General features: G+C 40.4%; 2 protein-coding genes and 1 long non-coding RNA gene across 3 annotated transcripts; all 3 read right to left on the bottom strand.

The window, feature by feature from the left end:
• Positions 1-37,377: 37,377 nt before the first annotated feature.
• Positions 37,378-39,381, bottom strand: LOC107540207 (40-kDa huntingtin-associated protein-like). The gene has a single exon (XM_087813667.1). It carries the CDS (start codon positions 39,313-39,315, stop codon positions 38,155-38,157), a length of 1,161 nt encoding a protein of 386 aa, XP_087669793.1. The 5' UTR covers positions 39,316-39,381; the 3' UTR covers positions 37,378-38,154.
• A 741-nt stretch (positions 39,382-40,122) lies between these two features.
• LOC148090555 (histone H2A-Bbd type 2/3-like) lies at positions 40,123-41,527 on the bottom strand. The gene has a single exon (XM_087829405.1). It carries the CDS (start codon positions 40,601-40,603, stop codon positions 40,220-40,222), a length of 384 nt encoding a protein of 127 aa, XP_087685531.1. The 5' UTR covers positions 40,604-41,527; the 3' UTR covers positions 40,123-40,219.
• Positions 41,528-41,549: 22 nt separating this feature from the next.
• LOC148090554 (uncharacterized) lies at positions 41,550-48,692 on the bottom strand. Its single transcript, XR_015716474.1, has 3 exons — positions 48,590-48,692; positions 46,603-46,778; positions 41,550-42,364 (listed from the first exon to the last, which is right to left on the bottom strand). It is a non-coding gene; the product is annotated as an uncharacterized LOC148090554 (long non-coding RNA).
• Between the last annotated feature and the right edge of the window lie 16,776 nt (positions 48,693-65,468).

The raw sequence follows: 65,468 nt of genomic DNA, 5'->3' as shown, positions 1-65,468 counted from the left end.
TATGCCTTATGTAATTTGAATTTGACTATTAAGATTTTTTTTTGCCTCCTGCTTCTCTGCTAATGTACCAGTCTTTTCCTGAGCTTCAACTTCTTTATTTTTTATGAGAGGATAACACCTGCATTCCATTTCAGAATAATGATTAGAAGATATATGAAACTTTAACTGCATATATCAGTATGTATATAATACATAACATATTTTAAAATATGTAAAATATAGTTATGCTAAAATAATTTGCTATTAGAGATAGTACTATATCCTGTCCACAATACTGCGTTGTTTTTTATTTTTTATCTCATACAATAAAATTGACCTTTTTTGGATCCCACTTCTATGAATTTAACACATATATAGATATGTTTATCCACCAACATATTCAGGACACAGAACAGCTCCATCAGCCCAGAAATGTTCCTGGTCTGGTACTACTGTCCCTTTTTAGTTGTTGTGATTTTTGTTAAAATAACATTTGTTAAGTAGAGTCTCAGGTGGTGTGTCAGATGATGAGCCAAGGTTCAACAAAGAACATAAGGGAAAGTGAAATATATAAATTTATTGCCCACAGTTACTGGAGGAGGTACACAGCACACCCCTAGGGACATATGGGGAGGTCAAGGCAGGGTACAGGTAGAGAGTGAGTAGCAGGACCTGTACACTTTTATTAGAGTCAATGGGTGAAGTGTTTCTGGGGATTCTGGGCTAAGATTGGATTGGTCAATTCAAAACCCAAAACAGAATAGGGATTTGATAAGCTCTGATGGTCTGATGGTGGTGGTCTGATCTAATGGACCCACACAGGAAAGGAGATGGGAGGCAGAAGAGACTGTTTATCACCAGAGGGATTGGGGAAGTCATATCAGGCACTTACCCTTACCTGTGACTCTGCTAGCTATCATCTGTAGGTTGCTTAGCCACATAACATGGATTCCCAGGCAGCAGTATTGTAGAGTAGTTTAATTAAAGTCTCAGCATTAGTCAAATACTTTCTTCAGACCTAACCCCAGACAACCATTTTCTTTTTATAGAACTGCCTTTCCCAGAACATCTTGTAGGTGGATTCATACAGTATGTCACCATGGAAGATTGGTTCTTACCATTCAACATATTGCTTTTGAGGTTCATCTATCTAGATTGTTATGTGTATCAATAGTTATGTTATATTTTGTTGTCAAATATTATTCCATTATATGAATGTATCACGGTTTGTTTAACAATTTGTCTATTGTAGGATTTTGATTGTTTCCAGATTTTGGCAATTTTGAATAAAGCTGCTATAAACATTTGTGAAAATTAATATAGGAAACCTCAACTAAAATTGGAGTTTGTGGAGCCTTCATCCCTACCACTCATCCTCAATTGTCTCAAATAGGAAGAGATACACCTTGCATCTCCAACAGGAAGATGTTTCCTACTTTACTACCTCAGCAGGAGGAAGGAAGGTTTCTCCTTGCTGTGCAACCAATGAAAGACTGTCACAGCCCAGCCAATGAAAAGCCACTACATTTTGAACTCCCAGTTTCCTCCAATGGACTCTGTTTGTAACAGCTTCTCTCAACTTCCCCCATTCGTCTGTAAAAGAGCATTTTCTCTCCTTTGTTCTCTGCACTTGCCTGTGGTTTTGCCATAGTTTGAATGTCCTGAATTGCAATTCTTTGCTGTTCCCCCAATGAACCCATTTTTGTTGATAAAATAACTGACTGTTGTTTTTAGTTCAACACAGTCATGGATAAGTTTTTGTATGAACATAAAATTTCATTTCTTTAGGTAAATACTCAGGAGTTGAACAGCTGAATCATATGAAAAGACTCCTCAGGCCCCTAGCCTCATCCTCACACCCAAGAGGCAGCCAATGTTCTTATTTTTTCCACCACATACTAGTTTTGCTTGTTCTAGAACTTCAAATTAATGCTTTCATACATAAAGTGAAGCTTCTTTTGAGATTCACCCATGTTGTTGTGTGTATCAATGATTCATTCCTTTTTCTCACTCAGTGTTATTTAGTTATATTGATAAACCACACTTTGTTTATACATTCAAATGATGGACATCTAGTTTTTTCCCCAGTTTTTATTATGAAAAAAAAAAAAAAGCTGCTATGAACATTTGTGTTCAAGTTTTTGTGTAGACGTATATTTTCATTTCCCCTGGGTAATTCCTAAAAGTGGAAGTGTTAGGTAACATGTTAGGTATATCTCTAGCTTTATAAGAAGGTTATAAACTATTTTCAAAAGTGTTTGTATCATTTTACATTCCCACTATATTTGAGGGTTCCAGTTGTTCCAATCTTTGTCAACATTTTTTGTCAGCAGGCTAGTTTTAGCCATTCTAGTAGATGTATAGTGATATCTTATTGTACTTTTAATTTGCAATTACCTAATAACTAAAGATGTTGAGCAAGTTTTGACTTGCCAATAAAATGATGTTAAAATCTCCAACATGACTGTGATATTTCTAATATCTAAATAACTGTTTCAGCTTTTTTATGCCTTCTGTTTGTGTGGCATATATTTATATATCCTCTTCCCATCTTTCTTTGTCTTTATATGTAAAGATAATATTTTTAAAAAAATTTATTTTATTGTGATAACATTTAAAATGAGATCTATCCTCTTAATAAAATTTTAGTGTACAATACATTATTGTTGAATAGGTACAATGTTATACAGCAGATGTCCAGAACTTATTCATCTTGCTTATCTGAAACTTTATGCCCATTGATTAGTAACTGCATTTCCCCCTCTCCTTTGGCCCTAAAAACTACAATTACACTCTTGGATTCTGTGAATTTAACCATTTTAGATACCTTGTATGAGTGGGATTGTGCAGTATTTGTCTTTCTGTGAGTGGCTTATTGCACTTAGCATAATGTCCTCAAGGTTTATCTGTATTGTTAAAAAAACATCTTTTATAGACAGCATTGAGTTGAATCTTGCTTTTACATACAGTGTGATTATCAGATTAGTCTGCTATGTTGCCAGAGCTGAAAATAAGTCATTAGTATTTTAAACATGTTGAATTTAAGTTTTAGTTGGAATTCAAGCTCAAAATGCTCCTTTCTCCCCTTTCCCCAAAAGTCTTTGCATAATGGAAGGTTTCCACAAGCTCATGTACTAGGAATTGTGAATCAGTATCAAGTTACCCATTCCACCTCTTATTCCAGATTTTTTTTACTTGTATGATAGTTTCTGAAACTTAAAAATCCTAGTTAAGATCCTCAATGCTTTAAAAAAATTAACAGTGTTTCTTCAGGCCTACCTAGGATTCAAGATCCAAAGATAAAGGCGAGGATTCTTTAAAAGTCCACACAAGAATAAACTCAAAATGGATTAAAGGTTTAAATGTAAGTCACAAAACCATAAAAATCCTAGAAGAAAACATAGGCAGTAAAATCTCAGACATTTCTTAGAGCAATATTTTTTCTGATGTATCTCCTTGGGCAAGGAAAACAAAAGAACAAATAAATAAACAGGACTATATCAAACTAAACAGTTTCTGCACAGCAAAGGAAACCATCAACAAAATGAAAAGACAATTCACTGAATGGAAGAACAAATTTGCCAATGATACATCTGATAAGGGGGTAATATCCAAAAATTATAATGAACTTATAAAACTCAACACCAAAAATCAAACAATCCAATTAAAAAATGGGAAAAGAACCTGAATAGACACTTCTCCAAAGAGGACATACAGATGGCCAAGAGGCATATGAAAAGATGCTCAACCTCACTAATCATCAGAGCGATGCAAATTAAAACCACAATGAGATATCACCTCTCACCTGTCAGAATGGCTACCATCAACAAATCAACAAACAAGTGCTGATGAGGATGTGGAGAAAAGGGAACCCTGATGCACTGTTGGTGGGAATGCAGACTGGTGCAGCCACTGTGGAAAGCAGTATGGAGTTACCTCAATAAATTAAAAATGGAACTGCTTTATGACCTAGTGATTCCACTTTGGGGAATTTATTCGAAGAAACAGGAAAGACTAATTCAAAAGAATCTATGCACCCTCATGTTCATAGCAGCATTATTTACAATAGCCAAGGTCTGGAAACAACCCATGTGTCCATCAGTAGATGAGTGAATAAAAAAGCTGTGGTACATTTACACAATAGAATACTACTAGGCCATAAAAAATGAAACATTAACTTTTGTTAGAGCATGGACGGACCTGGAGATTATTATGCTAAGTGAAAAAAGCCAGTCAGAGAAAGACAAACATCATATAATCTCATTTATATGTGGAATCTGATGATAAAAATAAACTGATGAAGAAAATGGAAACAAAGGCATGGAAACATGAAACTTACCGACAGCTGTTAGAGGGGAGGTGGGTTGGGGGGCTGGATGAAAGAAGGTGAAGGGATTAAGCAAAAAACCCATATATATATATATATTGCTATATCATATAGAAACAGACAACAATGTGGTGAGAGCCAGAGGGAAAGGGGGGTGAGGGGAGGTGGAGGTGTGCAAAGGGGTGGTGGTGAAATTGGGGACAGAAAGGGACTTTTCTGGGGGCAATGGGTGCATGATGCAGATGATGTTTTGTTGAGTTGTACAATTAAAATTGTATGGTTTTGTGACCAGTATCACCGCAATAAATTCCATTTTTAAAAGTCCAAGAATTTGTTTCCCCTTATAGCAACTTTCTCAAGGTTTCTAGAACATCATATATATATTGAACTATCAGTATCTTTGCTGAATATTCACTACATAGGGTTGTTAGGCACATCTAATATTTTCCCATCTCTATCTTTGCCCCAAGCCTTCACAGATCATATTTACATTAATGTTACAGGCTATTTTTACACAGGGTTTTTCCTCATCCCCTTACTTATAATATTTAACATTTTTAGTTAATGCTCTTCTCTGTCATCATCTTAGTCATGTTATAATGAAGAACTAATAATCTGTACATATACAAGCTACTTCTTAATTTTTATTTTATAATAAATATTTTAACACAGCAATACAAATCAATTAATATTTGTATGGGACCCTTGAGCTGGAGGTGAGTTCTTGGATATTCTCTGCATATATGTTTCTTCTACTGATACTGGTTTGCCTTTATCTTTATCAGCTGCAATACTACAAAATTAAGCTATAGACAAGAGTTTTGGATTACATTTAAAGTCTTCCTCATAGTACATTAAGTGGATGAGGTTAGGACAAGTAGAGAAGCATATCGTTTCTTTTTTTGTCACTACAATGTTAATCCTTAACTGACTTCATTTCTAGAGTAAAAGCCCAAACCACACACTAATTCAGTAAGTAATACCAACTTAAGCTCTCTTGGTCCTTCAGATGATCAGTTAAAATGATTCATTTTGAATAACTGTGAGAAATAGTCCTTTTAAAATTTTTCAATTACAGTTGACATACAATATTATATTAGTTTCAGGTGTACAGCATAGTATTAGACATTTACATAATTTACAAAGTGATCACCCCAATAAGTCTAGTAGTACTCATCTGACACCATACATACTTATTACAATATTATTGACTGTATTCCCTATGCTGTACTTTACATCCCCGTGACTAGAGAAATAGCCTTTTTGCTTTTTCTCATCTGTTTTTTTCTCTTTTCTCTGAGTGTAGATCTCTCTCTCTCTCTCTCTCTCTCTCTCTCTCTCTCTCTCTCTCTCTCTCTCACACACACACACACACACACAGTAGACTGTTTATGGACACTGAGAGTCCTTAATGAGTTTGAAGTTAGTAATTCTAAAACCCAATGCAATTGTGAGCTGGATGCAGGCAAATGAAGAAGCACAACACCAAATGGCTATTCTGGGACAATTTCTGAGCTGCACAGGCTTGCATTTTCTATAAGTGCTGGTTGCCTGTGTCTGGCAGGTGTGCTGGAAGCAGCCCCAGAATTTTCAGGTGAGTTGATAATTTCTGATGCTCTCTCTTCTTTTAACACTAGGACAGCCTCCATCCCTACCCACCACACATTTAGCTATTATTATTATTAGTTATGACATTTAGTTACTTAGATATTACTTATTACTATTGTGGAACAAGTATAGAAAACATCTGTGAGTTGATATTTCCTGACATCACCTGATCAGCACCACTGAAGTGGAAGGGGGCTACACTGAGCCAAAGTGTTCTTAGAGCACAGACAATGGAACTAATTTTGAAGTGAAGTGTAAGGAAGAATAAGAAAATTGATGTTAGAAGAAGATAGAATATGAGAGGAGAATTTATTCTTATTATAAACCCAAGAGATTCACTTGGAAAAAACAGTCACTTTTCCCAAGTGCTTCTTGCTGTTCTGGGGACATGAAGGTCTTATATTTATTTGCAAGAGGAAAGTGTATGGAGTCAGAGAACTGGTAATGCAAGAAAAGGCAGACAAGAATAAACAGTCTATGGGGTCTTCTGACAGAGACACCAAATACCTCTTTTTTCATGGGTCTAAGTATTATTTGGCTTTGTGAATGTTTCTGGGGCAGGTCTCTTCTTGTTGATACTGAAAATATCCCCAGAGCCCAGACTATAGAAAAATATTGGGTGCAAGACTAAATACTTCCCTAGAGAGCAGAAAGATGGAGTCTTCACCCGTAGAGAAAAGTAGATATTCAACACAATTACTTTAATGATTTAGTCCAGATGTTTTGTCAGTGGGGGACAAATTTGCAGATTTTATGTGATTTGAAAGAATTTATGCTTATATTAATAAAATTTACTAAAATATATCTTTCCAGTTGGTTTATGTATCACAGCTCTTGACAGTTCTTCTTTCTATTTACCTCCAGAGAACTCCTGGGGATATTACATAAAGTGACACTGTTGAACATCAGCCCTGGCTTAGGTGTCAGTAAAACATATTCTTTCCTTATAGCACAGATAGGGAAACTGGTTGAATGAAAAGCAAATAAAGGGGTGGGCAAAAGTAAGTTAATTACCAGCCATCATTACCTAAAAGATAAATGATAAATAAGGATACAAAATAATGACAACAATAATAATAGTAAGACAAATAATATAAATAAATAATTCAATAATTAATAAATAAATAATAATACAAGAATAAATTCTGTGTTTCATGTATTCACAACTGTAAAACTACTTTTGCCCACCCTTGTATTTGACCATTGGAATAAGTAAGCGGAAAAGCCAAATCTATTATTTTGGACAATATGATGATTTGGGTTATCCACAGCATCACTTAGGGCTTAGGAGCCCACTGAATTGATAACTGTTTTTTTAGATCATTCTGAAACAAGACCCTAGCCCATGATTTAATACTGGAAACTTATATAGTTCCTGTTAATTAGTTGAGTCAATAGTTCAAATGCCACATTTAATGCTGTTACTTATTCTCTTTTATTTCACTTTTGAAGATTGTATTTTTGTTGTTATTGAAAGTTTAATATGGTTCTTGTTCCAACTCTAGAAAATATGATAATATCCAAAGTCACTAGGGTCCACAACCAAACTCATACTATTTTTTTTTTTTTTATAGAAGATGAACTTAAGGCACAGAGAAGTTAAGTAACTGAGGGAGGAAGGAAGGTGGAAGTCAGTGCTTGAGGTCTAGTACCAAGTAGCAAATGTGAGGAGGGCATCAGGGTGTAGAAAATAAGAGATGAGTTGAGGGGTCGGCAGCTAAGAAGTTTAGAAATAGGTCAGGAGGTAGAGAGCACAAAGGATGGAGTTTACCAATTCAGGACAGGGGACTCAAGGACCTGAGGACCATCGTCCCTTCTGACTTGGAGATGTTTACATTTTACAAGTGTAGGGTTGCTGGCTTCCATGGCTGCACTGGACTCCACCTTCTCCCCTTGAGCCTTTCCTGCTGTGCAGGTCATAGATGAACTCTTTCCCAGATTTTCTCAGTGAAAAGCTACATTGTATCTTGGAGCAGATTTTAAGTAGGGTATGAGACTCTGTGAACTCATATATATACCTTTCTTATTAAGTCATAGGCCAATATCTTTTCCTATTAAATCATACATCAGAAATGGCTTTAATGACATATGATTTCTAGGATCTCTACAGTACATACACTGATTCTCAGCAGAGTATATATATTCTGGTCATTTGAATAGATAGTGGTATAGAGTGTAACATGAAATTAAAATAAGCTAAATGTACCAAAAACTTGAAGATGAGTGATTATGCATGTTTCCAAGGGCAGAAGGAAACAGTGTAGACTTTAAAGTCAGATATGCCTAGATTTCAGTTCTAGCTCCATAACATGTTTGTTTTTCTCAAATCACTTTCACCTTTTTGTATATTCTCTGTATTCTAAAAGCATTTTTTTTTCATGCTGCCCCTCCTTGTAATTTATATAATTTTTGTAATGATGACTTATCTTTGCTGCTTCTGTTGATTTAATTTATAATAGTCAATAGTCATTTTTTCCTCATTCCTCTAATCCATTTACTCCTTAGTTTCTTAACTTCCTAATTTGTTCTATTTTTTATTTGTGCATTCTTAAGCACATGTCCCTCATCAACTCAGGAACTTTTTATTTCTAGCTTTAAATTTGATTATTTCTTCTGTTCTTTGAATGGTAGGCTTTTCCTGAGGTACATCAAATATCAATATGTTAGCTTTCCATTGTCTGTCAGATATTTTCCAGTTCATCTTCATCAACAATTTGATTTTATATACAAGTAAGTTATTCTTAAGTTATTTAAGACTCAATTTTTCTTCATCCAAAAAGTGGGAAGTATACTAACTTTATTTGTGCATCTCCTTTTCACCTAACTTTGTTCTCTCCTTATTATGTCTTAGTACCGTTGCAAACAGGTCTTTTTTCATTTTAATTTTTTTCAATTACAGTTTACAATCAGTATTATTTTGTATTGGTTTCAGGTATACAGCATAGTGGTTTGACAATCATATATACTTACAAAGTGTTCCCTTACACCATACATAATTATTACAATATTATTGACTATATTTCCTTTCCTGTACTTTATATCCCCATGACAATTTTATAACTACCAATCTGTACTTCTCAATCCTTTCACCCTTTTTTACCCAGTGCCCCAACCCTCCTCCCCACTGGCAACCATCAGTCTGTTCACTGTATCTATGAGTCTGTTTCTGATAAATAGGCTTCTTTTTCCAAAGCAATCTCTGAATTTTTTTTCCTGTATTTTATAGATTATTTTTAAAGACACACTTTTGTTTCTGAGTTAACTAGCTGCTCTTTTTTTCTCTGGTTTTTCATTAACTTTTTAAATGTAAGCTTTACATTACTTGATTTTTCTCTTTGTTTTTCTTGGGGAAATTATGGGATTTCTCCAAATTAATTGTCTTTAGCTAGAGTGAGTTAATTCCCTTCAGTTCCATTCTATGTCTGTTTGTGTCTCCTATGATGCATAGAGTAATATTTTAGCTTGAATAGAATTCTCTCAGTTTTCACTTCATATTACTCTAAACTACTGATACAGCTGTTTTATCCTCTCCCCTCCGCCAGATTCTCTGGTATAACCAAATCAGCCAGCTACTTGGTGACAAGTTGATTACTTGGGATCACTTTTTTCAGGGAAGGTACAGTGCTTTAGACTCACTGGAATAGACAGTTACTCTGAATATGGATTTCCCTTCCCTGAACACAATGTTTCTGCCAAAACTACCATCCACTGACTTACAAAATACCTTATCCACTGTCATTGTATTCCACACAACACTGCTTCTGATGAAGAAACTCACTTCACAGCAAATAAAGTGCAGCAATGGGCCCAGACTCATGGAATTCATTGGTCTTACTGTACTCCCCACCATGCAGAAGCAACTGGCTTGCTAGAACAGTGGAATGGCCTTGTAAAGACTCAGTTATAAGGCCAGCTAGGTGGCAATACCTTGCAAGTCTGGGGCAAGTTTCTCCAGAATGATTTTTCCAATAGCCAGGACTCACAGGTCCAGGAACCCAGGGAACCTACTAGAAAAATTTTTGCTTTCTGTCCCTGATGGCTTAACAATCTTAGTTCCAAGGGTTGAATATTTCAACCATTGAACTGGAAGCTAAGACTGCCACTTGGGGAGGGGGTGGGAACTGGCCACACTCTGATAGGAAACAGTGTGCCCTTGTTCCCAGCCATGGACTGGATTTACAGTTAAAATACTGCGTAGCCAGCTTGGAAAAACAAGAGAAATATAGCTGATTGGACATATTTCGAGCAAGGAGCACTGAAGAAACATCATAGAGTCTGATAGGAGGGGAAGGGTGTAGAAATGGGGAGTCCCCCCTGAAGCTTTTGCTCAGCTGTGAGGCCCGAGGGTTAAAGGCTGCCAAGCTCCCTCCCCTTGGGAGTGTGGACTGGCATCCAAAAGCTGAGATCTCAAATCTGAAACAGAGAAGGGAAGGAGAGCTTGTGCAGGGTGGGCATAGGGAGCAAAGGGAACACTGTTCCTGTGAGGAAGGGACCACACCTTCCCAGTGAAACAAAGCACCTGATGGCAGCAACCAGGGAAGGAGACTTAAACCCCAGGTCCTGACCACAGGAAAGGCTGTCCCACAGTGTGTGGCTCCTGAATAGAAAGGAGCCAGAGGGCTTCACTCAGCAGCAACCTACAGGGACCCTCTGTTTTCCTGTAAGGCATTGTGTAGAACCCCAGAAAGCATTGGAACTGTGTGACACAGGGAAGGAGAAGAGAGCCTTCCTGATGCCAGAGAGAGGAATTGGAGCTGCTGGTACAGTGAATCGGGGAGTTTTGACCTACTCTGAAGAGAGCCAGAATAGTGCGCACAGATCTGGCCCAGCTTTACTGAGATCGGCTGTACAGGGGACCTGCATGGGGGTTGACTTTGTGAACCCTCCTGCTTGGTTCTGAGGCCCAGGGGTACTGGGATCTCAGAAGGTGAGCTCTCTGCCTGTTTGTTGCTTTGGGAATTTTTGATTGCTGAACAGGCGTCCACCTTCCTGGCTTGCATTGGAGAGACAGACCAGAGAAAGCTGGGATTTGTGTCTGTGTTGAGAGTTTGAACTGAGTGCTCAGTGAAAACAGCAAACCAGACCTAGGAAAGGAGGGGTGGAGCAAGCTAGGAGCACCACCTCCAACAGGAAAGGGGCTGGTTCAGCTCACTAAAGGCTGAAATGTCCCCTGCAGGGCGCAGTCCTGAGGGGGAAGGGAGAACACCTCACTGGACGACAGGACAAAAGTAAGACTCTCAGGGACTATTGTTTGGGAACTGGAGGAAAAGCTGAAAACCCCTTCTGGGGGCTGGGCAGGCAAAGTGCTCACCAGAATCCCTGTTGATCAAACCCACTGAGCCCAGGCCGCTGAAACTGCACATACAAAAAAGGCAACAGACAGAATTCAATCTGAACCTACAGCAGGCCATTGTACCGGGAACTAGAATTGGAGCATTTGGAAGAAATAGAAGAGTTGGCTTTGAAGCAGAGACTAACTTCCCCACAGTGAGTGCCTGACAGCGAAACATCTAAGGGGAGCAATAACCTGAGCTACACAAGCTGCCCAGCACACTAAGACTCTTCAGAAGACTCTGGAGGAAGACCAGGCAACCACAGGAGGGAGGCGAAATACCTGACAGGAGGAGGTGGACCACAGAGAGCCTCAGACCAACCAGCTACCTAAAGACACCAGAGCCAAACCTAGACAGCTCCTGACATTGGCTGACACACTAGTACCTCCCAGGAGACCCGAAATCAGCATAAAAAACAGTGAGCCTCAGACAACATAAGCTGCCCAGATGAAACTCACTTGGATGACTTTTAAAATTTTTTTTATTTTTATTTTATTTTTTTTAGAAAAAGAGGATTTTTTAAATTGATTTTGATTTTTTTTAATAATTTTTATTTTTGTTTAAAGTATTACACATGTCCCTTTTTCTCCCCAATGACCCTTTCCTCCCCGTTACTTCCCCCTTCCCAGTCCCTCTCCCCACCATTGTCCGTGTCCTTGGGTTGTGCATATATGCATATAAATTCTTTGGTTACTCTCTCCCCCTACACCCCCTCTCCCCCTTTCCTCTGACATTTCATCAGTCTCAACTATGCTTCCATGTCATTGAATCTATTCTGCTTGTCAGTTTATTAAGTGCTTTAGATTCCACATATAAGCGAGATCATGTGATATTTTTCTTTCGCTGCTTGGCTTATTTCACTTAGCATAATATTCTCCAAGACCATCCATACTGTCCCAAAGGGTATGAGATTCTTCTTTTTTACAGCTGTGTAGTATTCCATGGTGTAAATGTCCCACAGCTTTTTAATCCACTCATCTACTGATGGGCACTTGGGCTGTTTCCAGATCTTAGCTATTGTAAACTGTGCTGCTATGAACATTGGGGTGCATATATCCTTTCTGATGAATGTTTCAGGATTCTTTGGATATATTCCTAGGAGTGGAATCACTGGGTCAAACGGCAGCTTCATTTTTAATGTTTTGAGGAACTTCCATACTGATTTCCATAGTGGTTGCACCAGTCTGCATTCCCACCAGCAGTGTACTAGGGTTCCCCTTTCTCCACACCCTCCCCAGCACATGTCGTTTGTTGATTTGTTGATGGCAGCCATTCTGACAGGTGTGAAGTGATACCTCATTGTGGTTTTAATTTGCATCTCTCTGATGATTAGCAATGTTGAACGTTTTCTCATGTGTCTCTTGGCCATTTGTATGCCCTCTTTGGAGAAGTGTCTATTCAGGTCCTTTGCCCATTTCTTAATTGGGTTGTTTGTCTTCCTCTTGCTGAGTGCTATGAGTTCTTTGTACACTTTGGAAATTAGTCCCTTATCAGATTCATCCTTGGCAAATATGTTTTCCCAGACCATGGGGTTCCTTTGTATTTTGAGGCTGTTTTCTTTTGCTGTGCAGAAGCTTTTTAGTTTGATGTAGTCCCATATGTTTATTTTTTTCCTTTGTTTCTCTTGCCCTAGGAGTTGTATCAGTGAAAAGTCCACTGCGTGGGATGTCTGTGACTTTACTGCCTATCTTTTCTTCCAGGATTTTTATGGTTTCGTGACTTATATTTAAGTCTTTTATCCATTTTGAGTTTATTTTTGTGTATGGAGAAAGTTGGTGGTCTAATTTCATTCTTTTGCATGTATCTGTCCAATTTTCCCAGCACCACTTATTGAAGAGACTGTCCTTACTCCATTGTATACTCTTGCCTCCTTTGTCAAATATTAACTGACCATAATGGTGTGGGTCTATTTCTGGGGTCTCGATTCTGTTCCATTGATCTATATGCCTGTTGTTGTGCCAATACCAGGCCATTTTGATTACAGTGGCTTTGTAATACAGTTTGAAGTCTGGCAATGTGATCCCTCCCACTCTGCTCTTTTTTCTCAAGATGGCTGCAGCTATTTGGGGTCTTTTTTGGTTCCATATAAATTTTCAAAATGCTTGTTCTAGGTCTGTGAAATATGCTGTTGGTATTTTCATAGGAATTGCATTAAATTTATAAATTGCTTTGGGTGGTATGGTCATTTAAATGATATTAATTCTTCCAATCCATGAGTATGGTATCTTCTTCCACTTGTTTAAGTCTTCCTCTATTTCTTTCTTCAGTGTCACGTAGTTTTCTGAGTACAGGTCTTTTACATCCTTGGTTAAGTTTATTCCTAGGTATCTTATTTTTTTAGTTGCAATGGTAAATGGTACTGCTTTTTTAGTTTCTCTCTCTGAAAGTTCATTGTTGGTGTATAAGAATGCCACTGATTTCCAAATGTTGATTTTGTATCCAGCTACCTTGCCAAATTCGTTTATCAAATCTAGTAGTACTTTGATGGAGTCTCTAGGGTTTTCTATGTACAGTATCATGTCATCTGCAAATAATGACAGTTTTACTTCCTCCTTTCCAATTAGGATGCCTTTTATGTTTTCTTCCTGTCTGATGGCTCTGTCAAGGACTTCCAGTACTATGTTGAATAAGAGTGGTGAAAGTGGACAGCCTTGTCTTGTTCCGGTTTTTAATGGAAATGGTTTTAGTTTTTACCCATTGAGTATGATGTTGGCTATAGGTCTGTCTTATATGGCCTTTATTATGTTGAGGCATGATCCCTCTATTCCCACTTTGCTGAGAGCTTTTATCAGAAATGGGGGCTGGATTTTGTCAAATGCTTTTTCTGCATCTATTGATATGTTCATATGATTTTTGTCCTTCATTTTGTTTATGTGATGTATCACATTTACTGATTTGCGGATGTTGTACCAGTCTTGCATCCCTGGAATAAATCCCACTTGGTCATGATGTATAATCTTTTTAATGTATTGCTGGATCTGGTTTGCTAGTATCTTAGTGAGAATTTTAGCATCTATGTTCATCAGGGATATTGGCCTATAATTTTCTTTGTTTGTAGTATCTTTATCTGTTTTGGGATTAGGATGATGCTGGCCTCATAAAAAGAGTTTGGGAGTTTTCCCACCTCTTGAATTTTCTGGAATAATTTGAATAGAGTAGGTGTTAATTCTTCTTTGAATGTTTGGTAAAACTCGCCTGTAAATCCATCTGGTCCAGGACTTTTGTTTGCTGGGAGTTTTTTGATTACTGCTTCAATTTCATTAGTTGTTATTGGCCTATTCAGGTTTTCTGCCTCTTCTTGATTCAGCTTTGGAAGGTTGTATGCTTCTAGGAATTTGTCCATTTCCCCCATGTTGTCCAATTTATTGGCATATAGTTGCTCATAATATTTTCTTACAATGCTTTGTATTTCTGTTGGGTCAGTTGTTATATCGCCTCTTTCATTTCTGATTTTATTTATTTGGGTCTTCTCTTTTTGTTTCTTACTGAGTCTGGTTAAAGGTGCATCAATCTCATTTACCTTTTCAAAGAACCAGATCTTGGTTTCATTGATTTTTTTGTATTGTTTCTTTAGTCTCTATGTCATTAATTTCTGCTCTGATTTTTATTATTTCCTTTCTTCTGCTTCCTTGGGGCTTTTCTTGCTGTTCTCGTTCTAGTTCTTTTAGTTGTTGTGTTAGATGGTTCATTAGATCTTTTTCTTGTTTCTTGAGATAGGCCTGTAATGCTATGAATTTTCCTCTCAGGACTGCTTTCTCTGTGTCCCATAGGTTTTGGGTTGTTGTCTGTTCATTTTCATTGCTTTCCATGAAGTGTTTGATTTCTTCCTTGATCTCCTTGGTAACCCATTCATTGTTTAATAACATGCTATTTAGCCTCCATGTGCTTGAATATTTTTTGAGTTTTTTTATAGTGGTTGATTTCTAGCTTCATGGCATTGTGATCAGAGAAGATGCTTGATATGATTTCAATCTTCTTATATTTGTAGAGACTTGCCTTGTGCCCTAACATGTGGTCTATTTTTGAGAATGTTCCATGTGCACTTGAGAAGAATGTGTATTCTGTTGCTTTGGGGTGAAATGTTCTGTAAATGTCAATTAAATCCATTAGGTCTAGTGATTCATTTAAGGTCTGCGTTTCCCTGTTGACTTTTTGTCTTCATGATCTGTCCAATGCTGACAATGGGGTGTTAAAGTCTCCCACTATGATTGTGTTGCTGTCAATCTCCTCTTTGAAGTCCCCCAAGAAATTTTTTATATACTTAGGTGCTCCTGTATTGGGTGCATAAATGTTCATAAGGGTTATTTCCTCCTGTTGGACTGATCCCTTTAGTAATATGTAGTGACCATCTTTGTCTCTCATTATGCTCTTTATTTTGAAGTGTTTTGTCAGAAATAAGAATTGCTACTCCAGCTTTCTTTTCCTTTCCATTTGCATGGAATATCTTACTCCATCCCTTCACTTTTAGCCTGTGTGAGTCTTTTGCTCTCAGGTGCATCTCTTGTAGATAGCATATATTTCGGTCCTACTTCCTTATCCATTCAGCTACCCTTTGTCTTTGATTGGCCCATTTATTCCACTTACATTTAACGTTACTATTGATATCAACTTATTTAATGCCATTTTTCCTCTTTATGCTGATGTACCTTTCTCTCACTATTCCTTCTTTTTCTTAAAGCAGTCCTTTTAGCATTTCTTGCAATGCTGGTTTGGTGGTACTGAACTCCTTTAGCCTTTTTTTGTCTGGGAAGCTTTTTATTTCACCTTCAAATTTAAATGATAGCCTTGCTGGATAAAGCAATCTTGGTTGCATGTTCTTGCTTTTCATTACTTGCAGAACTTCATGCCACTCCCTTCTGGCCTGAAGAGTCTCTGTTGAGAAATCAGCTGTCAGCCTTATGGGGGTTCCCTTGTAGGTCACTGCTTGTCTCTCTCTTGCAGCCCTTAATATTTTCTCTTTGTCCTTGCCATTTGCCATTTTAATTATGATGTGTCTTGGAGTGGGTCTCTTTGGATCCCTCTTTTTTGGAACCCTCTGTGCTTCCTGAATTGGTGTGGCTTTCTGCTTTGCCAGCTTAGGGAAGTTTTCTATAATTATTTCCTCCACCAAGTTCTCTATCCCTTGTTCTTTTTCCTCCCCCTCTGGCACTCCTATAATGCGAATGTTATTTCGTTTAATGTTATCCCAAAGTTCCCTAAGACTGTTCTCATGTTTTTTAAGTGCTTTTGCTTTTTGCTGTTCTGATTGTGTGATTTGTTCTACCTTGTCTTCTAAGTCACTTATTCTATCTTCTGGTTCATTGAGCCTGCTTTAATTCCTTCCAGTGCATTCTTGATATCAGATACAGCATTCTTTATCTCTGTCTGAGTTTTATTTATGGTATGTATCTCCTTTTTCATATTTTCACTAAGGTCCTTGATCTTATCATCTAGAGTCTTCTTAAGTTCCTTGAACATCTTCATCATCCATACTCTGAACTCCGTTTCTGATAGCTTGCTAAACTCCATCTCATCAAAGCCTTTTTCTGGCGATGTTTCTTTGGCTTTAATTTGGGGATTGTTTCTTTGTCTCCCCATTTTGGTAGGTCTTAGTGTTTGTAACTATATATTAGATATATTTGCTGACCCCCATTCTCGTGGGGTGGGATTTTGTCTTGTGGGTCCAGTGGAGCCCAGAGGTGTGTTTCCCTTATACCTCTGAACTCTTTGCTCTAGTCGTGACCCTCTTGTGGGTGCCCCTTTTGTGGTTTCTTTATGTTCTCTTGTTGTGGTTGGGTCTAGATTGTTGTTGATCAGTCCTTGGGAGGACTCTTCTCTCAGGCTGGCTAACTGTGTCATAGCCCCAACCCCGATGTGGAAGCTGTGGTACAGGTGCTGGCAAGGCAGGCCAATGCACAACTAAAATTCCAGGAAACAAGAGGTATTTTACAAAATATCTTGACAGTAACAATGAAAATAACTCACGTGAAAATCGAACTGGGAGAGTGAAGGGAGAACACAACACACACGCTCCCTCTGGCTCTCACCACATTGTTGTCTGTTTTTTTCTACCTTATCTTCTAAGTCACTTATTCTATCCTCTGATTCATTGAGCCTGCTTCCAATTCCTTCCAGAATATTCTTGATATCAGATATAGTATTCTTCATTTCTGCCAGGTTCTTATCTATGATATCTAGCTCTTTTATCATGTTTTCACTAAGTTCCTGAACCTTTCCATTAACTGTATTGTTGTTCTTCTTAATTTCCTTGAGCATCTTTAAAACCATTACCCTGAACTCTTTTTCTGATAACTTGCTTAACGCCATCTCATCAAAGTCTTTTTCTGGAGAGTTTTCCTTTTTTAGTTTGGGGGTTGTTTGTTTGTCTCCCCATTTTAGTGGCTCTTAGTGTTTGTATCTGTATATTAGATATATTTGCTGTTTCCCAGTCTTGTGGGGGGAGATTTTGTAGTGTATATACAGTGGATCCCACAGGTGTGTTTTCCTTATACTTCTGAGCTATTTGCTCTAGGCATGTCCCTTTTGTGGGTGTCCCTTTTGTCTGTTCTTTGGGCTCTCCTGTTGTGACTGAGTCTAGATTGTTGTTGACCTGTTCTTTGGAGGACTCTTCTCTCAGGTTGGCTAGCTGTGTGGCTCAGCCCCAACCACGTCATGTGAACTGTTGTACACATGCTGGCAAGACAAATCAAAACACAACCAAACTGCCAGGAAACAAGCAGTATCTTATAAAATATCCTGACAATCACCATGAAAACATCCCAAGAGAAAGTAGAATTGGGAGAGTGAAGTGATAACACAAATACTAAAGCAAAACAAACAAAAAACCCTCTAAAAAAAAAAAAAAGTAGAGGAAAGAGGGAAAAGGATATTATTGCTAATAGTAAAGAAAAATTTTAAAAAAATAATAAAATAAAGTAAAAAATAGAGAAGCTACTGGGAGACAAAAGGGGCAGAGAAAAGATTTGGAAAAAAGTGTGAGCAAAAAATTAAGGGTAAATTGTAGGAATAGGAAAATAGTTGAAAAATTAAAAAAATAAAATAAAGAGACAAACAGAAACAAAGAAGCAAACAAAAAGACAGGAAGACAGAATAAAAGGAGAGGGAAAAAAAGAAAGAGAAAAAATAGGTTATGCCAATGGAACAAGAAGAGAGAGAGAGATAAAGCAAGGGTAGGGATGGAGTCCAATAAGAGATATGGGGGAAACAATAGAGAAAAGCAATAACTTTTTGTTATAATGATAATATCCCAGCAATTAAGCAGAGAATATCAAGAAAATCTTGATAATAGGACAAAAAAACCAACAACAAAGCAAAACAAAGCAAATTAAAAAAGCAAAGCAAAACAAATTTTAAAAATTTAATTTAAAAATTTAAAAATTTAAAAATTTAAAAAGAAAATTTTTTCTTTTCTCTCTTTAAAAAAAAAAAAAGAAATCAGTCAGGTGAGTTTCATCTGGGCTGCTTATATTATCTGAGGCTCACTGTTTTGTATGTTGATTTCGGTTCTCCTGGGAGGTACTTGTGTCAGCCAATGTCAGGAGCTGTCTAGGTTTGGCTCTGGTGTCCTTAGGTAGTTGGCTGGTCTGAGGCTCTCTGTCGACCACCTCCACTTGTCAGCTATTTTGCTTCCCCCTTGTAGTTGCCTGGTTTTACTCCAGAGTCTTCTGAAGAGTCTTTAGGGTGCAGGATGACTAGTGTAGCTCAGGATATTGCTCCCCTTACTTAGAGGTTTTGCTGTCAGGCACTCACTGTGAGGGAGTTAGTCTCTGCTCCACAGCCAGCTCCTCAGTCTCCACCCTGTCCTCTAATTCTAGTTCCCCAGGCTCTGGCCTGCTGCAGTTTCAGATTGATTTCAGCCTGTTGCCTTTTCTGTATGGGCCGTTTCAGCAGCCTGGGCTCAGTGGGTCTGATTAAAAATACCTTCTGGTGGGCCCTTTGCCTGCCCAGCCCCCTGCAGGGGTTTTCAGCATTTCCTCCAGCTCCCAAACAACAATCCCTGAGAGTCTTATTCTTATAAATTCCTCCTGTGAGCTGCTCTCCCTTCCCCCTCAGGACTGTGCCCTGGGGGATGTCTGGGGCTCAGAGAGTGGGACCCACCCCTTTCCTGTTGGGAGAGGGTGCTCCTGACTGCTGGAGAGGTCGGTGGGCTCGGCCCCTCCTTGCTCAGCTCTGGTTGGCTGGTTGCACCAGGCCCGCCCCTCAGACCGTCTCCAGTGCAGACCCCGACCCCAGCCTATGCTGGTCTGTCCGTGCTGGGCCAGCCGGGAAGGTGGGAACGGGTTCGGCAATCAAACTTGCAAAGATCAAAGTTGCAAACGCACAAAGCAACACACAGGCAGAGAGTCTGCTCTGCAGCGTCCCTCCACCCTCGCTCCAAGGCACCCAGCGGGAGGGGCCCCAAAGTCAGCTCCACGAAGCTCCCTGCGCTGCTGGTCTCAGCAAAACTGGAGCGGCTTCAGGGGCCACCATGGCACCCCTCAGGGCTGGTCGAAGGTCCCAGCCTCCTGGCACCTGGAGCTCTGGGCGGGGAGGGCTCCTCCCCTCCCCCCGCACCTCGCAGATTCCGCTGTGCTTTTGGGGCTCAACACAATGCCCCTCAGGGAGGCAGAGGGTCCCTGTGTGCGGCTGCTCAGTGCAGTCCTCTGGACCTTTACCACTTGAGTGCCACAGCCCTTGGGACAGCTTTCCCTATGGTCGGCACCCCAAGTGCCAGACGATGGTTGCAGCCGCCCCTAGAGGCTTTGTTTCCTAGGAAGGTGTTGTCCCCTCCCAGACTCCACGCTCCCCAGGGATCCCCTGCCCTGTGCGCGGGGCGCTCCTTCCCCTTTTCGCTCCAGGTGTCGGTCCCCGCTTTTGGATGCCCTCCACACTCCCGAGGGGAGGGAGCTTTGCAGCCTCCAAGCCTCTGGGCTCAGAGCCCAGCACAGGCTTCAGGGGGTCTCCCCCTTCCTATGCCCCCCTCTCTTACCGGACTCCGTGATGTGTCTTTAGTGCTCCCCACTTGCTCTCCGTCCACTCAGGTGTGTTTCTCTGTTTTTTTCAAGCTGGTTGTGTAGGGTTTTAGGAGTAAATTGAGTCCGTGGCTAGGAGCGGGGCCACTCTGCTGCTTCTCACAGTTCCGCCATCTTCAGGTGTCCCTGATTTTGATTTTTAAACTAATTTTTAAAAAGATTTGTTTTGTCTTGCTTTGCTTGTTTCTTTTGTTTTGTTTTTTGTTCTATTATCAAGATTTAATTGATATCGTCTGCTTTATTACTGGGATATTATCATAGTAATCAATAAGTTTATTGCTTTTCTCTATTATTCCTCCATATCTCTTATTGGCCTCATTCTCTGCACTTGCTTTACCTTTCTCTCTCTTCTTGTTCCATTGGCATAACTTTTCTATTTTTCTTTTTCTCCCCCTTTTAGTCTCTGTCTTCCTGTCTTTTGTTTGTGTTTGTCCTTTTTTTTCTTTTTCAACCATTTTCCTATTTCTACTCTCTACACTTATTTTTTTGCTCACTTTTCTTTTCTTTCAGGATCTTTTATCTGCCCCTTTTATCTCCCAGTAGTTTCTCTATTTCTAAATTTTTTATTTTATTTATTACTAGGAATAATAATATCCTTTTCTCTCTTTCTTTTTTGCTTTAGCATTTGTGTTCTCACTTCACATTCCCAGTTCTACTTTCTTTTGGGTGGTTTCCATTGTGGTGATTGTCAGGATATTTTATAAGCTCCTGTTTGTTTCCTGGCAGTTTGGTTATGTTTTGTTTTGATCTGTCAGCACCTGTACAACAGCTCACATGACATGGTTATGGCTGAGCCTCACAGTTAGCCAAACTGAGAGGAGAGTCCTCCCATGAATGGGTCAACAACAATCTAGACCCAGTCACAACAGAGGAGCCCAAAGAGCCCACAAAAGGACATGCTTAGAGAATATAGCTCAGAAGTATAAGGAAAACACACCTCTGGGTCCCACTGGCCATACACTACAAAATCCCACCCCACAAGACTGGGAGACAGCAAATATATCTAATATACAAGTACAAACACTAAAAGTCTCTAAAATGAGGAGACAAAGAAACAAACCCAAACTAAAGAAAAGGGAAAATTGCCAGAAAAAGACCTTGATGAGATGGAGTTAAGCAAGTTTTCAGAAATAAAGTTCAGAGTAATGGTTATAAAGATGATCAAGGAAATTAATGAGAACCACAAGACACTCGTTGAAAAGTCCAGGAAATTAGTGAAAGCTTCATCAGCTGAAAAAAGATATAGATATGATAAATAAGAACTGGGCAGAAATGAAGAATACTATCTAATATCAGAAATACTCTGGAAAGAATTAAAAGCAGGCTCAATTAAGCAGAGGATAGAATAACTGACTTAGAAGATAAAGTAGAAAAAAACCACTCAATCCGAGCAGCAAAAAGAAAAAAAAAAAACACTTAAAAAGCATCAGTATAATTTAAAGGAACTTTGGGACAACATGAAGCAAAACAACATTTATATCATAAGGCTGCAGAGGGGGAGGAAAGTCAGCAAGGGATAGAGAACCTGGTGGAATAAATAATGACAAAAAACTTTCTTAAATTGGTGAAGGAGAAAACCACACAAGTTCAGGAAGCACAGAGGATTCCAAACAAGAGGAGCTCAAAGAGACACACTCCAAGACACATCACAATTAAAATGGCAAATGTTAAGGACAAGGAGAGAATATTAAGGGCTGCAAGATAGAGACAAGCAGTGACCTACAAGGGAACCCCCATAAGGCTGACAACAACAGATTTCTCAACAGAAACACTTTAGGCCAGAAGGAATTGGCATAAAGTTCTTAAAATAATGAAAAGCAAGAACCTGCAACTACGACTGCTTTATCCAGCAAGGTTGTCATTTAAAATTGAAGGTGAAATAAAGAGTTTCCAAGAAAGGAGAGGAGAGGGAAGATGGCGGCCCTGTGAGAAGCAGCAGTGCCCCCGCTCCAGCCATGGACTTGATTTCCTCCTAAAATCCTACGTAACCAGCTTGAAAAAAACAGAGAAACATACCTGAGCGGACAAAGTGTGAGTGGGGAGCACTGAAGAAACATCACAGAGTCCGGTAAGAGAGGGGGCCGTAGGAAGGGGGAGTCCCCCTGAAGCCTGTGCTGGGCTCTGAGCCTGGAGGCTTGGAGGCTGCAAAGCGTCTGCCCATTGGAAGTGCGGATGGCATCCAAAAGTGGGGATCCCATACCCGGAGCAGAGAGGGGAAGGAGCACCCCGCGCACAGGGCAGAGGGACCCAGGGGAGCGGTGAGTCCCAGAGGGTACAGCGCCTTCCTAGGAAACAAAGCCTCTAGGGGCGGCTGCCACCAGTGTCTGGTGCTCGGGGTGCCAACCATAGGGAAAGCTGTCCCAAGAGCTGTGGCACCCAAGTGGTGAGGGACCAGAGGACTGCCCTGAGCACCCGCACAAGGGGACCCTAGGCCTCCCTGTGGGGCATTGTGTTAAGCCCCGGAAAGCACTGAATCTGCGTGGCGCGGGGGAGGGGAGGAGCCCTCCTGCCCTAAGCTCCCAGTGCCAAGAGGCTGGGTTCTGCAACCAGCCCTGAGGGTGTCCTCCCGCTCTGAGCTCCCAGTGCCGAAAGGCTGGGATCCGTGACAGGCCCTGAGGGGCCCCGTGGTGGCATGTGAAGCCACTCCAGCTATGTTGAGACCAGCGGTGTGGAGAGCTGCATGGAGCTGACTTTGGGTCCCCCCCGACACCCCCGCTGGGTGCCTTGTAGCAAGGGCTGCGGAACCTTGCAGGGCAGGCTCTCTGCCCAAGTGTTGCTTTGTGCGTTTGCCAGTTTGATTGCAGAACTGGTTCCCAACTTCCCGGAGTGCACTGCGTGGACAGACCAGCAGAGGCTGCCATTGGGGGCTGCACAGTAGACGGTCTGAGGAGTGGGCCTGGTACAACCAGCCAACCAGAGCTGAGCAGGGAGGGGCGGAGCCCGCACACCTCTCCTGCAGCCGGGAGCACCACCCCCAACGGGAAAAGGGCGGGTCCTGCTCACTGAAGTCCCAGACACACCGAAGGGCACAGTCCTGAGGGGGGAGGGAGAGCAGCTCACAGGAGGACTTTGCAAGAATAAGACTCTCAGGGACTGTTGTTTGGGAGCTGGAGGAAACAATGAAAACCCCTGCTGGGGGCTGGGCAGGCAAAGGGCCCACCAGAATGTGTTCTTAATCTAACCCACTAAGCCCAGGCTGCTGAAACGGGCCCAAAGAGAAAAGGCAACAGGCTGAAATCAATCTGAAGCTGCAGCAGGCCAGAGCCTGGGGAACTAGAATCAGAGGACAGGGTAGGGACTGAGGAGCTGGCGGTGGAGCAGAGACTAACTCCCGCAGAGTGAGCGCCTGACAGTGACACCTCTAAGGGGAGTGATACCCTGGGCTACACTAGCCACCCTGCACCCTAAGGACTCTACAGAAAACTCTGGAGTAAGACCAGGCAACTACAAGGTTGCAAAATAGTTGACAAGAGGAGGTGGTCCACGGAGAGCCTCAGATCAACCATCTAGCTAAGGACACCAGAGCCAAACCTAGATGGCTCCTCATATTGGGGGATACACAAGTACCTCCCAGGAGAACTGAAATCACAAAAAACAGTGACCCTCTGACAACATAAGTTGCCCAGAAGAAACTCACCTGATTGACTACCTTTTTTTCTGCTGTTGTTTTGTTTGGTTTGGTTTTGGTATTTTTGGTTTTGGGGTTCTTTTTTTCTTTGTTTTTTGTTTGTGGGTTTGTTTATTTTTTCTCTTTTTTCCTTAGGAAGAAGTGAAAGCGGAGGAAATTTGTTTTTTCTTCTTTTTTAAATTTTATAATAATTTTTTTTCTTCTTTTTTAATTCTTTTTTTAAAGCATTTTTTTAACTAAATTTTTTTTTCTCTTTTTTAAAAAAGAATTTTGTCTTGCTTAGCTTGTTTTTGGTTTTGTTTTGGTTATTTGCTTTCTTTTGTTTTATCCTTGCTTCTAATATCAAGACTTCCTTGATATCCCTGCTTAATGACTGGGACTTTATCATTATAACCAAGTTTATTGCTTTCCTCTATAGTTTCCAACAAATCTCTTACTGGACTCCCTCCCTGCCTAGGCTATATATCTCCCTCTCCTCTGAATCCACTGGCATAACTTTTTTCTTCTTTTTCTTCTTTCTTTTTCTACTTTTCTTTTATTCTTTCATTAGGCTCCCTTCTGTCTTCCTGTCTGAATGTTAGTTTCTCTTATTCGCTTTATTGTATTTTTGTTTTCTCATTTTCAACTATTACCCTATTCCTATTCTCTCCCTTAAATTTTTGCTGGCCATTCTTTCAGAATCTTTTCTCTGCTTCTGTTATCTCCCAGTAGCTTCTTTATTTTTTACATTTCAGTTTATTATTATTTTCTAAACTTTCACCAGTATTAACAACAATATACACCTCTGGGCTCCACTGGACCCACAAAACAAAATCCCATCCCACAAGACTGGGAGACAGCAAATATATCTAATATATAGATACAAGCACTAAGACCTACCAAAATGGGGAAACAAAGAAACAACCCCCAAATTGAAGAAAAGGAAACATCGCCAGAAAAAGACATTGATGAGATGGAGTTAAGCAAGTTATCAGAAATGGAGTTTGGAGTATGGATGATGAAGATGTTCAAGGAACTTAAGAAGACTCTAGATGATAAGATCGAGAACCTTAGTGAAAACATGAAAAAAGAGATACATACCATAAATAAAACTCAGACAAAGATAAAGAATGCTGTATCTGATATCAGGAATGCACTGGAAGGAATTAAAAGCAGGCTTAATGAAGCAGAGGATAGAATAAGTGACTTAGAAGACAAAGTAGAGAAAATCACAAAATCAGAGCACGAAAACGAAAAATCACTTAAAAAGCATGAAGACAGTCTAAGGGAACTTTGGGACAACATGAAGCGAAACAACATTCGCATTATAGGAATGCCAGAGGGGAAGGAAAGAGAGCAAGGGATAGAGAACTTGGTGGAAGAAATAATTATAGAAAACTTCTCTAGGCTGGCAAAGGAGAAGCCACACAAGTTCAGGAAGCACAGAGCGTTCCAAACAAGAGGGACCCAAAGAGACTCACTCCAAGAGACATCATAATTAAAATGGCAAATGTCAAGGACAAAGAGAAAATATTAAGGGCTGCAAGAGAGAGACAAGCAGTGACCTACAAGGGAACCCCCATAAGGCTGACAGCTGATTTCTCAACAGAGACTCTTCAGGCCAGAAGGGAGTGGCATGAAGTTCTCAAAGTAATGAAAAGCAAGAACATGCAACCAAGATTGCTTTACCCAGCAAGGCTATCATTTAAATTTGAAGGTGAAATAAAAAGCTTCCCAGACAAAAAAAGGCTAAAGGAGTTCAGTACCACCAAACCAGCATTGCAAGAAATGCTAAAAGGACTGCTTTAAGAAAAAGAAGGAATAGTGAGAGAAAGGTACATCAGCATAAAGAGGAAAAATGGCATTAAATAAGTTGATATCAATAGTAACGTTAAATGTAAGTGGAATAAATGGGCCAATCAAAGACAAAGGGTAGCTGAATGGATAAGGAAGTAGGACCGAAATATATGCTATCTACAAGAGATGCACCTGAGAGCAAAAGACTCACACAGGCTAAAAGTGAAGGGATGGAGTAAGATATTCCATGCAAATGGAAAGGAAAAGAAAGCTGGAGTAGCAATTCTTATTTCTGACAAAACACTTCAAAATAAAGAGCATAATGAGAGACAAAGATGGTCACTACATATTACTAAAGGGATCAATCCAACAGGAGGAAATAACCCTTATGAACATTTATGCACCCAATACAGGAGCACCTAAGTATATAAAAAATTTCTTGGGGGACTTCAAAGAGGAGATTGACAGCAACACAATCATAGTGGGAGACTTTAACACCCCATTGTCAGCATTGGACAGATCATGAAGACAAAAAGTCAACAGGGAAACGCAGACCTTAAATGAATCACTAGACCTAATGGATTTAATTGACATTTACAGAACATTTCACCCCAAAGCAACAGAATACACATTCTTCTCAAGTGCACATGGAACATTCTCAAAAATAGACCACATGTTAGGGCACAAGGCAAGTCTCTACAAATATAAGAAGATTGAAATCATATCAAGCATCTTCTCTGATCACAATGCCATGAAGCTAGAAATCAACCACTATAAAAAAACTCAAAAAATATTCAAGCACATAGAGGCTAAATAGCATGTTATTAAACAATGAATGGGTTACCAAGGAGATCAAGGAAGAAATCAAACACTTCATGGAAAGCAACGAAAATGAACAGACAACAACCCAAAACCTATGGGACACAGAGAAAGCAGTCCTGAGAGGAAAATTCATAGCATTACAGGCCTATCTCAAGAAACAAGAAAAAGATCTAATGAACCATCTAACACAACAACTAAAAGAACTAGAACGAGAACAGCAAGAAAAGCCCCAAGGAAGTAGAAGGAAGGAAATAATAAAAATCAGAGCAGAGATTAATGACATAGAGACTAAAAAAAAAATACAAAAAATCAATGAAACCAAGATCTGGTTCTTTGAAAGGATAAATGAGATTGATGCACCTTAAGCTAGACTCACTAAGAAACAAGGAGAGAAGACCCAATAAATAAAATCAGAAATGAAAGAGGCATTATAACAACTGATTTAACAGAAATACAAAGGATTGTAAGAAAACATTATGAGCAACTATATGCCAACAAATTGGACAACATGGGGGAAATGGACAAATTCCTAGAAGCATACAACCTTCCAAAGCTGAATCAAGAAGAGGCAGAAAACCTGAATAGGCCAATAACAACTAATGAAATTGAAGCAGTAATCAAAAAACTCCCAGCGAAAAAACATCCTGGACCAGATGGATTTACAGGCGAGTTTTACCAAACATTCAAAGAAGAATTAACACTTATTCTATTCAAACTATTCCAGAAAATTCAAGAGGTGGGAAAACTCCCAAACTCTTTTTATGAGGCCAGCATCATCCTAACCATAAAACCAGATAACGATACTACAAAGAAAGAAAATTATAGGCCAATATCCCTGATGAACATAGATGCTAAAATTCTCACTAAGATACTAGGTAACCAGATCCAGCAAAATATTAAAAAGATCATACATCATGACCAAGTGGGATTTATTCTGGGGAGACAAGGCTGGTACAACATCCACAAATCAATAATTGTGATACATCAGATAAACAAAATGAAGGACAAAAATCATATGATCATATCAATAGATGCAGAAAAAGCATTTGACAAAACCCAGCCCCCATTTCTGATAAAAACTCTCAGCAAAGTGGGAATAGAAGGATCATACCTCAACATAATAAAGGCCATATATGACAGACCTACATCATACTCAATGGGTAAAAACTAAAACCATTTCCATTAAAAACCGGAACAAGACAAGGCTGTCCACTTTCACCACTCTTATTCAACATAGTACTGGAAGTCCTTGCCACAGCCATCAGACAGGAGGAAAACATAAAAGGTATCCTAATTGGAAAGGAGGAAGTAAAACTGTCATTATTTGCAGATGACATGAAATTGTACATAGAAAACCCTAGAGACTCCATCAAAGTCCTACTAGATTTGATAAACGAATTTGGCAAGGTAGCTGGATACAAAATCAACATTTGGAAATCAGTGGCATTCTTGTACACCAACAATGAACTTTCAGAGGGAGAAACTAAAAAAACAGTACCATTTACCATTGCAACTAAAAAAATGAGATACCTAGGAATAAACTTAACCAAGGATGTAAAAGACCTGTACTCAGAAAACTACGTGACACTGAAGAAAGAAATAGAGGAAGATTTAAACAAGTGGAAGAAGATACCATGCTCATGGACTGGAAGAATTAATATCATTTAAATGACCATACCACCCAAAGCAATTTATAAATTTAATGCAATTCCTATGAAAATACCAACAGCATATTTCACAGACCTAGAACAAACATTTTGAAAATTTATATGGAACCAAAAAAGACCCCGAATAGCTGCAGCCATCTTGAGAAAAAAGAACAGAGTGGGAAGGATCACATTATCAGACTTCAAACTATATTACAGAGCCACTATAATCAAAATGGCCTGGTATTGGTACAACAACAGGCATATAGATCAATGGAACAGAACAGAGACCCCGGAAATAGACCCAGGCCATTATGGTCAGTTAATATTTGACAAAGGAGGCAAGAGTATCCAATGGAGTAAAGACAGTCTCTTCAATAAGTGGTGCTGGGAAAAATTGGACAGATACATGCAAAAGAATGAAACTAGACCACCAACTTTCACCATACACAAAAATAAACTCAAAATGGATAAAAGAATTAAATGTAAGTCACGAAACCATAAAAATCCTGGAAGAAAACATAGGCAGTAAAGTCACAGACATCCCACGCAGTGGACTTTTCACTGATACATCTCCTAGGGCAAGAGAAACAAAGGGAAAAATAAACATATGGGACTACATCAAACTAAAAAGCTTCTGCACAGCAAAAGAAAACAGCCTCAAAATACAAAGGAGCCCCACGGTCTGGGAAAACATATTTGCCAAGGATGAATCTGATAAGGGACTAATTTCCAAAGTGTACAAAGAACTCATAGCACTCAGCAAGAGGAAGACAAACAACCCAATTAAGAAATGGGCAAAGTACTTGAATAGACACTTCTCCAAAGAGGACATCCAGATGGCCAAGAGACACATGAGAAAATGCTCGACGTCGCTAATCATCAAAGAGATGCAAATTAAAAGCACAGTGAGGTTCACTTCACACCTGTCAGAGTGGCAGCCATCAACAAATCAACAAACGACATGTGCTGAGGAGGGTGTGGAGAAAGGGGAACCCTAGTACACTGTTGGTGGGAATGCAAACTGGTGCAACCCTATGGAAAACAGTATGGAAGTTCCTCAAAACATTAAAAATGAAGCTGCCGTTTGACCCAGTGATTCCACTCCTAGGAGTGTATCCTAAGAATCCTGAAACATTCATCAAAAAGAATATATCTACCCGTATGTTCATAGCAGCACAGTTTACAATAGCTAAGATCTGGAAACAGCCCAAGTGCCCATCAGTGGATGAGTGGATAAAAAAGCTGTGGGACATTTACACCATGGAATACTATGCAGCTGTGAAGAAGAAGAATCTCATACCCTTTGGGACAGTATGGATGGTCCTTGAGAATATTATGCTAAGTGAAATAAGCCAGGCAGAGAAAGAAAAACATCACATGATCTCGTTTATATGTGGAATCTAAAGCACTTAATAAACTGATGAACAGAATAGATTCAATGACATGGAAGCATGGATGAAACTGATGAATGTCAGAGGGATGGAGGAGGGAGGGTGGGTGGAGGGGGAGAGAGTAACCAAAGAATTTATGTGCATATATGTACAACCCAAGGACATGGACAATGGTGGGGAGAGGGACTGGGGAGGGGGAAGGATCGGCGTGGAATGGGTCATTGGGGAGAAAAAGGGACATCTGTAAATTTTAAACAATAATAACAATTAAAAAAAGAAAAGAATAGAAAAAAAAGTTTCCAAGACAAAAGAATGCTAAAGGAGCTCAGTACCACTGAACCAGCATTGCAAGAAAAGCTAAAAGAACTGCTTCAAGAAGAAGGAATATTGGGAGAAAGGTACATAAGCAAAAAGGGAAAAATGGCATTAAATAAGTATATATCAATAATTACCTTAAATGTAAACCTTAAATGTAAGCAGTTAAATGATTAACTGCTCCAATCAAAAGACATAGGGTATGCTGTCCACAAGAGAACAACCTGAGAGCAAAAGATTCACACAGTCTAAAAGTGAAGGGATGGAAAAAAATATTCCATGTAAATGGAAACAACAACAACAAAAAAGCTGGAATAACAAACAACACTTATTTCTGACAAAATAGACTTCAAAATAAAGACCATAACAAGAGACAAAAATGGTCATTACATAATATTAAAGGGATCAATCCAACAGGAGGAAATAATCCTTATAAATATATATGCACCCAATATAGAAGCACCTAATTATATAAAAAATTATTGGAGGACTTCAGGGGACAGATGGACAGCAACACAATCAGAGCAGGGGACTTTAAAACACTCCTGTCATCATTGGACAGATCATCAAGACAAAAAATCAACAGGGAAACACAGACCTTAAATGAAACACTAGTTCTAATGGATTTAATTGACATTTATAGAACATTTCATCACAAAGCAGAAGAATACACAGTCTTCTCAAGTGCATATGGAACATCTTCAAAGATAGACCAGATGTTAGGGCAAAAAACAAGTCTCTAGAAGTTCAAGATTGAAATCATAGCAAACATCTTCTCAGATCACAGTGGTATAAAACTAGAAATCAACACTATAAAAAAAATCAAAAATATTCAAACATACAGAGACTAAATCGCATGTTATTAAACAATGAATGGGTTGCCAATGAGATCAAGGAAGAAATCAAAACTTCCTGGGGAAAAAAAAATGAACAAAGAGCCCAAAATCTATGGGACACAGCAAAAGCAGTCCTGAGAGGAAAGTTCATAGCAGTACAGGCATAACTCAAGAAACAAGAAAAAGGTCTAATAAAACATCTAACACAATAACTAAAAGTATTAGAAAGAGAACAGCAAGAAAAGCCCCGAGGAAGCAGAAGGAAGGAAATAATAAAGATCAGAGCAGAAATTAATGACATAGAGACTAAGAAAACAATGCAAAAAATCAATGAAACCAAGCGTTGGTTCTTTGAAAAGATAAATAAGATTGATGCACCTTTAGCCAGACTCACCAAGAAACAAAGAGAGAGGAGCCAAATAAAATCAGAAATGAAACAGGTGATAAAACAACTGATCCAACAGAAATGCAAGGGATTGTAAAACAATACTATTAGCAACTAATTACCCACAACTGGACAACCTGGATGAAATGGACAAATTTCTGGAAACATCTAATCTTCTAAAGCTGAATCAGGAAGATACAGAAAACCTGAATGGGCCAATAACTAATGAAATTGAAGCAGTAATCAAAAAACTCCCAGCAAACAAAAGTCCTGGACCAGATGGATTTACAGGCAAGTTTTACCAAACATTCAAAGAAGAATTAACACCTATTCTCCTCAAACTATTCCAGAAAATTCAAGAGGAGGGAAAACTCCCAAACACTTTTTATGAGGCCAGCATCATCCCAGTCCCAAAATCAGGTAAAGACACTACAAAGAAAAAAAATTACAGCCCATTGAACATAGATGCTAAAATCCTCTATAGAATACTAGCAAACCAGATCCAACAATACCTTTAAAACATCATACACCACGACCAAGTGGGATTTATTCTGGAGATGCAAGTCTGGCATAATATTCGCAAGTCAATAAATGTGATACATCACATAAACAAAATGAAGGACAAAACTCATATGATCATATCAACAGATGCAGGAAAAGCATTCAACAAAATCTAGAACCCATTTTTTATAAAGACTCTCAGCAAAGTAGGAATAGAGGGAACATACTTCAACATAATAAAGGCCATATATGACAAACCTACAGCCAACATCATACTCAATGGTCAAAAACTAAAACCATTTCCCTTAAAAACAAGAAGAAGACAAGGTTGTCTGCTTTCAGCACTCTTATTCAACATAGTACTGGAAGTCCTTGCCACAACCATCAGATAGGAAGAAAACATAAAAGGTATCCAAATTGGAAAGGAGGAAGTAAAACTATCATCATTTGCAGATGACATGATATTGTACATAGAAAACACTAAAGACTCCCCCAAAGTACTACTAGATTTGATAAATGAGTTTGGCAAGGTAGCTGGATACAAAATTAACATCCAGAAACTGATGGCACTTTTATACACCAACAATGAACCATCAGAAAGAGAAACTAAAAAACCAATATCATTTACCATTGCAACTAAAAAAATAAGATACCTAGGAATAAACTTAACCAAGGATGTAAAACACCTGTACTCAGAAAACTACAAGACACTGAAAAAAGAAACAGAGGAATATTTAAACACATGGAAGACTATACCATGGTCATGGATTGGAAGAATTAATATCATTAAAATGTCCATACCACCCAAAACAATTTATAGATTCAATGCAATTCTTATTAAAATACCAATAGCATATTTCACAGATCTAGAACAAATACTCCAAAAATTTATTTGAAACCATAAAATACCCCAAATAGCTGCAGCAATCTTGAGAAAGCAGAGCAGAGTGGGAGGAATCACATTCTCAGATATCCAACTATACTACAAAGCCATTGTAATCAAAACAGCCTGGTATTGGTACAACAACAGACATATAGATCAATGGAATAAAACAGAGACCCCCAAAATAGACCCCAGCCATTATGGTTAGTTAATATTTGACAAAGGAGGCAAGAGTGTCCAATGAAATAAAGACAGTCTCTTCAATAAATGGTGCTGGGAAAATTGGACAGGTAAATGCAAAAAAAAAAGAAAAGAAACTAGATCACCAACTTATTCCATACACAAGAATAAATTCAAAATGGATAAAAGACTTCAATATAAGTCACGATAGCATAAAAATCCTGGAAGAAAACATAGGCAATAACAACATAGACATCTCAAGTAGTGGAATTTTCAATGATACATCTCCTAGGGCAAGAGAAACAAAAGAAAAAATAAACAAATGGGATTACATCAAACTAAAAAGCTTCTGCACAGCAAAAGAAAACAGCCTCAAAATACAAAGGAACCCCACAGTATGGGAGAACATATTTGCCAAGGATGCATCTGATAAGGGGCTAATTTTCAAAGTTTACAAAGTACTCATGCAACTTAATAAGAGGAAGACAAACAATCCAATTAAAAAATGGGCAAAGGACCTGAATAGCCACTTCTCCAAAGAGGACATACAGATAGCCAAGAGACGTATGAAAAAATACTCAACATCTCTAATCATCAAAGAGGTGCAAATTAAAACCACAATGAGGTATCACTTCACACCTGTCAGAATGGCTGCCATCAACAAATCAACAAATGACATGAGCTGGCGAGGGTGTGGAGAAAGGGGAACCCTGGTACACTGCTGGTGGGCATGCAAACTGGTGCAGCCACTATGGAAAACAGTATGGAGGTTCCTCAAAAAATTAAAAATGGAACTGCCTTTTTACCCAGTGATTCCACTTCTAGGAATATATCCTAAGAATCCTGAAACACTAATCAAAAAGTATATATGTACCCCTGTGTTCATAGCAGCACAGTTTACAATAGCTAAGATCTGAGAACAGCCCAAGTGCCTGTCATTTGATGAGTGGATAAAAATCTGTGAGATATTTACACCATGGAATACAATGCAGCTGTAAAGAAGAAGGATCTTGTACCCTTTGGGCAGTATGGATGGACCAGGAGAAAATTATGCTAAGCAAAAGAAACCAGGCAGAGAAAGACAAATATTACATGATCTCACTTATACGTGGAATCTAAAGACAATAATCTGATGAACAAAGTAGATTCAATGACATAGAAGCATGGAACAGACTGTGGAATCTCAAAGGGAAGGTGGGGATGAGTGGGGAGAGATTACCAAAGAATCACATGCATCTATGCATAACCCATGGACACAGACAACAGTGTAGTGAAGGCCTGGGGCAGGGAGGGGGTTTGGGGTGAAAGGAGTCAATGGGGAAAAAAGGAGACATCTGTAATATTTTGAACAACAAGAAAAAGAACAAAAGACTGCCACTTGGCACTTTGGGCTTCTTGTGCCTGTGAATCAACAGGCAAACAAGGAAGTTCCAGTGCTGGCTGGGGTGACTAATCCTGACTACCAAGGGAAAGTTGGACAGCTACTCCATAGTAGGTAATGGAGGTTAGGGCTACAATGTCTGGAGTATATAAGATCCTGTAGCATACCTCTTAGTGTTACTTATCATGCCCTGTGGTTAAAGCAGAGGGAAAAGTACAATAATCAAATTCAGGCAGGACTAATTTTTTCCCTTTTTTTTATTGTTCAAAATATTACAGATGTCCCCTTTCTTCCCCATTCACCCCTTCTACCCTGCACCCACTCCCATCCCCAGGCCTTTACCATACTATTGTCTGTGTCCATGGGTTATGAACATATGCATATAAATTCTTTGGTTAATCTCTCCCCATCCACCCACTCACCCATCCCCACCTTCTCTGTGAGATTCGTTAGTCTGATCCATGCTTCCATGTCGCTGAATCTATTTTGTTCATCAGTTTATTGTTCTTTATATTGCACATTAAGTGAGATCATGTGATGTTTGTCTTTCTCTGCCTGGCTTATTTTGCTTAGCATAATATTCTCAAGGTCCATACACACTGTCACAAAGGGTACGAGATCGTTCTTCTTTACAGCTGCATAATATTCCATGGTGTAAATATACCACAGCTTTTTTATCCACTCATCTACTGATGGGCACTTGGGCTGTTTCCAGATCTTAGCTATTGTAAGTTGTGCTATCAACATAGGGGTATGTATATTCTTTTTGATTAGTGTTTCAGGATTCTTAGGATATATTCCTAGAAGTGGGATCACTGGGTAAAAAGGCAGTTCCACTTTTAATTTTTTGAGGAAACTCCATACTGTTTTCCATAGTGGCTGCACCAGTTTGCATGCCCACCAGCAGTGTACTAGGGTCCCCTTTCTCCACACCCTCGCCAGCTCATGTCATTTGTTGATTTGTTGATGGCAGCCATTCTGACAGGTGTGAAGTGATACCTCATTGTGGTTTTAAATTGCATCTCTCTGAGCATTTTTTCATATGTCTCTTGGCTATCTGTATGTCCTCTTTGGAAAAGTGTCTATTCAGGTCCTTTGTCCAATTTTTAATTGGATTGTTTGTCTTCCTCTTGTTGCATTGTATGAGTCTTTTGTAAACTTTGAAAATTAGCCCCTTATCAGATGCATCCTTGGCAAATATGTTCTCCCATACTGTGGGGTTCCTTTGTATTTTGAGGCTGTTTTCTTTTGCTGTGCAGAAGCTTTTTAGTTTGATGTAATCCCATTTGTTTATTTTTTCTTTTTTTTCTTTCGCCCTGGAGATGTATCAGTGAAAATTCTATTGGGTGAGCAGGCAGGACTATTATAGTAATGTCCCATACCCTTGAAGAATGCAGTTTGGGTCACCCCACGAGCTAAAAAACCACAACCAGCTGAGGTGCTTGCTGAGATGAAATGGAATACAGAACAGATAGTGAAAGAAGGTAATTATGAATATCAGCTATGACTATGTCACCAATTACAGAAATAAGGAATGTAATTATTACCAGTATTTCTTCTTTTTTTTGTTATCAGTATTTGTGAATGTGTTTGTTTGTATAAAATGTTTTTTTCCTTCTCTTATCCTCCTGTCACATAAGGAGTATTGATTTTATATCATAGTATTTCAGTATTGTTTACTTTACATCATAGTATTTGCCAAGTTTCTGGATATTGAGAAGAGTAAGCATTACCTAAGGACTTTAAATCTTGCACTGGAGAAAGGGTTATTGCATTTTCAATTGTCCACAGGCTAGTTGTATCATGTTAGGTGAAAGTAGGACCTCATTATATTCCTTTTTAGGAGTTTAAGTATGTTTTAAGGAGATGTGTCTGGGTCTCAAGTTGATAAGGGGTGTACTTGTGATGATTACTTTTATGTGTCAACTTGGCTAGGCCACAGTCCCAGATATTTGGTTTAATATTATTCTAGACATTTCAGTGAGGGTATTTTTTAGTTGAGATCAAGATTTAAATCAGTGGACTTTGAGTAAAGCAGATTACCCTCCAAATGTCTGTGGGTCTCATCAAATCAATTAAAAGCCTTAATAGAAAATTACCTCCTTGAAAGGATTGGAAATTTGGCCTGCAAGTACCTCTGCACTCCAACTGCAACTCTTTTCTGGGTCTCTAGCTTGCTGGCCTACCCTGCAGATTTTGGACTTTCCAAGCTTCCAATCACATGAGCTTGGAAAGATAGATAGATTATATATATATGTGTGTGTGTGTGTGTGTGTGTGTATGTATATGTATATATATACATATATATATGTATGCACACACACATACACATATATATACACATATACATACACATATATAGTGTATATGTGTATATATGTGGAGATAGAGATAGAAATATGAGAGAGAGAGAGAGAGATTCCGTTTGTTTTGTTTCTCTGGAGAACTTCGATCAACACTGCTTACATACCCAATACCAAGCCCTCTGGTAATTCCTCCCCCCACCTCCTCAATGCAAGGAGTTTGGACCAGAGGCATAAGGGGAATATTTCTTAAGCTCAAATCCAAATACTATCACCAGTCACATTACATAACTCCTAAGCCTTCCTGTCATATGACAGTAAAGCAGTTGGCCAGGCCTGCAGCCCAGGTTGAGAGGAGTATACCATAAAAAGCAAAAGCACAAAGAAGCATGCACCCTTACCACATTTTTCAATAAATTGGACTAGGTTTTTCAGGCTCCAAAGGACCCTTCCTGGCAGCCAAGTGTGAGCACAGGAATAGTGGCTCAATCTGTCTCAAATAAGTGTATCCTGTCATTCCTTACCTATGGCTTCCACACTGTTGAAATACAAATATAAAACAATACCCCCAAAGTCCCACCCATTTTGAGGCAAACTCATAGTGATAACTGTCCACATAGCCCCAAAAGTTCAAAATAAAAATCTACCCCTAAACTGTGTCCTTAAATCTCACCCCAAAAGATTAGTACAGTATACAACTTCAGCCTAAAGGATGCATTTTCCTAAAGCTGAATGATTGAGAATGAGATTATACTCTGAAGAGTTCCTATTATTACTCTTGAAACTGTAAAGAAAATAAAATTGAATTTAAAAAAAGATAAAATGGTTTGCATGTAACATTTGAACCAAAAAATCTTGAAAATTTAGTATTTTTAAATGGAACTCCATCATGCGTTTGGTCATATACATGATCATACAACACCAAAGAACCATGCTGATTTTACATAGTCAAGTAAAAGTTGTAGAAAGATCCCTACTACAAATAAAAGAGGTCATGTGGATTACAGGTGCCTCTCAGAATAGAACTGTACATGTGAATTCCAATGCACGCCTGACACATTTGCGTTGTGCAACGCTGCTCCAACCCCCCCCCAGCTGACACTGCGCCTCACACACATCTTCATTGCAGCTAAGTAAATGATCTCTGTAGACTCATTGTCATGCATAGTCGCATACTAAGTACACTGTCAATTTCAAATGAACGAATACATCTTGGAACTGAAAGAGAACTGTTTCTGCTTTCTGTGGCCTGACAACTAGATAAGTTATTCCCATTTTATAGATGAAGTAAATCTAAACCAGAAGTCAGGATGAGTGGAATGGCTTTATCATGGATTTAGAGCTGTAGCAACAATGATGTATGGAATCCAATGGTTCCCATGAATACGTATTGGGTAGACAAAACAAGAGAAATTGGGTGATCACATAGTTAGATATAGAAATACGCTAAGAAATTAGTCACAATGAAGAAAAATCACATAGCATAAGTATTTAGACACCAGTGCAAAACAAAATCCTGACAATGAAATGAAGATTGGGGTGTGGGGTGAGGTGACCTGAGTGGAAGAGAAAAGGGATAAAAGGATTCTCATTTTTATGTTGCAGTTTTGGGGAAGAGAGCTATGTTCTCTACTCTGTTTCTATCATATTATTTTTTTCTTCCATTATTATGAAAATAAGTCTTTGGGATACAGGTAATTTTCAGTCAACTAAATTCCTGTGGTGGCAAGAGGAATAAGCTAAACAAAGGTAGAACCACTGGGATCAATGTTTTTTTATTTCCCTTCAAAAGCAAAGGTGGATGCATGGGTTTGGCAACAGGCAGTCACTTGGTTAACGGGATTAATCAGATCCCCTGTCCTGAGGGGGAGATGGTTTCTTGCAGAACGAGGTGAAGGAGGTGGTTCTGCTCAGCACTCAGCAGTGGCCACATCTCCACCTGCAGCGATTTGACGGCCTCCGTGTCCTTTTCATGGGTAGCCATGACCAAGGACTGGAGCAGCAGGAAGAGCTCTTCGGGAAGCTGGCCGCTGGTCTCCTGCCCGTGGCTGTCAAAAGCCTCCCAGGAGTACTTCTCCAAAGTGTGAGCATGTTCCTGCTCCCGGAGGAGCTTGGCGGGCGGTGGTTGCAGGAGCAGCAGCAGCAGCACGCGGGACACCTCACAGCGGACCACCACCTCCCAGAAGGCGCCTAGCAAGGCACCAGAGGTCGCGGTCGCGAAACTTGTATTCGGAGGGCTTTGTGCAGGGGGCGGGGGTGGGGCCCCGCCGGGTCGGAGCTGGGGCCCTAGCTGCAGCGGCTGCAGCGGTGGATGCGACTGTGGCTGCAGCGGGAGGGGCGGCGGCTGGGGCTGCACCGGGTGGCTGCCGTGCTCCTGCGCCAGGCGCTGCATGCGCGTGAAGACCGCCAAGGCGCCATTGTAGTCGCGCGCCAGCAGCTGGCAGGAGGCGGCATCGCCGAGCGCCTGCAGCGCGGCCAGGGGCAGCTGTGCCAGCTGCAGCTGGGCGGCGCGCTGGAAGTGGCCGGCGGCGGCGGCCGGCTGACCCAGGTCGCGCAGGGCGGCGGCCAGCTCGAGGCAGAGGGCGGCGGCGGCGGCCGGCTGGCCCAACTCAAGGTGCAGGCGCACAGCGGCACCCAGGGCGCTGGCAGCAGCCTGCAGCGGCTCCCCGTAGGCGGCGGGGCAGACGAGTCGCTGGCGCGCGTCGAGCTCCTGCCGCAGGAAGAGGCGGGCGGCCTCGGTGAGCGCCAGGGCTTCCCCCGGCCCGTGGAACAGCGCCTGATGGCAGCGCGCAACCGCCAGCTGGCACCAGGCCGCGTATGGCAGGCACTCCTGAGCGCGCAGCTCGCGGCCCAGCTGACCGAACTGCTCGCCGGCCTCCGCCACGTTCGGCTTCCGCAGGAACCGCTTCTTCAGCTTGTTCAACACCTGACGGTACCTGGCCAGAAAGTCCCCAGCATCAAATCCCAGGCCTGAAAAGCCACCTAGGCCGCTCACGTACGCCGCCATCTTCCCAGCCCAAGTGCTTCCTCTGGGCGGAATTTGAGAGTGCGGGAGGCTAACTGCAACTTGCCCTGCGTTCCGCTGGAACGTCCCATCTTACAGAGCCGGCACTTTTCACCCGGTTGTTGCCCTGGTGATATGTAAATATAGGGTGGCTGGGGCGGGGCCTGGACTTCTGCAAGGAGCAAACACATATCCTGGATCTGGGGGCAGGGCGTGGCCAGGCACCCTCTGTTGCTAGGTGACAGCTTGTTTACCCAGTTTGCTACCAGTGTTTCCGAACATCTCTCGGGGAATGGAACCAAAAATAAACTCGTGACCTGGCGTGACCCTCATTCCCCTTTTGCATCGTTCTTGCTTGTCCCACCCCCCATCACACCTCAATGTTCCCGTCAAACCCACTGCCCCATTTGGAGTCCATGCCAACCGCTCTGTCCACGCCTCCATTCTGCACCCGGGTTGGCATTGCACGGTCACCCTATCACGATGCCTTAGTCATGGCCTTGCACTCCACCCCAATGAACACCATCCTCCTGGGGACTTTGCGGGCCTCTGACTTGCTCAGAGGCAATGGGGGAGTCTTCCATACCCCAGCCTCAACCCCACCGCAGCCAGCCTGTCCCATCCTGGACCGCCCCCTGCACTGTCACCGGGAGAGGCTGCTCCTCTCTTGCCATCTCCGACTCAACCCCCGCCCCCGGGAAGACACCACCATCAGCCCCATCCCTCCAACGAGTTATGTCCCACAAACACCTCCCACACAGTGACTGAAGCAGGCACATGGGTTCCTTTCAACACTTTATTTTCAATGACTTTGCCCAAGGCACCAGGCAGGCTCAGGCTGCCTGGGCTGTGAGGGGGCCTGGCGTCCTAGGGTCGAGGCCCGGGGAACCCATGCCATGCTGGGCAGCTACTGCCAGCCCGGGGCCACTTGGGATATGGTGGTATTCCCAAAGAAGCCGCTGAGCAGTGCGTTGTTGTGGATCGCCATGTCCAGGAGCTCCGGAGTGATGCGCCTGCGGCCGATTTTCTGGGCCTCGTTGCCCGCCAGCTCCAGGACGGTGGTGGTCAGGTACTCGATGATGGCCGCCAGGTACACGGGTGCGCGTGAGCTGAAGCGCTGGGCATAGTGGCCTTCCCGCAGGAGGCGCTCCAGGTGGCTCACAGAAAAGGACAAGTCTGCTCTGGTAGACGGGCTGCGGCTGCGGTTGCGGTTGCGGTTGCTGTTGCTTGTGCGGCTGTGGTTCCGCCTCTGGTGATCGGAGGGCCCTTCACGGCTCCTTTGCCCAGACATGCTGGGCGTTAGGTGCACTTTCTCCAACCGGCCTAGCTCTGCAGTGCGGTCAGGTGCGGTCAGGTGCGGTCAGGTGCGGTCAGTTGCGATTCGCCAGTTGGTCTCAACCGCTCAAGATAGCCAGTACAGAGGCTCCCGCTCAGTGTTCTAACGACCACGGACCGGCCCCTCATTGGTCGAGGCACAGGCTCTGTGACCTACAAGTTCGGTGAGGTCACTGCTTTCCCATTGGCCCCGGCGGGCCTGGGCCTGCAAAGAAGGGGCGCTGGTGGCACCCTGCTCACCTTTGCTCACTGGACCCTCTCTTTGAGGGAGCTCCCACTTCCCACTGGACCAGAACCTTGTACAGAAAAAACAGCAAACATGTATGACCCAGTGGCACCAGGTGTACACTCGTTGGACGGCCATCACAACTATCTAGCTGTTGTGAATGGCACTGCGGTGAACATTCTTGTACAGGGTTCTGTTTGAACACCTGTTTTCAGTTCTTCTGAGTATACAGCTAAGGGTGGAATTGCCAGGCCATATGGGAATTCTATGTTTAACTTACTGAGGAACCATCCAACTGATTTCCACAGTGGCAGTACCAATTTGCACTCCCAACAACAGTGTATGAGGGTCCCAATTTCTCCATACCCTCACCAAAACTTGCTATTTCCCTTTTTGTTTTGCTTATAATAGCTATCCTAGTGGGTGTGAAGTGGTATCTCCTGGTTTTGATTTGCATTTCCCTCATGGCTAATGATGTTGAGCATCTTTTCAGGTGCCTCTTGGCCATTTGTACAACTGCTTTGGAGGAAGCAGATGCACTTTCAAATCCTTTGCCCATTTCCTAAACTGGGTTGCTTGTCTTTCTGTTGTTGAGTCGTAAGAGTTCTTTATGCATTCTGGAAAATAGGCCGTTATCAGACATATGATTTGCAAATGTCTCTCCCATCATGTAGGTTGTCCTTTCACTTTCTAGATAGAGTCCTTTGGTGCACAAACGTTTTTGATTTGGATGACATACAATTTGTCTTTTTTTCTTTGCCTTTTGTGGCTGTGCTTTGGCTCTCATATTTTGTAACTGTTGCCCAATCCAAGGTCATGGAGATTTGCATCTATGTTTTATTCCAAGAGTTTTATAGTTTCAGCCCTTAACTTTAGGTCTGTGAGCCATCAGAGTTAATATTTGCACGTGGTGTGAGATTGGGGTCCATATTCATTCTTATGCCTGTGGACATCCTGTTGTCCCAGCACCCTTTGTTCAAGATATTTTTCATTCTTCCATTGAGTGGTGTTGACACCCTTATTGAAAATCAACTATTTATACATATATGGGTTTATTTATTGTTCCAACTTTTAAAACATTGACCTATAATTTGTGTATCATTATGCCAGTGCCACACATTTTAGGATTGATATAGCTTTGCAGCAAGCATTGAAATTGGGAAGTGAGAGTCTTCCAACTTTGTTCTTTTTTGAGATTGTTTTGGCTATCTGCATCCCTTGCACTTCCATGTGAATTTGAGGATCAGCTTGTCAATTTTCACAAAGAAGCCAGGTTAGATTGTAACAGGCATGGCACTGAGTCTGTATATTGCCTTGGGGATTGTGACCATCTTAACAATATTAAATGTTCAGTCCACTAACACAGGATGCCTTTCCATTTATTTCAGTCCTCTGGAATTTCCTTCAGCAATGTTTTGCAGTTTTCAGAGTAAAAGTCTTACACGTCTTTTGTTAAATGCATTCCTCAGTATTTTATTCTTTTGGATGATACTGTAAAAGAAATTATTTTCTTTTTAAAAAACTTATTGCTGAAAGTATTACAGATGTCCCCCTTTTTCTCCATTGACCCCCTCCACCCCGCACTTGCACTCCCCCAGGCCTTCACCTCACCACTGGCTGTGCCCATGGGTTATGCATATATGCATATAAGTTTTTCAGTTAATGTCTCCCCACCCACCCACCCCCGCCTTCCTTAACCTCGTTTTTTGGATTGTGCATTGCTAGTGTATAGAAATTTAACTGGTGGTTGCACATTGACCTGGGTTCCTGTGACTTCGCTGAACTCCTTTATTGTATATTCAAATAGGTCCTTGTGTTTTTGGTGTATTCTTTAGTGATTATATATATATATGAACATGTCATCTATGAATAGAGACAGTTTTATTTGTTCCTTTCCAATCGGAATGCCTTTTATTTATTTGCCCTGCCTACTTGGCCTGACTAGAACTTTGAGCACAATGTTGCATAGAATTGTCAAGACCAAACACTCTTGTCTTCTTCCTGATGCTAGGGAGAAAGCACCCAGTCTTTCACCATTGTGAATGATGCTATCTGTGGTTTTTCATAGGTGCTCTTAATCACATTGAGTAAGTTCCCTCCTATTCCTATTTTGTTGAATTTGTTTTCGGGAAAGGGTGTTGGAATTTGTCAAATGCTTCCCTTTCCCCTACATCTATGAGATGATCTTGAGGTCCCCCACCCCCTGCATTCTGTTAATATGGTGTAATACATTAATTGATTTTCATATGTTACATTCATGAGATAAATGCCACTTGGTCAGAGTGTATAACAAATGGCCCATAAACCTTTTGTTCAACGCACAGGTGTGGATCAGGCAAGCTGCTTGATGGCAAGTGTGTGTGTGTGTGTGTGTGTGTGTGTGTGTGTGTGTGTGTGTGTGAAGGGATGTGTAGCATGAAGAGAAGCCGAGACATTTTGGGGAACCTGCTATTAGTTTACTAAGGCTGGAGAGTAGGGTGCCCATGGGAGAGTGGTGGTTGATGTGGCTGGAGAAGAGTCTGGCAGGAACCAAGACACAGAGGTTCTGGTATGCTGTGCTCAGGTTTTGGAATACCCCGTAGGCTATTGTGAGCTCACTGTGGTCATTAAGTTCTAGAGTGGCATGACCTGATTTGTTTCCAGAAAGATCATTCTGGCACCTGTGTGAAGAATAGAACAGAGAGAACTGAGATGGGAGTTAGAAAGCTGCTGCAGTAACTTAGTCAAGAAATGATAGATATTTTAAAATATGTCTTTATTGATTTCAGAGGGAAGGAGGGAGGGAGAGAGAGAGGTAGAAATATCAATGATGAGAGAGTCATTGATCGGCTGCCTCCCGCACGGCCCCTACTGGGGATCGAGCCTGCAACCCGGGCATGTGCACCCACCAGGAATCCAACCTCCATCTCCTGGATCACAGGTCGATGCTCAACCGCTGAGCCACGCTGGCTGGGGGAAATGATAGATATTTTAATTAAGATGATGGTATTGGTACATAACTCCACGGGACAAATTCAGTTTTAAAAAATAATTTGGCCGACAGATTTTTAAAAAAATATATCTTTATTGATTTCAGAGAAAGGAAGGGAGAGGGAGAGAGAGGTAGAAACATCAATGATGAGAGAGTCATCATTGATCATCTGCCTCCTGCACGCCTGCAACCCGGGCATGTGCCCTGACTGGGAATGGAACCCTGATCTCCTGGATCCTAGGTCGATGTTTAACCACTGAGCCACGCCCAGCAGGGCTAAGCTGACAGATCTTAGAGGGGAGGGCTTTGGGAGGGATGGGAAGAGATTAACCAAAATTATATGCATATATGTATAGCCCAAGGAATGGGGGAAATCTGTAATACTGTCAACAATAAAAAATAATAGTAAGTTGGTTAGTAAAATGGCACATAATAGGTGCTTGCTACATATTTCTGATACCATTGACCCTAGCTGGAGACTTGTTGATTTTTTTATTCATTCTTTCAACAAATCTTTATTGAGTGCCTACTCTATGTTTGGGACTGTGGTAAGCATTGAGGAAATACCAATGAGCAATATAGATCAGGTTCCTGCATGTAGTCTGATGAAAAATATATAGACAAGGAACCTGACAATTAAAAAACACACAACACTATATTGTGATAAGTGCTATGAGAAGGGAAGTTCAAGGTGCTATAGCAACAATAATTTACAAGGAGTTTGGTGCTTGGGACATATTCCTGGAGAAGTTGGTGTCCAAGCTGAAGAACAAATATAAGTTAGCCAAGTGAAAAAGTAGGGCATTAGTGGGGGAGAGGGAGGAAAGCTCTGGCATAACTCCTCGAGTGCAGGGTGAGGTGACTACAGACTTTGGAGCCATTATTGGATATATGGGCTAAAGGAGAAGGTCTAGGTCTTGGTGGGCAGATGAGTTCAGTTTTGAGTATGTCAATTTGAGATGCCCGTGGGATATCCAGATGGCGATGAAGGATAGATGGTGTGGGATTTCAAGAGAGAGAGAGGTCAGGGCTGGAGATATAGATTTGAGAGTCATTAGGATAATTCTTGACATGGATGTAGTAGATCATGCAGGGAAAGTGTATAGAGAGAACATAGAAGGGGACCAAGGACAACTTCTCTTAAGGGGCAGGCAAAAGAAGAAAATTCTTGGAAGGAGACTGAAGGAGTGTCTACACAGAAAATAAGAGAGGGCTGAGAGAGAATCAAACCAGAAAGAAAAAAGAGCGAAGGGTCAGAAAAAGACAGATTTCCTTTTGATTCTTTCTTATCTTTTCCATCTGGTCTTTCATTGTGTCTACCCTTTCCATGAAAGTCCTTAACATAGTAATCATAGTTATTTTAAGTTTCCTAACTGATAATTTCAACACCTGTGCCATATGTGAATCTAGTTCTCACGGTGCTTTGCCTCTTCAAATTGTGTTATTTCTTGCCTTTTAGCATGTTTTTTAATTTTGTTGCTGTTGTTAGAGGCCAGGCATGTTGTATAGAACAGTAGATACTGAGGTAAATAGAACCTTAGGGTGAATATATCAGTCTGACCAAGAGATGGGCCCTATCTGATGTTTGTCTCTGTGAGTAACAGAGGCAGTAAATTTCTCTAGTGATCTTGTTTTTCTCTCCCCTCTTGGTCTTGGCCCTTCCCTTTGTGCTGCATCTCAGAAACACTCTGTCTCTTGCAGCTTTCCCAGCTGTAATCCACTTTTATTTTAACTGGAAGCTTATTAGCTGGATGTAGTGTGTGGGGAAAGAGGGCATTCTCTTAATCCATTCTTTGGATTAAGTGTCAGTCTTTGGACTGTACAGTGGCCCTATGCCTTGGGAGTGTGGCCTTCACAATTATTTTTGTCCCGTTATTGGGTGTTGTGGCTTGAACTGTATGCCCCCAAAAGATGTGTTGAAACCCTAACTCCTAGTGCCTGTTAGTAAGACCTTATTTGGAATTAGGGTCTTTGAAGGTAACCAAGACAAGTTGAGGTCATACTGGATTAGGGTGGCCCTAAACTCAACAATTGATGTCCTTATAAGGAAAGAGAGATTTGAAGACACAGGAGAGACACAGGGAAGAAGGCCATGTGATGCTGGAGACAGAGAGTGCACTGATGTTTCCACAGGCCAAGGAACATGAAGGATTGTCCACAACCACCAGAATCTAGAAGCAAGGAAGGGCTCTCTCCTAGAGTCTTTGGAGGGAGCATGGCCCTGCCAATGCCTTGATTTCAGATGTCTAGCCTTCAGAACTGTGAGAGAATAAATGTATGTTGTTTTAAGCCAACTAGTTTGTGGTAATTTGTTATGGCAGTGTTACAGAGCTCATACGCTGGGATAAAGCTTTCCCCCCCTCTTCCACCTAATACCTTTCCTGGCTGTAGCATTTCCAGTCTATGTCTTTGAAACCCTCTCCCTTGTACAATGAGGCTTTTTTTTCCCTTCCTATTTTTTCTTACATGATACAGGGAGATAAAGTGGGGCTGGAGCAAGGCAGTGTTCCCTTTCCCTAGCTGGGATGACATTTTATTTTTGTCTTTCTTGCAACCCGTAGGATAACCTTGGAAACAAATGGCTAGTGGTCCTCAGAAAGTATTTTCAGTCCACATAAAAAGTATCTATTATTGCAAAACAATGTGATTATATTTAATACTATTGAACTGTACACTTAAAAACGGTTAAGATGTTAACTTTTATGCTGCTGTTTTTTATTACAATTAAAAATAAAGGATTTGTCTCTACACATCTTACCAAGACGATCTTCATGTTGCCAAGCAAAATTCAGAGACTTGAAGTCTGTATGGTGTCAATGGATGGTTAATGGAAATAAGCTTTTGAAGTTGGGCTGTTGAAGGGCCCAATGTATGACTCTTCCCTTCAGCAGGTTCTGGATCCTGCTTTGTATGTAGGACAAACTGTGGCACATCCTAGAAAATTCAACAATAAGAAAGAAGAGTTAGTAACAATATAAAACAACTTTCATGAGGCCGATGGAATACACTACAGAAAAAACTGTGGAAAAGAACAGTTTAACTATCTCAACTACACAGGATTAAACAAAGAAGAAATTCTGAACAGCTAAGCAAAAGTAGCCTATAACCGTTACTTCTGCTTATTCACCAGCCAATCTGATTTTATGCCTTGCAATATTGCTTCTACCCCACTATCTAACTGAGGTGGTTCTATTTATTTATTTAAAACTGTTTATTGAATTTATTGGTGTGACATTGGTTAATTAAATTATATAGATTTCAGGTGTACAATTTTATAATAAAACATCATCTGTATATTGTATTCTGTGTTCACCACCCAAAGTCAAGTCTCCTTCCATCACCATTTATTCCCCCTTTACCCTCCTCTACCTCTCTCCGCCCACCCCCACCCCCCTTCCTTTCTGGTAATCATCATACTGTTTGTTGTCTGTGTCAATGAAGCAAACAAACAAACAAACAAATGAAACACCCAACAACAACAACAACAACAACAACAGAACAAAAATACTGAGGTGGTTCTATTTTAAAATTCACTAATTTTAACCTTCTAACCACATATAAGCATTGGTTTTCAGGTTTCATCCTTCTGGGCCTCTTCACTTGTGATAGTATCAATTGCCTTCTCCCTGACTCCTTGGAACTTTCTTTTCCACTCATTATGTGTGATTGTGGACAAGTTACTAAAACTTTCAGTGACTCCATTTCCTATTTTGTAAAGTGAGGACAATAATAATACTTATCTCATGGGTTTAGTATGAGGAGTAAAGTACTTAGAACTGTGTCTGTCCCATAGTAAGATCTATATATGTCAGCTGCTATTATTATCACCATCATAATTATTATGGCTATTGTTAGAAATAAATTATATCTGTTAGTAAAAGCATCTCGATAAACCTGCTTGGCATTGGGAACTCCCTGAGTGTCATGGTTTCAGAAAGATTGATAAAAACAACTTCATTTGTATAAGACCTTAAAAGGAATTAATTTGTCTTGTGTGAGGAGAGAGGAAAAGGCAAGCAGCTGCGGAGAACCTGAATGGTGCTTGATGTGAGCCTTCTCGGTAACCTCTTAAGGTCACTAAATCCACAAACTGCTTCTTTTGAGCAGATGTGTGCATGCGTGTGTGGTTTGAGCTGATGAGGGGACTGAATTGCATGTTGATGTGGGGGAAACCAATCACATACCAAAGTCCATAGCTAAAGACATAATAGAATTTGCTGATGACTAAGGGGAGGTTCTGACATAACAGGTTAGTAAATCAAGAACTAAAGTCAAATTTATTGAGATTTTATGGGTGGTAGCAAAGAGCAGAGCATAGAGAGACCCCTGCTGGTACCTGGGTTATATTTATTTTCTCCATAGGCCCTTGTTTCCCAAACTCCTACCTATAGGTATTGTCTAATACAGAGGCTATCGAATTATGGCCCATGCCTATTTTTATATGGCCCACAAGCTAAGAATGAATTATCTATATTTTAAAGGGTTGTAAACAAAAATAAAGAAGAATATGAGACCAAGACCACACGTGGCCTCCAAAGTGAACAATACCTGGCCCTTGGAGTAAAAAAAATTCCAACCACTCACCTACTGCTCCATTATTTTCTCTCCCCACCCACCCCATCACCCCTGCCTTCCCTCTGAGATTCATCAGTTTGTTGCATGCTTCTGTATCTCTGGATCTATTTTATTCGTTGGTTTATTTGTTCATTAGATTCTACATATGAGTAAGATCATGTGATACTTGCCTTTCTCTGACTGCACAATACTCTCCAGGTCCCACCATGCTGTCTTAAAGGGTAAGGGATCCTTCTTTTTTACAGCTGCATAGTATTCCATGGCATAAATATCCAAGAAGATGCTTGATATGATTTCAATCTTCTTGAACTTGTAGAGGCTGGTTTTGTGTCTTAGCATGTGCTCTATCTTTGAGAATGTCCCATGTGGACTTGAACAGAATGTATATTCTGCGGCTTGGGGGTGAAATGTTCTTTAAATGTCAATTAAATCCATCTGTTCTAGTGTGTCATTAGGAGTCACTGTTTCCTTGTTGATTTTTTGTCTGGAAGATCTATCCAGTGAAGTTAATGGGGTGTTAAAGTCCCCTACTATTGCTGTCGATCTCTTCTTTAAAGTCCTCCAGAAGTTTTGTTTTGTTTTGCTTTGTTTTGTTTTGTTTTGTTTTGTTTTTTTGGGCCTGTGTGAGTCTTTTGTTCTGAGGTGGGACTCTTGCAGACAGCATGTATTTGGGTCTTGTTTTCTTATCCATTCGGCGACCCTATGTCTTTTGATTGGGGCATTTAATCCATTTACATTTAAGGTTATTATTGATAGGTACTTATCTATTGCCATTTTATTTCTTTATGTCTATGTTTCTCTCTTTCCATTTCTACTTCTTATTACAACAGTCCCTTTAACGTTTCTTGCAATGCTGGTTTTGTGGTAATAAACTTCTTTAGCCTTTTTTTTTGGTCTGGGAAGCTCTTTATTTCACCATCTATTTTGAATGATAGCCTTGCTGGATAGAGTAGTCTTGGTTTTGGATCCTTGCTTTTCATTACCATGAACACTTCATGCCATTCCCCTCTGGCTTGTAGAGTTTCTGATGAGAAGTCAGCTGACAGCTTATGGGAGCTCCTTTGCAGGAAACAGCTTGCTTTTCTCTTGCTGCCTTTAAGATTCCCTCTTTGTCTTGAATTTTGGCATTTTAATTATGATGTGCCTGGGTGTGGGCCTCTTTGGAGTCTTCTTGCTTGGGACTCTCTGTGCCTTTTGAACTTGTGTGACTTTTTCCTTCACCAGCTAGGGAAGTTTTCTGCCATCATTTCTTCAAAGTGTTTCTGTAATCATTGCTTACTTTCTACATCGTCTTCTACTCCTATGATGCAAATATTGCAAGGTTTCATGTTGCCCCACAGCTCCCTTAAGCTGTCCTCCTGCTTTTTAATTGTTTTTTTCTTTTTCTTTTTGGTTCTCTGATTGAGTGATTTTTTTCTACCCTGTCTACTAATTCACTTATGCAGTTCTCAGCTTCCCCTAATCTTCTGTTTATTTCTTCCAACATTTTATGTCTACTATGTCCTTCTTAATTTCCTTCATATTTTCCATTTGTTTTCTCATGTGGTTGAGTTTCCTTACTATCAGTATTCTGAACTCTATATCTTATACATTGCTTCTCTCCATTTCATTTAGCTTTTCTTCTGCAGACTTCTCTTGTTCTTTCATTTGGGGCTTTTTTGTCTTCTCATTTTGACTGCCTGTTTGGATTTGTTTTTATGTATCAGGTAGATCTGCTAGGACTCCCAGCCTTTTGGACGGTCTCTGGTGCAGGCCGATGTCAGACTCTGTTAGTGACTGGCCTTGAGTACCCTGTTTGAAGTTTTGTGCATGCCACAGCTTGTGGTTTATGCTGTTGGGACTGTGTGTTTGGACAGGACCAAGATGTGCACCAAAGTCTGCTTTTCCAAGCTCTACATCCAAGATCAAATCAGGCAATGCCTCAAAGCATCCAGAGTCTGTTACTCAGTCTCTAAATGAGCCTCGGCTGTAGAATCTCCACAGGTTTGGGAAGCTGATTGTTATCAGTCTCTTAATGAGCTTCAGGCTATAGAAACTGCACAGGGTGGGACAAGAGGTTTTCCAACAGGGTGGGGCAATTTCTTCCTCCACAGGCAAAAGCTGTTTGGAAGGCAAATGTCTGCCTGAGATATATATCCTCTGCAGTATGGGGGAATAACTCAGGACAAGAATCCAGATGGCTGCCTTCAGAGCTATATTTCCCTTGCCAGCATTCCCAGATACTCCTCACACTGCTCTGGTCCACTCTGCTCTCCCTCCACCAGAGCCCAAGGTTAGTGGCTTCACACAAAACTTTGTGCATTGGCCCTTTAAGAGGGTGCCTCATTTCAAGCCACCTCTCCTTGGCAGACAGAATGCCTGCAGCTTTTCACAGCCAGATGTTATGTGGGCACTTTTCTCAGTTCTGATGTTCTGGACTACGGAGCTCAGCTTGGGGTTTAGACCTCAGAGTTCTCAGTGGGAACCCCCACAGCTGAGATATCCCTCCAGACATTCAGATGCTGCCTGTGGGAGCCTGGCCATCTCTCTTGTGGCTCCTCACTTCCTACCAGTCTCTATGTGGTCTCCACTTTAAGTCCTTGGTAATAAGGATGCTCTCCAACTAATCTTCAGTTGATTATTCAGGACGTTTTTTCTATGTTTTAGTTGTAATTCCAGTTTGGTCCTGGGAGAGTGTCAATGTAGCTTCCACTCAGTCCATCACCATCTTGGAATCTATTGGCCTTGTTAGTACAATGTCTTTTCTTTCAAGTTTGCTTTTAAGATCGTCCCGCTTTTCTTTGTTGGCCTGTAGTTTCCCCATGATTTGGTTTTATTGTTTATGTGTATGGCTTGTGCTTTAAAAATATGAGGAATATGTCTTTTTTCAAATATGGAAAGTTTTCAGCCAGTATCCCTTTGAATATTGCTTTACACCTATTCTCCTTATTCTCGTGTCCTGTCATTCCTGTTTGCTGTTTTTGGACCTTTGCATTTCCCCCCATATTTCTTAACCTTTTATACATTTGCTATCTCTCCTAGTTGCCTTCTAAATGATTTCCTGAGCTTTATATTACAATTCATTAAAGCAGATAAATCTGCATTTAAACCCATCTCCTGAACTTTTGATATTACTGGACATGTTGTTTTCCATTTCCAAAAGTTCCAATTGGTTCTTTTATGAACTAGCCTCTTCTTTTTTCAACAGAATCATCTTCTTTCCTTATTTTTTCTAAGTATCTTAAACAAACTTTTCTATACTCTCTGTTAGTTCTATTATCTGAAGTTCTTGGTGGTCTAATCCTCCTTGTCATTGCTAACAATCACAAAAGGTTTTTTTCCTTATGTGTTTTATAATTTTGACTGTGATTTTAGGGATTTCTTGAGCAGAGCTTCATCCATGGGACTTCTGTGAGGTCTGAATTGACGATGTGTCTCTCCAGAGAAGTTGTGTTTTCTTCTGCCAGGAGACCTTGGGGTATCTCTAGATGGTATATATTTTACATTAATTTGTGTTCTTGAGGTTTCTTTGAATAAACAAGAGATATTCATTCCAACACTAGGCCAGCATGAGAATAGTCCTAGAATTACAAATTACTAGGGAAAGCATTATATTTTCTTCCACCAGAATCCATGAAGAGATCAAACTCCCTTTTGATCTCCCTATGGTGATGGGCAGATTTTTTTTTTAGTTTATCCTTTAATTGACTGTGTAGTCCTTGTGAGGTGCCAAGGCTTATCTCCTCTCCCTGATGGTCATTAAGTCCTACAAGCCTAACAGAAATTCAAATTCCTATTGATCTGCTCTTTAAGTTCCTCTTTGTGTTTTGATACCTGACAGTCACCTTCAGTGGCAAACTAATCATATGCATCAAAAGGAATGTTTATTAAAGGCACTTGGTAGCAGAGGAGCTTTTGGGGTACCTAATATGCACTATTTTCAGAAATGGAAATTACTTTCCCCTTTATAACTCACACAGCACTAAGAAGCTCCCACAAAATTTCTGTAAAAGGACCTTGATGATGGAGAACATTTTTCATGAATAGGCCCAATGTATTTACAAAATAAAAGAGGCAGTTTTTTAAAAAAATCCTCACCTGAGGATATGTTTTTTTTATTTTTATTTTTTTAGAGAGAGAAGAGAGAGACAGACAGACAGAAAAAAATCAATATGAGAAAGAAACATTGATCAGTTGCCTCCTGCACAAGCTTCAACTGAGAATCAAACCCAAAATCTAGGTATGTACCCTGACTGGGAATCAAACCCACAGCTTTTTGGTGTACAAAACAATGCTCCAAGCAACTGAGCCAAGAGGGCAAGAAGCAACTATTTGAAGCAGAAAAAGTCTTGGACCCAGAGTGAAAAGGCCTGGGTTGCAGGACTGGCTCTGTCACTTGCTAAGTCTCAGTTTCTTTATCTGTAAAATCGGGGCAGTGATACCACTTCATATTAATATAACCTCTGCTGCAAAAGACGAGTTTAGGTACCCTTGATACGAGCTCCCACAGACTTCTTGTGATTACCTGGTATTACAATTGTCTGTTGATATGTCTGTCTTCCATGGTAGAAAGCCATCTCCTTGAGGGCAGAAATTGTAGTTGTCTCACCCCTACTGTGTACATCAAAGTAGTCCAGTGAATAAAAAACATTGGGAACTTGAATATTTTCATCTGTTTTCTTAAGCTGCTACATTTTTAAAAGAATAATTCCTGTTTTGCAATTATTGGTAGGCTACCAAGATAGTACCAATCGATTTTTATTATATATAAATTTGATGTATAGAAGTTCCAGGTTGATAGGACTTTTTTGAGTCATTCATCATGTTACATAAGAACTAGTTTTGGAAACTTGTAAGACTCTTATAACAGATTCTTTCAATAAATTTTTCTCCCCTTGTTATTCAGGGACACATGTTTCCTCAATAATAAGCCTTTACCTGTGTGCATCACAACTTTAAAGATTTGTTAAAAGATGTTTTCATGTGCACTGACTCATATGCTTCTCTCAACAACCCCATGGGATAGGCAATGAAGTTACTGTTGCTACCAGTTGACAATGAAAGAAACCAATGTTCAGAGACATTAATTGGGCATCGCATACCATATCAAAAGAGAGTTTGTGGCAGAGCTGGGCTTAGAATTACACCAAGTTCATCATTTCCCAGTCTAACGTGTTTTACACAATCCATTAGTTCATCCCGGTTGCACTTTGTGATGTTGCTTCTATGACGTTTTTGTATCTCATCCTATTCCTGCTTTCCAACTGCCCCTCCCACTACTTCCCCTGGCATACTCTGTGTTCAACCAGGGCCTTTCTCTTTCTTCCTTCAACATGGCCTCTTGCAATTTCCTGCTTCTGGATCTTTGCATCTGTTTCTACCTCTTGGTGGACATCCACAATCCCCAGTACCACAAGATAAAGCCTGCGTGGATCAGCCCTGCTAGATGAGATCTCTGTGTCCTTGTACCCACAAAGCAGTCTATGAATTGTTCTATAGGCATTTCCATGCCTATTTAATTCCTTATCCACATAATTCCTTTTGTTCTGTGCTCCCACAGCCCGCTGTGCTCGGTTTTCCCAGTGTTTATTGCCCTATGTTGTAGGTTTGCTTTCACCCATGACTGTAAGCTTCTAGAGAACTGGGATCTTGTCTGATTCATCTTGTTTCAAACAGCCTGGAACACAGTAGTTGCTGCAAAAATTGTTGGATGAATAAATGGGTGGATGAATGAATGCTACCTAGCAGAATGCCTTGGATATACCAGTTACTAAATAATAATGGTTAAATTGAGTCAGTCTTCACTCAAATCTTATTTCTTCTCATTCTATAGCAGTGGGGGCTAAAAATGTTTTTCATTTTGCCTCAGGATATCACTTCCATTCATGCTCTGGATTCCATACCACCACCTTCCCAGGTGCCTCACTCCATGAACTACCTTCTCTCTCCAGAATCTCTAGTCTCTACCTCTTCCCTGACTGACTCCTTTCCCTGCAGTAACAAACATGCTCAGGGCTCCCCTCCCTTTCTAAAAATAAATATCTTCAACTGGATGGGTTTTATCCTCTTTTTCCACTTTACAGTATCAAACTATGAGCCTCATTGTAGAGTAATCTGGCTGGATACATTTGGGGAAAACTTCAGTGTTAATCTCCTTAGGTACTTTTATCTTGGGTTGAAAAGATGCCCTACAGAGGACTCTTGAAGCTGTCAGAATTTTAGGGTCAGGGTTAGAGAAGACTGGGGATTATAGCTTTCAGCATACACACCTCTACTTAACTCCTGTGTTTTCTTTTCTTTTCTTTTCTTTTCTTTTCTTTTCTTTTCTTTTCTTTTCTTTTCTTTTCTTTTCTTTTCTTTTCTTTTCTTTTTTCTTTTTCTCTTCTCTTCTCTTCTCTTCTCTTCTCTTCTCTTCTCTTCTCTTCTCTTCTCTTCTCTTCTCTTCTCTTCTCTTCTCTTCTCTTCTTTCTTTTCTTTTTGCTCAAAACATTACAGATGTCCCTTTTTCTCCCCAATGACCCATCCCCCCCCCCCAGTCCCTCTCCAAACCATTGTTCATGACCTTGGGCTGTGCATATATGCATATAAATTCTTTGGTTAATCTCTCCCCCTCCACCCATCTGCCCTCTTCCATCCCTCTGAGATTCGTCAGCCTGATCCATGCTTCCATGTCATTGAATGATTTCTCTTCGTCAGTTTATTAAGTTCTTTAGATTCCACATATAAGTGAGATCATGTGATATTTGTCTTTCTCTGCCTGGTTTATTTTGCTTCGCATAATATTCTCCAGGTCCTTCCATACTGTCCCAAAGGGTAAGAGATCCTTCTTCTTTACAGCTGCGTAGTATTTCATGGTGTAAATGTCCCACAGCTTTTTTATCCACTCATCTACTCATCAGTTTGATATCTGGTGAAGTGATCCCTCCCACTCTGTTCTTTTTTCTCAAGATGGCTGCAGTTATTCGGCCTCTTTTATTGTTCCATATGAATTTTCCAAATGTTCGTTCAAGATCTTAGCTATTGTAAACTGTGGTGCTATGAACGTAAGGGTGCATTCTGATTAGTGTTTCAGGATTCTTAGGATATATTCCTAGAAGCAGGATCACTGGGTAAAAAGGCAGCTCCATTCTTAATTTTTAATTTTTTGAGGACCCTCCATACTGTTTTCCATAGTGGCTGCACCAGTCTGCATTCCCACCAGCAGTGTACCAGGGCTTCCCTTTTCTCCACATCCTCGCCAGCACATGTCATTTGTTGATTTGTTGATGGTAGCCATTCTGACAGGTGTGAACTAATACCCCATTGTGGTTTTCATTTGCATCTCTCTGATGATTAATGACCTTGAGCATTTTCTCATATGTCTCTTGGCTATCTGTATGTCCTCTTTGGAGAAGAGTCTATTCAGGTCTTTTGCCCATCTTTAATTGGATTGTTTCTCTTCCTTTTACTGAGTAGTATGAGTTCTTTGTACACTTTGGAAATTAGCCCGTTATCAGATACATCCTTGGCAAATATGTTTTCCAGATCATGGGGTTCCTTTGTATTTTGAGGCAGTTTTTTTTTTTTTGCTGTGCAGAAGCTTTTAAATTTGATTTACTCCTATATGTTTATTTTTTCTTTTGTTTCTCTTGTCCTAGGAAATGTATCAGTGAAAATGTGACCATGTGAAATGTCTGTGACTTTACGGTCTGTTTTCTTGCAGGATTTTTATAGTTTTGCGACTTACATTTAAGTCTTTTATCCATTTTCAGTTTATTTTTGTGTGTGGTGAAAGTTGGTGGTCTGGTTTCATTTTTTTGCATGTAGCTGTCCAATTTTCCCAGCACCGTTTGTTGAAGAGGCTGTCTTTTCTCCATTGTATGCTCTTGCCTCCTTTGTCAAATATTAACTGACCATAATGACTGGGGTCTATTTCTGAAGGTCCCTGTTCTTTTCCATTGGTCTATATGTCTGGTGTCGTACCAATACCAGGCCGTTTTGATTACAATGGCTTTGTAGTACAGTTTGATGGCTGGTAAAGTGATCCCTCCCACTCTGTTCTTCTTTCCCAAGATGGCTGCAGCTTTTCGGGGTCTTTTATTGTTCCATATAAATTTTCGAAATGTTTGTTCTAGATCTGTGAAATATTTTAATAGGAATTGCATTGAATCTATAAATTGCTTTGGGCAGTATGGACATTTTAAAGATATTAATTCTTCCAATCCATGACCATGGTATTTTCTTCCACTTGTTTGTACCTTCCTCTATTTATTTTTTCAGTGTCCTGTAGTTTTCCGAGTACAGGTCTTCTACATTCTTGGTTAAGTTTATTCCTAGGTGTCTTATTTTTTTAGTTGCAATGGTAAATGGTATTGCTTTTTAGTTTTTCTTTCTGAAAGTTCATTGTTGGTGTATAACAATGCCACCGATTTCCAGATGTTGATTTTGTATCCAACTACCTTGCTGAATTCATTAATCAAATTTAGCAGTACTTTGATGGAGTTTTAGGGTTTTCTGTGTACAGTATCATGTCATCTGCAAATAATGACAGTTTTACTTCCTCCTTTCTTATTTGGATACCTTTTATGTTTTCTTCCTGTCTGATGGTTGTGGCAAGGACTTCCAGTACTATGTTGAATAAGAGTAGTGAATATGGACATCCTTGTCTGGTACCGGTTTTTAATGGAAATGGTTTTAGGTTTTGACCATTGAGTATGACGTTAGCTGTAGGTTTGTCATATATAGCATTTGTTATGTTGAAGTATGATCCTTCTATTCCCACTTTGCTGAGAGTTTTATCAGAAATTGGGTGCTGGATTATGTCAAATACTTTTTCTGCATCTATTGATATGATCATGTGATTTTTGTCCTTCATTTTGTTTATGTGATGTATCACTTTTATTGATTTGCTGATGTTATACCAGCCTTGCATCCTCGGAATAAATCCAACTTGGTTGTAGTGTATGGTCTATTTAATGTATTGCTGGACCTGGTTTGCTGGTATTTTGTTGAGGATTTTAGCATCTATGTTCATCATAGATGAACATATTCATCTATGTAATTTTCTTTCTTTATAGTGTCTTTATCTGGTTTTGGGATTAGGATGATGCTGGCTTCATAAAAAGAGTTTGGGAGTTTTCCTTCCTCTTGAATTATCTGGAATAATTTGAGGAGAATAGGTGTTAATTCTTCTTTGAATGTTTGGCAAAACTTGCCTGCAAATCCATCTGCTCCAGGATTTTTGTTGCTGAGAGTTTTTTGATTACTGCTTCAATTTCATTAGTTGTTATGGGCCTATTCAGGTTTTCTGCTTCTTCTGGATTCAGCTTTTGAAGCTTGTATGCTTCTAGGAATTTGTCCATTTCACCCATGTTATCCACTTTGTTGGCATATAGTTGCTCATGTTTTCTTACGATCCTATGTATTTCTGTTGGTTCAGTTGTTGTATCACCTCTTTCATTTCTGATTTTACTTATTTGGGCCCTGTCTTTCTGTTTCTTAGAGTGTCTGGCTAAAGGTGCATCAACCTCATTTATCTTTTCAAAGAACCAGCTCTTGGTTTCATTGATTTTTTTGTACATTTTTTTAGTCTCTATGTCATTGATTTCTGCTCTGATCTTTATTATTTCCTTCCTTCTACTTCCTTGGGGTGTTTCTTGCTGTTCTCGTTCTAATTCTTTTAGTTGTTGTGTTAGATGGTTTACTAGAGCTTTTCTCTTTTTCTTGAGATAGGTCTGTAATACTATGAAGTTTTGTCTCAAGACTGCTTTCGCTGTGTCCCATAGATATTGGGTTCTGGTCTGTTCATTTTTGTTTTTTTCCAAAAAGTGTTTGATTTCTTCCTTGATCTCATTGGTAACCCATTCACTGTTTTATAACATGCTATTTAGCCTCTATGTGTTTGAATATTTTTGAGTTTTTTTTATAGTCATTGATTTCTAGTTTCATGGCATTATGATTTAAGAAGATGCTTATTATGATTTCAGTCTTCTTGAATTTGTAGAGATTTGCCTTGTGCCCTACCATGTGGTCTATTTTTGAGAATGTTCCCTGTGCACTTGAGAAGAATGTGTATTTTGCTGCTTTGGGATGAAATGTTCTGTAAATGTCAATGAAATCCATTAGACCCAGTGTGTCATTTAAGGTCTGTACTTCACTGATGATTTTTTTGTCTTGATGATCTGTCCACTGATGATAGTGGGGTGTTAAAGTCCCCTACTATGATTGTGTTGCTGTCAATCTTCCCCTTAAAGTCCACCAAGAAATTTTTTATATATTTAAGTGCTCCTATATTGGGCGCATATATGTTTATAAGGGTTATTTTCTCCTGTTGGATGGATCCCTTTAGTATTATGTAGTGACCGTCTTTGTCTCTTGTTATAGTCTTAATTTTGAAGTCTATTTTGTCAGAAATAAGTATTACTACCCCAACTTTTTTTTCCTTTCCATTTGCATGGAATATTTTATTCCATTCCTTCACTTTTAGCCTGTGTGAATCTTTTGCTCTCAGGTGGACCTCTTGTAGACAACATATCTTGTTTTCTTATCAGTTCAGCTACTCTTTGTCGTTTGATTGGACCATTTATTCCATTTACATTTAAAGTTACTATTGATATATATTTATTTAATGCCATTTTCCCCCTTTATGCTGATGTACCTTTCTCTCACTCTTCTTTCTTTTTCTTAGAGCAGAATTTCTTGCAATGCTGGTTTTGTGGTACTGAACTCCTTTAGCCTTTTTTTTTTTTTTTTTTTCCCCTGGGAAGCTCTTTATTTCTTCTCCAATTTTAAATGATAACCTTGCTGGATAAAGCAATCTTGGTTGCATGTTCTTGCTTTTCGTTACTTTGAGAACTTCATGTCAATCCCTTCTGGTCTGAAGAGTTTCTGTTGAGAGATCCGATGTGAGCCTTATTTAGGTCACTGCTTGTCTCTCTCTTGCAGCCCTTAATATTCTCTCTTTGTTCTTCACATTTGCCATCTTAATTATGATGTGTCTTGGAGTGGGTCTCCTTGGGTCCCTCTTGTTTGGAACCCTCTTTGGTTCCTGAACTTGTTTGGCTTTCTCCCTCGCCAAGATAAGGAAGTTTTCTGTGATTATTTTCTCCACCATGTTCACTATCCCTTGCTCTCTTTCCTCCCCCTCTGTTACTCCTGTAATGCGGATGTTGTTTCTCTTGATGTTGTCCCAAAGCTCTTTTAGACTGTCCTCATGCTTTTTAAGTGTTTTTTTTTCTTTTTGCTGCTCTGATTGTTTTTTCCTACTGTATTTTCTAAGTCACTTATTCTATCCTTTGCTTCACTGAATCTGCTTATAATTCCTTCCATTGTTTCTTGATATCAGATATAGTATTCTTTATTTCTGTCTGATTCTTGTTTATATTTATCTTTTTTTTTTAATGTTTTCACTAAGTTCCTTTACCTTACCATCCAGTGCCTTGTTTTTTTCAATAATTTCCTTGAGCCTTTTTATAACCATTATTCTGAACTCTGTTTCTGATATCTTGCTTAATTCCATCTCATCAAAGTCTTTTTTCTAGTGATTTTTCCTTTTCTTTAGTTTGGGGGTTGTTTCTTTGTCTCCCCATTTTGGTGACTCTTAGTGTTCGTATCTATATATTAGATATATTTGCTGTCTCCTAGTCTTATGGGGAGGGGTTTTGTAGTGTGAATCCAGTGGAGCCCAGAGATATGTTTTCCTTATACTTCTGAGCTCTTTGCTCTTGGTGTGTCACTTTTGTGGGTGTTCCTTTTGTGGGTTCTTTGGGGTCTCCTTTTGTGATTGGGTCTAGATTGTTGTTGACTAGTTCTTGGGATGACTCTCCTCTCAGGTTGGCTAACTGTGTCTCAACCCAAACCTCTTTGTGTGAGCTGTTGTACAGGTGCTGGCAAGGCTGGACAATACACAACTAAACTTCCAGGAAACAAGGGGTATCTTGCAAAATATCTTGACAATAACAATGAAAACAACCCAAGTGAAAATAGAACTGGGAGATTGAAGGGAGAATACAGATTCTAGAGAGACAAAAAAGTAAAAAAAGGAAAGAGAGAAAGAATAGTAAAGGTAGAGAGAGAAAAGTATATTGTTGCTATTAGTGATGAAAATTTAAACAAAAATAATAATAAACTAAACTAAAATGTAAAAAATTTAGAAGCTACTGGGAGATAAAAGGGGAAGAAAAAATATTCTGGAAGAAGAGCAAGCAAAAAATTAAGGGAGAGAATAGGAATAGTATAATAGTTGAAAATGAAAAAATAAAAATACAATAAAGAGAACAACAGCAACTAACATACAAACAAAATGACAGGAAGACTCAAGGGAGAAGAACAAAAGAAAGAAAGAAAAGAGGAAGAAAGATATTCCACTAGATCGAGAGGGGAGAGAGATAAAGCCAAGGCAGGGAGGGAGTCCAATAAGAGATATGAGGGAAACTATAGAGAAAAGCAGTAAACTTATTGGTTATAATTATGAAGTCCTAGCAATTAAGCAGGGAATATCAAGAATATCTTCATGGTAGAAGCAAAGATAAAACAAAGCAAAGCAAATAAACAAAACAAAACAAAACAGAAAACAAGCTAAGCAAAACAAAATTCTTTTAAAATAAAATTAATTAAAAGTTTTTAAAAATTTTTTTAAAATTATAAAATTTAAAAAGACGAAAAAAAATTTGCCCTTTCTCTTTTTCCTAAGGGAGTAAAAAAAAAAAAAAAAAAAGTCAATCAGGTGAGTTTTTTCTGAGCAGCTTATGTTGTCTGCGGATTCGGATCACTGTTTTGTATGCTGATTTCAGTTCTCCTGAGAGGTACTTGTCTATCAGCCAATGTGAGGAGCTGTCAAAGTTTGGATCTGGTGTCCTTAGGTAGTTGGTTGATCAGAGGCTGTCTGTAGACCACCTCCTCTTGTCAGCTATTTTGCAACCTTGTACTTGCCTGGTCTTACTCCAGAGTCTTCTGTAGAGTCTTTAGGGTGCAGGATGGCTAGTGTAGCTTGGGATATTGCTCCCCTTACTTAGAAGTTTCACTGTCAAGCACTCACTGTGAGGGAGTTAGTCTCTGCTCCACAGCCAGCTCCTCAGTCTCTACCTTGTCCTCCAATTCTAGTTACCCATACACTGACCTGCTGCAGTTTCAGATTGACTTCAGCCTGTTGCCTTTTCTGTATGGGCAGTTTCAGCAGCCTGAGCTCAGTGGGTTGGATTAAAAAACATTCTGGTGAGCACTTTGCCTGCCCAGCACCCAGAAGCGGTTTTCAGCTTTTCCTCCAGTTCCCAAACAATAGTCCCTGAGAATCTTATTCTTGTAGTGTCCTCCTGTGAGCTGTTCTCCCTTCCCCCTCAGGACTGTGTCCTGCGGGAGGTATCTTGGGCTTCTGTGAGCTGAACCAGTTCTTTTCCTTTTGGGGTGGTGCTCCTAGCCTGCAGGAGAGGCAGGTGTCTCGGCCTCTCCTTCCCAGACCTGGTTGCTAGGTCGCACCAGGTGCACACCTCAACACTGCTATGTCGACCCAAATCCCAGCTTCCACTGACCTGCCTCTCTAAAACAAAGCAGGAAGGTAGACCCCCCATTCAGCAGTCAAAAACTCAAAAACGCACAAAGCAACACACAAGCAGAGAATATGCCCTGCAAAGCCCCAACACTCCTGCACCAAGGCACCCAGCAAGAGTGGACACAAAGTCAGCTCCATGCAACTCCCCTGCATAGCTGATCTCAGTAAAGCTGGGGTGGCTCCATGTGAGCCGCCATGGGAGCTCAAGGTGGGAGGGTTCCCTTCCCCTTCCCCATGTCACACAGATTAAATGCTTTCTGGGGCTCAACATAATGCCTTATAAAGAGGCAGAAGGTCCCTGTATGTGGCTGCTCAATGCAGACCTCTGGTCCCTTACTACTCGGGTGCCCCAAACTTTGGGGCAGCCTCTCCTATGGTCAGCACCCTGAGCATAAGATGCCGGTCGTGGCTGCCATTAGAAGCTTTGTTTCACTAAGAAGGCACCATCCCCTCCTCTCAGGCACACTGTTTTCCTGGGTTCCTCTGCCCACCCTGCACAGGCTTTCCTTCCCTTCTCCTGTGTTCAGGACTTGAGATCCCTGCTTTTGGATGCCAGTCTGCATTCCCAAGGGGAGGGAGCTTTGCAACCTCTAAGACTCAGGAGCTCAGTACCCAGCACAGGCTTCAGGAGGGACTCCCCCTTTCTACACACCCTTTGTCTTACCAGACTCTATGATGTTTCTTTAGTGCCTCCTACTCAAAACATGTCCACTCGGATAGATTTCTCTGGTTTTCCTCAGCTGGTTATGTAGTATTTTAAAAGTAAATAGAGCCTGTGGCTGGGAGAGGGGGCACTCTGCTTCTTCTCACAGTGCTGCCATTTTCCCTCTTCCAACCCCTATGTTTTCAATATGATGCTCCAGACCTCCATTGTATTTGGGAACTCCCAGTCCAGAGTCCCTCTGCTTTACCCTCTCCAGGGAATAACACACCAAGCTTCTATCAGGTCAGGGAAGTGTCAGACCCTCAGTGTAGAAGGGGATTTCTATATGCTTCTACTTCTTAAACGGTTTTCAAGCCGCCCCATTATTCTTGTGCCAACCCCCTTTACCTCCACTTCCAGAGTTACCTTTTGCAGTCTCTGAAGATTCTTCTGGGGGGGTGGATGGCAGTAGTAAATCAGGATGGTTATTGGCTTTTCCTACTTAAGGCTTAGGATTCTTAGTTTGTGACCTTGGGTTTGCTAAGTCAATTATTATTCATTTACCTCTTTTTCAGCATTCAAAATTTAGTTGTCTCCTTTCCTGCTTTTTCAATCTTTTCAAATATCATTTTATAGTAGTTTCAGTTGGTTTGGGGGAGTTGGTAAAGTCATATGTGGAAGTATGTGTTCCACCTCAACTCTATAGCATGGTGGGCAAGGAGGTCTGCCTGCCTGCCTCATTCACTTGCACCTTTTTTACCAAGCCACTCTCCCTAAAATACTCCTGATGTAGATTGTCTCATCAGGCCCTTTGATTTATTCTGTGACCTTTTTTCCCTTTCAGTTCTCAGCCCCAAGACTGTGTACTCCAAACCAACTTCTTAACCATAAACCCTCAGGCCATGCTTGAAGTTCAGGTGGCTTGCCAATACATTTGCACTTCACAATCTGCCTACTCTCTCTCACCTCTGTCATTTCCACACACTTTCCCAGTTCCGAACCTCATAACTTTACTCCTTTTCTCTAAATATAATGTTGACTTATTTCAGACACAGGCTAACCCTGCCTTCCTATTCATTCAAATAATGATATTGGTGATGATGATAATTACTAAGTGCTGAATGTTTATTATGTGATGCTCACTATGGTAGACACTTTATACACATGACCTCCTTTCATTCTTCATCACAACTTTATCTGATAGATGGCATTTATTAGCCCCATTTTGTAGATGAGAAATAAGAGGCTCCAGGAGGGTGAGCAGCTTCCCAAAATTCACCAGGCTGGTAAGAAACAAAGATGGAATTCAAGCCCAGGTCAGCCCAAGCCCATGCTCTTCCTATGACACTATACTGTCTCAGTCAAGGCATCAGAGAGGAAACTGGAAAGAAGAATATGAGAGGATACTTAGTGCCTGAACTGGAAAGAATGGCCACCATCAATGGGACAAACAGTAGACCATGAAGAAAGATAAGACTAACAAAGAAACCTTCACTGACCTCACAGATTTGAATAGCATTGACCTTGTGATCTTCATTTGTGCACAGGATAAATTACTAGTAAGTTAGTACATCACTATTAATCAATATGATACACACCAACATGGCTTAAGATGATTTATCACAATTGTAAAAGATGCCTAATTTTTTTTTTTTTCAGAAAGAAAGCTTGAATTTCATTAATCAAGCTAAGATTTCATACTATTTTATAACCTGGCACAAAAATGAACAGTCATAGCAATAAACCTGAATCATCAAGAAAGAATCCAGTCATGTTTTGCACACCAAATTTAGGGAATTAGGGACGAGTGAAATCCACATAAAAAAATTTACATTGACTCCAAGATGGTACAGTGAGTTCATGCTATGGAAAGTTTGCCACTCTAAACACATGGCAATGATGGACAAAATACAAAAAGGTAAAATAAAAAAAGGAATGGCCAAGACAAAAAAAAAAAAAAAAAAAAAAAGATCATTATCTTAATGCTGAAATGGCAGACTTGCTAGACTGGAAGCAAATACTAATAGGAAGAAGTTAAGTTCCTGCAGAGTCTAACAGTCCAAAAGTACTCTGAGTAAGATGGAACACCAAAGCCAGGTTTATTGCTTAAAGCCAAAGACTACCCAAAACCCCACTAACCCCTGAATATATATATATGACAAAAAAAAAGAACTACTACCAAATATATCAGGGCCATTGGCTCTGGTGAGTTGCAGGCCTACAGAGTTAGTAAAGACAAATACATGGCCTGACATCACAACTAAGAGCTGAGCTAAGTAATCAGCTGGCTCTGAGTAGGTCTCCAATATGCCCAGGAGCTCTCTGGGGCAGTGATAAGAATATGTTTTGTAAGATGGTTTTAATCCTAACAACTCACTGGTATTTTGCAAGAGTACAATAAGAAGGAAAAAGTAATGAATATATTGATTTCCTTCTATCATAAAGCTTCTACCTTTGCAACAAGTAAAATTAGAGAAGTTGGAAAACACTTCTTAGAAAGTGGGATTTTTTTTGTTGATGTTTGCAAACTATTTGTAAAACTAACTGAGCTATTCTCATGGGTTTTCTATGAGATTCCCATAGACTTCAAGGCTTTTCCTTTAGTATTCCAACCAAACTCTCTCAGGAAGGATCAGAGAGAATCCAGAGAAATCTCCCCCACATTTATAACGGGGGAGACAATAGCTGCCACAAGAGGGCTGGCTAGGATCCCACAGGCAGCAGCTGAAGGTCCAGAGGGATATCTCAGTTGTGGGGGGTTCCCACTAACTCTGGGGTCTAAACTCCAAGCTGGGCTTCCCAGCCCAGAGGACCAGAATTGAGAAAGGTGCCCACATAATATCTGGCTGTGAAAAATCAGTGGAGTTTCTGCCTGCTAGGGAGAGGTGGCTGGAAATGCAGG

The sequence above is a fragment of the Miniopterus natalensis genome, chromosome X (assembly GCF_054644295.1).
Source record: "Miniopterus natalensis isolate mMinNat1 chromosome X, mMinNat1.hap1, whole genome shotgun sequence".
Classification (NCBI taxonomy): domain Eukaryota; kingdom Metazoa; phylum Chordata; class Mammalia; order Chiroptera; family Miniopteridae; genus Miniopterus; species Miniopterus natalensis.
The sequence above is the reverse complement of the archived record's forward strand: the minus strand, read 5'-3'. Positions and strand labels throughout refer to the sequence as shown.

What these genes read in the sequence shown, in the direction of transcription:
- LOC148090555 (XM_087829405.1), bottom strand. Translation starts at nt 40,603, where the DNA reads ATGTCTGGGCAAAGGAGCCGTGAAGGGCCCTCCGATCACCAGAGGCGG.
- LOC107540207 (XM_087813667.1), bottom strand. Translation starts at nt 39,315, where the DNA reads ATGGCGGCGTACGTGAGCGGCCTAGGTGGCTTTTCAGGCCTGGGATTT.